The 64,929-nt window shown below is 44.7% G+C and overlaps 3 protein-coding genes and 2 pseudogenes across 4 annotated transcripts; 1 reads left to right on the forward strand and 4 right to left on the reverse strand.

The window, feature by feature from the left end:
- Positions 1–2,702: 2,702 nt before the first annotated feature.
- Positions 2,703–8,447, reverse strand: LOC117710308 (protein RoBo-1-like). Of its 2 annotated transcripts, none has more exons than XM_034505048.2 (6): positions 8,272–8,447; positions 6,349–6,438; positions 6,034–6,147; positions 5,409–5,552; positions 4,538–4,666; positions 2,703–3,036 (listed from the first exon to the last, which is right to left on the reverse strand). In XM_034505048.2, the coding sequence occupies exons 2-6, from the start codon at positions 6,431–6,433 to the stop codon at positions 2,816–2,818; spliced, it is 693 nt and encodes a 230-aa protein (XP_034360939.2). In that variant the 5' UTR covers positions 6,434–6,438; positions 8,272–8,447; the 3' UTR covers positions 2,703–2,815. The 2 variants fall into 2 exon arrangements, with proteins under 2 accessions (XP_034360939.2, XP_076792908.1); XM_076936793.1 differs by lacking the exon at positions 8,272–8,447 and adding an exon at positions 8,099–8,265.
- A 9,583-nt stretch (positions 8,448–18,030) lies between these two features.
- LOC117710309 (protein RoBo-1-like) lies at positions 18,031–23,063 on the reverse strand. Its single transcript, XM_034505049.2, has 6 exons — positions 22,957–23,063; positions 22,368–22,457; positions 21,838–21,948; positions 21,271–21,423; positions 20,225–20,356; positions 18,031–18,430 (listed from the first exon to the last, which is right to left on the reverse strand). The coding sequence occupies exons 2-6, from the start codon at positions 22,438–22,440 to the stop codon at positions 18,153–18,155; spliced, it is 747 nt and encodes a 248-aa protein (XP_034360940.1). The 5' UTR covers positions 22,441–22,457; positions 22,957–23,063; the 3' UTR covers positions 18,031–18,152.
- Positions 23,064–33,897: 10,834 nt separating this feature from the next.
- On the reverse strand, positions 33,898–34,763 carry LOC117711226 (glyceraldehyde-3-phosphate dehydrogenase pseudogene; annotated as a pseudogene).
- Positions 34,764–41,291: 6,528 nt separating this feature from the next.
- LOC117711228 (small ribosomal subunit protein eS7 pseudogene) lies at positions 41,292–41,881 on the forward strand (annotated as a pseudogene).
- A 7,871-nt stretch (positions 41,882–49,752) lies between these two features.
- On the reverse strand, positions 49,753–60,494 carry LOC117711227 (ly6/PLAUR domain-containing protein 8-like). Its single transcript, XM_034506735.2, has 6 exons — positions 60,362–60,494; positions 57,477–57,579; positions 57,003–57,119; positions 55,035–55,193; positions 52,838–52,972; positions 49,753–50,180 (listed from the first exon to the last, which is right to left on the reverse strand). Exons 2-6 carry the CDS (start codon positions 57,529–57,531, stop codon positions 49,915–49,917), a joined length of 732 nt encoding a protein of 243 aa, XP_034362626.1. The 5' UTR covers positions 57,532–57,579; positions 60,362–60,494; the 3' UTR covers positions 49,753–49,914.
- Positions 60,495–64,929: the final 4,435 nt, after the last annotated feature.

A 64,929-nucleotide genomic window follows, 5' to 3' on the forward strand; every position in this document is an offset into this window, starting at 1 on the left:
TGTGGATTTGAATACATTTTATTGAGATTTTCATACATGTACATATTACATTTTAATTACACCCCATTCCATCCCCTCAAGCTCCTCTCCTGTCCCATCCTTCCCCTCCCTTCATATGCTCCATTTTTAAACCCACTGAGATCTCTTAGTGATGCCTGCACACACATGGATGTAGGGTTGTCTACTAGAGCATGTGTGGGCTCTCAGAGACCATATCCCTGAAAGAAACTCACTCTCCCTCCCAAGAGGCTTGTGGTCCTTGGCTAGGGGTAGGATATTAGAAACCGCTCTCCCATTCAGGCAGGGATTTTGGCTGGCTTGATACTGTGTGACATTCAAGCCCAGGAAGATGGCTCAGTGGGTACAAGCACTTGCTGTGCAAACCTGGGGACCTGAGTTCAAATCCCAGCACCTACGTTGGGGGAAAAAAACTAGATATGACCAAGGATGCCTGTAATCCCAGTGGCTGGGGGCAAGGAGGGGGTGAGGTGAACCTTCAGATTCATGGAGGGAGGGAAGGAAGGAAGGAAACTGGCAGTCCTCTGCCCTCTCTAGCACCACTAGAAACCAGTTGCCCTCAGATCCTCACGACCTTTTATTAAACACCCCCCCCCAGCCCCTGCCATTCCTGCTTTCATGGTGGAGCAGTGGCTGTTTGACTCCATCTTGCTGTGCTCTTTTCCCTCTGACTCTTGAGGTGTCTGTCATCCATCCACTTCAAAGACCTCCATGTTGTTTCTCACAGAAGAGAATAAGGTAGAGGAGAAGATCCAGATCCGTGAGAGTGGAGCCAACAGTGGGGAGTCTGAAAGGAAACAGGATGGAAAAAAAAGAAATGAGCAGACAGTGGATCAAGAGGAGGAAAAAGAAAAGGAAACTGGCTTACACAGTCGACTGTGTTCCGGCAATCTGAGTTGTGCCAACTGTTCCACACTGGAGCGAGAGATGTACCTTCTGAAAATGTGTGTTCACTCCGCTCATTCACGGTGGGCTCAGTGAACCCCTCTGCATTTGATGATTATTCTCTGAGAGTTCTGTGGCAAGAGAGTGTTCTAGATTGTGCTTTCTACTGCTGTAATAAACACAAGGCAACTTGGGGAACTTGGGGAGGAAAGTCTTTATTTCACCTTATGGGTTATACCATGGAGGAAAGCCAGGGCAGGAACTGAAGGTAGGAACCTGGAGACAGGAAATGCAGTGTCATGGAGGTGCGCTGCTTGCTTACTGGGTGCCTCCTCAGGCTCATGTTTATCCTCCTTTGTTACACCTCCCAGGACCACTTGCCTGGGGATGGTACTGCCCACGGTGGGCTGGGCCCCACGTCAAACGTCAATCAAGTAAATGCTCCACAAATTTGTCTACAAGCCAATCTGATGAGGTTCTCTCTTCCAGGTGACCCTGGTTTGTGTCAAATTGACAAGATATTTTTTAAATTTTATGTATGTGGGTACACTGTGGATGTCTTCAGACACACCAGAAGAGGGCATCTTATCCCATTACAGATGGTTGTGAGCCACTATGTGGTTGCTGGGAATTGAACTCAGGACCTCTGGAACAGCAGTCAGTGCTCTTAACCTCTAAGCCATCTCTTCATCCCAAGGCAGGATCTTTACTGAAATGATCAAATTAAAATGAGACCACTTTAGCAGGTTCTGATCCTTGCTATTCTTGTTAAAAGGGGGATTTTGATGCTACTTTTTTCCATAGATGATGTCTTAGTTACTTTTCTATTGTTGTGAAGATACCATGACCAAGGAAATTTCTAAAAGAAAGAGTTTATTGAGGACTCAATTTCAGAGGATGACTCCATGATCATCATGACAGGGAGCATGGCTGCCAGCAGGCATGGTGTTCGAGCAGTCACTGAGAGCTCATATCTTGAAACAACAACCATAAAGGAGAGAGAGAGAGAGAGAGAGAGAGAGAGAGAGAGAGAGCGAGCTAGCTAACAATGACTGGCTTTCAAACGCCATTACATCTCTTACAACAAGTCCACACCTCCTAATCCCTCCCAAACAGTTCCTCCAGCTGGGGTCTAGGTATTCAAACATGTGACCCTATGAGAGCTATTCTCATTTAAACCTCCACAGAAGGCAAAGTGCCAAATAAAATGCAAGGTAACATTTTAACTTGACCATTCCAGTGGCCCGTCTGGAATTTGGGGATGTTCTTCCCTATTGTAGGGACTGAGACTGTCTTATCCTGGTCTGTTGCCTGCCATGATGGTTTATAGTGATTGTCAGGTTGGATCACCTTGAAGACAAATCTCTGGGCTTCTCTGTGAGAGAGTTTCTACACTGGGTTATCTGAGGTGGCACAAACTGGATGTGCTTCACTTCATGAGCTGGAGTCTGGGACTGAATAAAGAGGAGAGATCAAACTGAACATCAGTACTCTCCTGCCTCTGCTTCCTGACTATAGATACAATGTAAGCAGCTGCCTCGATAGGTCGAGCTCTTTGTTCAAGGCCAGCTTTATCTACAGAGTGAATAACAGCTAGCCAGAAGCACATAGTGAGAGCCTTTCCCAAAAACAAAATAAAAATAAATCTTTTCATTAGCAATGGACAGTTACAAAGCGTAAACCGATAATACTGTAAAAGGGTGTACACGGGGGCATGTGGCTCAAGGTGTGGGTAGGATCATAAAAGAGATCAGTCTTGAGAAACATGCCTGGAGAACAGAAAGAACGAGTTCTCCATCTAAAGTACAAACAACCATTAGTTTTTATTTGTCCTCTGGTGGGTAAAGGAGTCACAGAAGGTTGTTGATGTGTTTAAATGTGAAGGATCATGGGCGTGTCAGTCCCCAAAGGATCAAAGCAAGGCTTTCATTAGGAAAAGACTCGTCAGAACAGATAAGATAGGCCTGAGCGACGGGCTCCCACTGACATAGGAGGTATTGATTTGCAGCGACGAGCTCCCACTGACACAGGAGGTATTGATTTGAATGCCATCCATGACCGTCATGTTTTTCAGGTTGCAGGCAGTCCTGGTTGCACAGCCCATGCCGTATATCTCGATGGGGTATTGGGTTCCTGTTAGTGAAAAGGCCCAAGCATCATTCTTTTTCTCTCATTTCATCTCCCCTCCTCACCTGCATCCTTTAAAAGGAAACTCTGCTCAGAATGGTCCAGAATCCACAACTCCTGCCTCTGTGTGAGATCATGAGCACAGCTTCATCCATGTAGAAGCTGAGCCTTCTTGTCTTCTGGCCCCACTGTCTCTTCAGTATAAAAGGAACCTTAAAAGGACCCCTGTGTCTCAGACACAAAACTAACAATGAGGCCTTTGGGTACCCATTCAGTAGGAGAGAAGTTTAATGCAGGTGAGGATGAAGGCCAGATGAAGGGTCTCAATTGTTGGCTAAAACCCTCCAGGTGGAACCTGTCTTCTCCACTCCACCCTTTCTCTCCTTCCCTACCTGAAGAAAAATATGGTAGCTCTCTCACAGACTGACATCCTTCTGAGAGCTCTGAGATCCCTCTGAGGATAACTATAGAATGCACAGGACATCTCTTTCCAAGGTAAACTGAGGTAGAAGCCTGTCCCACTGTGGATGGTTTGAATCATCTTTTGAATTCTGTGACACCCCATTTTCCTCATTCACGTCAACTCATCCGACAAAGGGCTCTTCCCTTGCTTGCCCCAGGACTTCTGTCTGTCCAAATTCTTTCCAAATAAAAGTGTAGCTTGCCTCCAGTCCCCTCAAGCTCCCAGTCCACCACTTAATCAGCATGCAAAACACCACTGATTCTCTGGTTTCATGAAATTTTCCATATATTGTTCAGGAAAGAGTTGCCAGCCTCTCCCTCTGGCTGTGCATTCCAGAGAGAAAACTCCTAGAGTTGTTTTCCAAGTTCCTGTCTCAGTGGCAGACTGGCCCTGTCAGGAGCCATCTAGGAAAGGCTAAGGCTAGCTGATGACTGTTGTGAACTTAGCCTTTTTTTTTTTTTTTTTTTTTTTTGGTTTTGTTTAATAAAGCACAGAGAGTTATAAAATAAAGATACAGTACTTACTAAAACACAGAGAGTTAAAGAGAAAAGAAGCCAGTGGTTTTCAGCCACAGAATAAACGAGAGAGTGGTAAGTTTCCAAAAGCTCTCAGCTTCTAGCCCCCAATACAGTTAGAGAGAGTTAGAAGGCTATAAGTCGCCAGTCTTTTGGCCTTCATATAATGCTGTGATCCATCTCAGCTCTGACCCCCAAAAGACCAAAGCAGGACCCTTTATAATAAATATATAATTTTCTCTCAATAAAAAAATATATGTTTTTCTAAATTTAGAGTGACACTAGGTAAAAATTGAAACTCACCAGAAACCACAAGTGAGCTAGGAAACAGAAACTGACAAATGAACACAGCATCCTGGAAACACTCTGAGCCAGGCCCGTGCACCTGCCATTCTCAGGTTACAGAGCGACACATACTAAGATATAATAAATGTTTACTGTTTTCAGTTGCTACATTTGGCATAATTTGCTACATCGTGATGAATGACCTGCTGTGGCCTCAACAAAACATTCGAGGGAATAATCATACCTCTGCCAGTAACCTTAATACACGTCGTCTCCTCCCCCGTGCACTTTAGGGAAACTGGGCTACATCTGTCATCTTCACTATAGCAGGCAGGACATTCAACACCATTGGGGTCTGAAGATATTGGAGACACTGAATGGAGAGAGAAAAGTTCTCACCTTGGGAAATAGAAGGAAGAAGCAGCTGAGGACATGTCTATCCACTGCTCATCTAACACAGGTTTTTTTTTTTCCACGATTCTACCAAAAAGCTTGCAGTGAGGGATGAGGTGGAAGGAGATGCAGGAGGAAGGCACTGGGTGTGAGCGCCATGGAGGACCTCATGGGAACACAGAGCCGTCCTCACCTTCATCAGTTACTCTGCTCTCCGCCTTGGAGGGTAAGTCCTAGATAATGGGAGAGGATCTGCTTTCTAAAAGGATGCTGTTCAAAGGGTGAGGGATGACCCAGGTGTGGTCCACACACACCTGTGCTCCCAGCTACTCCAACTTTGGAGGCTGAGGCAGAAGGGCTGCTTGAACTTAGAAGTTGAAGACAAGCTTCCAAACACAGCAAGACTACTTCTCAACAAAACAAAACTGAACCTGGGGAATTAAATAGGTGAGCAAAGGCTGTTGGCCAGAGGGGCAGAGCAAAGCAGTTAAACCATGAAATGGAAATTAGAGAAAATCCCCAAGACCAATCCCTGTCGTCTAACCCCCACACAGTCTACCTCACAGGAGAAGGGCCTATGTGTAATTTAAGCCACCTCTAAGGAGCATATACACAAAGGAAAGGCAAGCATCAGTGCTGTGCCCCGGCACAGTGAATGAGCCCTCGGAAAAGCAAAGGAGACACGGGGCAGATAGTGGAGGTACAGAGACAGCTAAACTTACCCTTAATGCTCCCGTTGTTACACTGTTTAGTGTAGCAGCATCGACGGTCATATCTAAATGTCCGGCACCTCCCCAGTGTTGCGGAGAATGCTAGTTCAGTACAGCTGTCTTCAGGGCAGCCTGTCTGCTCAAGTGTTTGAAGTGCTGTGAAACAAACCACCCCCAGCCCCCAAGAATTTTCTCTTCTGAGACACAGAGAGGATGAAGCATCCAGTGTTAAGGAGTCTGTCCCTTCATTCTCTCTGTCTTTACATTTCTTTACTCCAAGAGTCCTTCTGTGATTGTCCCTCAGAGAACAAATCAACAGAGGGACAGTTTGGTGCAATGGGGATGGGGCCCAGTGGTGCATTGTTCACTTAGCATGTCTGGTGCCATGAATTAGATCCCTAGTGTGGCAAAAAATAAAAAAATAAAATAAAATAAAATGTGGGCTCACTCATCACTCTCCAGTAGCCCTGTGAGGTTGATTTAGGAAACAGAACCAGGGTCTCTCTGCTCTATTCCCAGTGACTACTTCCAGTATCATCATCCCATCCCCCTACCTCCCAGAAGCCCACATTCCCAGCTCCATGCTTGAAGGAGCCGAAGGTAAACTAGAAGACTGTAAGACTGAGGACTGGCTTACTTGGGAATTCAAATTCCTGCCGTTGGGAGAAACAACCTTTAGAGGATTCGCAAGTGTTTAGAAAACGACTGCATTGTCCATCAAAGCATGTTTTTCTTATACAAGCATAACTCTCTGCAAAGAGAAAATAAACATGTTCAGAAAGCTGTCCCAAATCTCTGCAGCTACCGACAACCTTTCCCAGGGGTCAAGGAGCCATGAAGGTTGAAGGGACTCCTGGAGGCTTGAGTGGCCCATGGAATTCCCCGAAGGCACCTTATTGCTCAACTCCCACTTTCCCCTTCCTTGAAACAAAAAGTGCCTTGCTCCTCTTACCCACAGAGCTGACAGAGAAGAGAGAGATGATGCAGACAGCAAGGAGACTCTTCAGGACCAAGAACCAGGACATGATGGCTTCCATAAACACTGCACAGGGGACAAGTAAGGACAAAGTAATCAGGGCCCAGGGGCTCAGCTTTTGTAATCCAGCAACCCAAATGCCAAGAAATACTGTCGGTTCCTGTTTTCATTCATTCATTTACTCATTCATTCCTTATTAATTCTACAAGTTAAATTTTATCAAACACCAGCTTTATGCCAGATGTGGCCATTTAGAAGGATGCAAAAACGGGAAAAGATGCTACATCCATCATGAAGGTAACAAGACAAGTACCATCCTTCCCTGGGAAGAACTTTTGCTCAGGAAGCACTCTTCTTGCATGGGTCCGGAAGGTGCTAGATCTCCTTCCACTGCTGAAGTGGCTGAGTTGGTCAAGAAATTACTCCTCTGGGGAGCAGGTAGAGGCTCTTTATGTGCTAGAAAGTTCTGGTCCATTGTGTTCATTAGCCCTTTAGCTAAGGACACGGATTCACCACTTCCAAAGCCATCATTTCACAAAGAGCTGGCCCCCACCACCATCTGTCACAACCACACACTAGAAATGTTCACCAAGAATTATTCCTGATTTCCTGAGAAGGATAGAAAAGCCAGTGTTCTCAGCTAGAAACAGAAGGAAAGGACCATGTATGATGAATGTCGATGACAGACTCTCTCTGTCCTCGCTGCTGCTGACTTCCATAACTAGTAGTCATTCTCTCGCAGGTTAAAACACTGTAAATTAATAGAATCGTCACATGCAGCCAAGTGCACTAAACTACAACTGATCTCCCAGAGACAGAGACCATGGGGACAGCTCTTCCTGTGCTTCTGGTTGGCAGAGGAAGGAAGGGAGGGTATGTCAAGGCCTCCGAGCCTCTGTGAGTTATGCAAGAGTCTCCTGTGTTCAAAAGTTATGAAATGTAGCTTAGCCATTATGTGTGTGGCTGGCATTTCCTCAAGAGAAACCCCGGCATTGCTACAGTAAAGTCCCATCCCTTCCTTTCTCCTGGACACATATGCATCTCTGCCAGTGAGGGACCGTTTCTCTACATTTTCTTTCTCTTTCTGCCTATCTCTATGCCAAACTCTTGTTAGGACAGAAGCACTCCATTTCTCTGCAGTGGAGAGAAACAATAAGCTAGGGAAACTCACATATCCTCTACCTTCCTGCAATCATCCAGATTTTGATCACATACTCTCAGAGTCAAGGACTGTGCACTGGGTGTGAGGGCAGTGAGGACCTTCCTGGGTACCGGGAGTGCTGAGTGAGGAAGAAGGTGGGGGCTGCAGGAAGAGCTCATTGAGGATGTCCAGATGCCTCAGAAGTTGGTGTGTAGAGGTAGAGGAGGAGAGACACTGGAATTCTGGGCAAGGGAAAGAGTCCTGTTGCCCACACTATGTTGACAAGAACTTCGACGGACACAGAAGCATGTCCTTGGAGGTTTGCCACACCCCAGATGTGGCAGGTGAAGATGACCTGATGCCCGATGAGAAGTCCATTGTCCATTCCAAAGAGTACCAGCTAGGGAGCAACCTACTTTCAAGGCCTCTAAGATGATGACCAGGGTTTGCTGGGCTGATTCTGATGGTCTTTCTAGAATTATGTCACTATGGCCCCTTGAATTTTGCCAGCCTAGAAAGGAATCCCACCTCCCTGCCTTGTAGAGAGTCATGAGTTTCCTGACAACCTAGCCCCAAGTCACTTACCTTGATATCCTCTGCAGGACCCTTAGTCAATGTCCAAGGCTGTGCAGTTCATTCCTTTCTTACCCGCTTATTAAGGCATCTAGTTCTGGACCATATCTCCCTGGCCAGCTGAGGAAGCTGGAGGTAGGGAAGATTTCTGTAAAGAAGATATGAGGCCAAGAGGCCAGACTTACAGCAGAGCCTGGGATGAGACTTCAGTTAACCTCAGCTGGGATGTCGCCCACTGCCAGTGGCCTGGATTCTACACCACACACCAGTCAGAAATATGCTTGTTCTGTCACTATGAACAGCAACCTGAGGCCACTGTCATTTATCAGTGAAGAACAAAGCATACCACCCCCACTGGCCAGGAGCTATCCAATTGTGTGACAGTTTCCTACTCCCAGGCCAAGGCATGGTTAAACCTCCATGGTAACAACCAATCAGGTATGTGCTAACCTATGATCACTGTGGAGAAGGTGGCTTATGCAGTTGCACAAACATCAGTGCTTTCTGAAGACCTGGGGGATTCACCATCTTTGTTTTCTATCCCATGCACATTTGGCTTCAGAATGGTCCCACAGACCCCATCAAGGATTCTCCATCCCATGCTCATTCTTGAGACCAGAAACATCATACTTCAGACTGTGGCAGCCAACAGGGCATCTGCAGAGACCCAGATACATAGAGATGACAGTCTTTCTCAGGCTGTGGTATCATCCTGTGATCTGACAGCCCTGAGTTGCAGGTGAGTCTTTATCCAATAGGAGTCTTAAGAAGGACAAGCAGGTGAACTGGAGCCAGTGATAGGTTCACACAAGACTAAATAGCAAGGATCTCTCCCACAGCCTTCTCTGAACAAAAAGATCACACAACACACACACACACATGCACCCACACACACCACTTCACATAATAACAAAGTCAAGTCTCATCTGGATTGCAAACATACATTCTAAAATCTCCTCATCAGAAAAACATAAATAGATCTGAAACATGCCTCAGACCACAGACCAGAGACTACTGTAGCACACAAACTGCCACTCACTAACACCCATGGCCATAAAATGAAAAAGAAGGAAGGATGTGGGCAACAGACATTTTGAAATGGAAGAAAATCTGATGAAATTGTTCTTGAAGTGATGAAAAGAATGGGAAGTGAGATCCTAAAGACACTGGAAGATGTTTAATACTCTTAACACAAAGAGATGACCCAGTGCATAGCCACTAGCTCCTCCTTCTGGAAGCATACAGCCTTCTGACCATGAACCAATACAGCATTCAAAACATTTCAGCAGAACTTTAAAGAGAAAATTATTGCAAGCAAACTTGAGCTCTCATAAATGAACTAGTCTTTCCATTAGTTAAAAAGCAGACTGCATAGTACTCAGCCTGCAGCTGACACAGCTACCAGACCCTAAAAATTAATGAGGGATGACCCATAGCCAACTCAAGTTCTTGGTTTCAGCTAAGTCCACTGAGATGGGCAGACAATGCAGCATCAGCCATGCTCCTCCTCCTGACACACACTGGAGCATCTGCCTCCACTAGTGTCTGTTGGCCTGCCCTGGGAGCCTGCTTGTATCATCCCACTGCCCCCATGCCAGACAACAGGCAAAAACTCTCCAGAGCTTCCTCAGTCACAGATTTTGAGTTGAAGGTGGTGTCCCCTGTCTTGAACTTTCAAGCGTCTGTTTCTAATGGCTATAGACAGAGTATATTCACCAGCCCGTGGACCAATATTCTAACATGTGGATAAACTAGAAGCAGGGAAAATAAGCATTATCGGTTATTAGGGACAGAGCGTGACCCCCATATTTGTTATTAGAGACTTAACCAACAGTACACTAGAATGTAACTGTATTTGAGGACATCATCTTCCCACAAATAAATCAGGATGAGGCTATCTGTGTGGCTTCATCTAGCACAGTAAGAACAAGAGGTTGGGACCTGACCTAGGCAAAGAACAAGCCATATTAAGACAGAAGAAGAGGCAGTCACCTACAGTCCTCAGAGAAATAAAAGTGCTGACACTGGATCCTACACTTCACCTTCCAGGAGACGCTCCTGCAAGTGCCACTCCTCTGTGGTGCACGGCCGCAGCAGAGCTTGTACACTCAAACTTTGGTAGAGCAGAAGACTAGAATAGTCCAGCTTTACAAAAGCTCTGAGTTTGCTTTCAGAGAATTTTAGACAAACTACAATATGGGATCAGGGAAAGAACCACAGGCTAGCTCACAAGGGTCCTGATAAGTTCCTATTCAACATCACAAATGTCAGTACTCAAGGACAGTCCATGTTAGCACATGCTAGACTCTTCCAGACTGGCAGTTAAAGCCTTACCAGAGAGTGGACTATTGCAAGTCTGAAAGTCAAGTTCTCATCCCAAGGGTGAGTGTGAATCTGTAGGTTTTTATGTTTCCACATCTCAATGAGCAGAATTCAAGACTCAGGGTCTGAGAGTTCACTGCAATTGTTCTGCCTCTCTATGAATGACCATGGCAAGCGGTGAAAGCTTCAAATCAAACACAAAATGTTCTCTAGACACACACTGAAGATTTAGAAACTGGGCTGGGAGAGGCCATTTGCCAAGTGGAAGAGGTGACAAACAGGACCCTGCAGTTGCAACATCAGCCCACAGGCCTACACACACCCCAGTGTGATTTCAAGGGGATCTACTGGAAATGTGGCTGACTATCCAGAGTTTCAGCACGAAGGTTTTAAGTTAAATTTCACACATGCAAAGTCAGTGTTTAAGCTAATGTTCAAGTACCAGTGGCACGTAGAAACTTCCTGAGCCTGTGGGATGCTTGACTACTCCTGGAGATGCCTCAGCTCTGCAAAGCTGGTGTCTAAAACACACGGATGGCAGTAGTCAACTATGCCATCTGTTTTGTGTGCAAGGAAATGGGCCCACACTTCAGGAACAGGAAAGGCCTTTGAAACCTGATTTAGGCAACATCTTCATTTCTTTACTAACATTGTATATTTCTACATGCACAATGTAACAGTTTTTGAAACATTTTTTATTGATTTAATTCACACACTATATAATTCACCTGGAAAAGAGGGTAAAGTTCAATAAATTGGGGTTTTTCCACCTAAGTCCTGCTACCGTGCCACAGTTGGAGGGAAGACACTTTCTTCCTTGGGTAGAGTCTTCCAGCCAACATTCCAGACTAATATAGGCAGTACTTTCAAAACAGACAGAACACTATGAAAAGACCAAATCTAAAAACCATAGGTAGCAAAGGAAAAGGATTTTATTCTAAAGACATAGAAAATACTTTTAATATAAGCTTTATTAACTCTTTGGGAATTTCACATTATGCACCCCAACCCCTCCCCATTTCCAAGTCCTTCCATACCTGCTCTCTACCCTTGTAGCCTCCCCCCAAAAGTAAATACATTTTTTAAAAAACTTAGAAAGGAAATAACTCTCCATCAACCTTGGGGTTCTTTATATGATTCGGCTCCTCCATCTTTCCCATCTCTATCACATACTCCTTAGCAGTAGCGGGATTGGAAGTTGCAGCGTGTCACGCAATACATCCTTTTGCCCAAACAGCTCTACTTGCAAATGTTCACTGCAGTGAATCATCAGGCCAGCTCCAGACCTCTAGCTTCTGCTACAACATCAATATTGGACCTTCATAGAGACTCGCAGACATCCTGTTATTGCCCTGACTTGTGGGGATCAGCAGGACTTCTCCCTTCACACATTCTAGCAGATGGGTGGGGAGGAACATGTCGGACAGGTGACAGGATCCATGCAGAAAAGGCTATGGCAAGCAAGTGAGTTCTCTGGAAATGGTCCACCAGTTTGCATTTCCTGCAATGGGTGCACTCTGAGAAGCATGGACCCCAGAGACTTCATCCCAGGATTGCTTTTCGCTGCTGATATACCTTTCCTAACACCAATATGGAGCCTAATGAATCCTGAGCATCAACCCACCTTATTGGACACATTTTCTGCAGATCAATACAAAGATGGGCTTTCATATAATAATGCTGTTTAGACAAATTCATGATTTCATAATTCCTGCTAATGATTTTATAGAACTCCTGAATTGATTCAAGTAATTTTAAGCCCCCTGTAGAATAAAAAACTACAAGGCCATGTAAAACTGTTGCTTTGAACTTATAATGAGCATACAGAATGAAACACTGCTTTAAACTAATAATCTACATTCTGCTGCAACTCCTTGTTGTCTAACATTTTATCTATGTGTACTTTTTTTTTTTTACATAGAAGACTGTTGTCTAAAAAGCTATAAAAAGTTGAAAGCAAAAATAAAAGCTTGGTGAAGCCCTTTTCTGCTTCATCCAGTGGTGTGTGCATGTGTGTATGTGTGGTGTGTGTGTGTGTGTGTGTGTGTGTTTGTGTACCTGACTTTCTTTCTTCCTTTCCCTTTCTCTCTAGTTCACAGAGAGCTAATGAACTCTGAGCCTCTTCCCTGGTTAGCCAGACACCCTTGAACAATATCAACTAACTGAACCACCCAGAGCTCCCAGGGACTAAACCACCAACCAAAGAATGCATATGAAGGGATCCGTGGCTCCAGCTACATGTGTAGGATTGCCTTATCTGGCATTAATGGGAGGTGAGGCCCTTGGTTCTGTGGCTCGATGCCCCAGCATAGGGGAATGCTAAGGCGGTGAGGTGGAAATGGGTGAGTGGGTGGAGGAGCACCCTCATAGAGGCAAAGGGGAAGTGAGATGGGGTGGGGAGTTTGGGAAGGGGAAAATGGAAAGGGGGATATCATTTGAAATGTAAATGAATAAAATGATTAATAAAAAGGGGAGGCAAGTAACTAAGTTTCTTTTCCTAATTCCCTACTGCCATCAGCAGGTGTCAATTACCAGAAGTTATTGGCCGCAGGAGAGCAAAGGAGAACCAAATTGTCAGAAGCTATCAGCTTTTTGGCCCCAGAACCATAAGAGTTAATTGCCAGAAGCCATCAGCTTTTGGCCGCAGGAGAACAAAAGAGAGTTGAACTGCCAGAAGACATCAGCTTTCTGGTCAGTCTGATGATGCATGTCACTCATTTCCTGGGTGTCTGAGTGGGATCTTGACAGGGGGGCCAACTCAAAGCCCTGGATCTGGGCCTGGGTGGAAGTTGAGTTGGTCAGCCTGCCATCTGTCCCCAAACCCATGCCACCTGAGCTTGCTCTCCTGCTGGCCAGGTGAGGGGTAGGACAGCCCTCCCATTCTCCCATGCCCACACCATCCATTAGGCCAGCTCTCCTGAATCCTTGCCACCATGGCCAGCTCTCCCACATTGTCAAGGTGAGGGGTGGGGCCAGCTCCCCACATTGCCAAGGTGAGGGGCGGGGCCAGCTCTCCAGAGTGCATCAGCTGGTGAGTGGCTGGGAGAAAATATTTTAATAAAGTCATATCAGTAAGTTTTCTAACATTGAGAAAATGATAGTTAAGCAAGAGGGAAGTAAAAAGAAAAACAAAACATTAAACACTACAAATTCTACAGAATGCTATCAATTAATCTATACCTTTCAATAATATATCTTAATGTCAGTGCTCTTAATTCCACATTTAAAAAAACAGTCTATCCAGTTGAATTAAAATACAGAGTTTATATTTTTTGTTACCTCAAAGAACAAGCTTTGTGATGAAAGACAGATACCAAATTTGGAGTAAAAACATGGAAAAATGTTGCAGGCATAGCTAGAAATCAAGCCAGTTATCATTATTTTAAAATCTGACAAAATAGACCTTAACACAACCAATCAGAAGAGACAAAAGTCACCTCACTACAATTAAGAAAATTTTCCATAAAGAGGGCATTAGAATTTTCAGCATATGCTCAGAGCAAACTTGGGTGTGCCCAATTATGTAGAATAAGTACTATACCTGAATGATCAAAAATCAAGTTTCTTCTTTTCCCAAGTCCAATTTACTGTTTGTTTTCTTGATAATAGCCTTCTACCTAAGGTAGCTCAAAATATCTTAAATTCTAATTTCTGTGATAGCTAATGGCATTGTTCTTCTTCTCTTAAGAACTCTGTTCAGTTCATTCCTGGTTTTTATTTGTTTTATTGTTGTTTAGGGTTTTGGGGGGGGTTGTCTGTCTGATTGACTGTTTGCATTAGATCTTTGTAAAGTATAGGTGTTAATCCTCTGTCAGATATAAAAGTGCAAAAATCTGGCTCTAAAAGGGAAGTACTAGAGGTTCAAGGTCCAGAAAATTTAAGTTGAAAGACTAGACCCCCACCATGCCTGAGAACATAACTGCATTTGGAGACCGTCTTCCCAGAGTCCTTTAATATGAATCTCCATTCAATAAAGCACGTGGCCTTGTAAGAACAGAGATTGGGACCCAGATGTATTCAACAGACAGCCGACATAAAGACACAGGGAGAAGATGGTCAGCTAAAACCTGACAACACAACCCTCAGAGAAACCAGACTTTCCAATACCAAACCACATACATCCGGCATCCAGGAGAATGAAAGGCCATGTTTCTGCCCTCCATCTGTGGTACAGTGTGGTGACAGCTCTTGCACACTAGTAATTGGGGAGCTCAGAACAACCATCATAGAATAGCTTCAACTAAAATCTCCAGACAGGCACATTGTTTTTGTCAGGGATGTTTAACAAGCAGCCATATGAGAGCCAGGTCACATGGCCTATGGCCTGCTCTATAGCTAATTCTAGGATAGCCAGGGCTCCAGAGAGAGACCCTATCTCAAAAGAAACTATAACAGCATTATATACTGGTGTACCATATGGTTTGGGGTGATGAAAGACTATGACGTTATTGGTTGTAGAGGTTGCAAACACTAGGAATGTACCCAGTGGCACCCCTACACATAAAAATGATCACTCTGGTCTAGACGGTAAGTGTTTGCTTATTGATTATGTTTTCTCAGAGAATGGAGAAGGACAAGACAGTGTGTACCACAAAACAGTGACATGAGAAAGGCATTAAACTCAAGGCTGGATACAGCATGAACTCAATGTGGAAGCAGAACAGTTCTGGTCTTTTCCAGAGTTAGTAAAGGTTTGTTTTGTTTTGTTTTGTTTTGTTTTGTTTTGTTTTGTTTTGTTTTGTTTTGTTTTGTTTTTTGATCAAAGATACTAATGTATTTAGGAACATTTCAGAAGTCATCATAAATTATATCCTAATTCCAAGTCAAAATGTATTTAATGATGTGTGTGTGAGTGTGTGTGTGTGAGTGTGTGTGTGTGTGTGTGTGTGTGTGTGTGTGTGTGTGTGTGTGTGTTTGCAACTTGAGTCAGCAACTCTAAAATCAGAGTCTAACACTGTCCTGTGTAACTACACACATCTGCGCCATCTAGTGGAAGATATCTCTTGAGGAAACAGTCTGGTTCCCACGAAATGAGTGTTGTCCCTGCTTGAGGGACAAATGACCAGGCCAGCTCAGTCAGTCAACAGGTTCTCCAGAGCAGGAGTGAGGATTAAGAGAAAAAGACAATTAGACAATATTTCAGCATGACCCCAGGCAGTTCTGAGGCTGAGGTGGGTTTATTTTTTTCCCAATCTGCTTTTATGCCATTTTAATTACATGCAAGTATTTAGGTCAGTTCTTGGTAAATGCAGATAGCCAAGGAACAAGCAAGGCAATAAGCAAAGTCCCGTTATCATTCCTGTGATCACTGTTTCTAAGGGCTTGTCAGGATGACCAAAATATCTGAGCCTACTTCCCTGTCCTAGCCCACAGTCATATTCATGCCTGAGGCCGACTGCTTTGCTTTAGCCTAAGATTTAGATTCCTGACTGAAATTACCTCTCTGTTTTAGCCTAAATTAGATTCCTGCATGAACTTACTTCCTTGTCATGGCCCAATGTCAGATTCCTGCCTGAAGCCCATTTCCTTGTCCTTGTCCAATGTCAGATTCCTGCCAAGAGCCCTCAAAAGCTCTCCATAGACAAACTTGCTTGTCTTGTGGGGCAACTGCTTCGATTTGGGGGCTAACCTCACTCTGGGGTGGTCTGAAAGTCTCTGCTGTTGCTGGACAATGAGTAGAGAAGTATCCTCTAGGGGGGCTGAATAGACTGGAAAATCTGACCATCAGGAGTCTCAGTTATTCTTCATGTCTTTGTAGGCAAATTTAGGGCTAAAAATAGGTACCGCCAGTTCTGAGACTCCCCTCACTAGACTAAATGCGATGTGCTGAGCTGAGCAAGAATACAACCTGAAGACTTAATATAAAGGACATGGACAGAAAAAGAAGGCTAAAAGCCCCAGCTTTATCCTCCTTTGACCTGTGAATAAGGTGTCTACAAGCTCCACGAGACAACTGTGCAGAGCACTGGGACCCAGCGCAATGCAAATTAGAGATTGCTTTCCTGCTTCCAGGAAGGTGATGTAAATGCACACACAGCCAGACCTGAGGAGTCCTAGAATCCAGACAGGAGAGGAAGGCTAAGCAGCTGAAGTGCTACACAAGGGACCATAGCAACACATGTGAGCATGCAGGCAGCAGAGAGAGGACAGATGCCAGAGCAGGTGATGTACTGTGGCTCACAAACCCAAGGGCTGGTAGGTCAGAGGGGCTTCTGAGGAGGATATGGTAGCCACAGAGAATGGGCAAAGGTCTCTGGTGTCAGGTGGGTTTGATCCAGTGGGGCAATAGTTACAGGAACAAAGGGAGGTCCTGACTGCAACCTTCATGTATTGTTTGACAGATGAGAAGGGTGGGAACTGGGGCTTAGAGAGTGCCAAGCCTTCATTGTAGAAACACACCCAAGGAGGAGCCAGGGGTAGTGACAGGGAGCTGGTTGATTGCCACCACCATGTCTCTCCATGCAGACAATTACAGGCAGAGAAACTCCTTCCCTGGTCCTTAGGCTCACAAAGCAGACTGTCTCTCCAGCTTCCTGACACGATGGTCTATGACATGCCACACCCTGTTGCACTGTTTCACCAGGAGGCAATGGAAGGGGTTTTCTTATTTTTTACCAAACAGCGTATCAAACACCATGCATCGTGTCCAGAACTCCTTGGAGAAAAGCTCCTGCAATAACTCTGTCAAAGGACTGCTCTCCTGGTAATCTAACATGCTTTGTGTCAGCTGAATCCTCTCCCAAAGATAGCCACAGCCCTTAGTGAGTTCCCTCAGAGTCCCCTGGCCACACTGGCATCACAGGAGGAAGGGTAGAAGCTAACAATAGTCCAAATCCTGCCGTGAGGGAGGGGGCAGGTTTTAGGGACCTTAGAACTACTATCTTCATAATTTCAAATGAGTATTTACAACTTTGTTGGCAGACAGCCTCTGCCTGGCACTCATCCCTCCTGAACTACAGAAGTACAGAGCAGATGGCAATGATTCCTCTTTTATTTGTACTTTGTTTTATCTTATTCTATTTTTTGGAACAAGGTCTTGCTATGCAGTCCTGGCTATCCCGAAACTCACTGTGAAACACATGATGACTTCAGACATGCAGTATCCCCCTGCCCAGCATCCTGAGTGTTGGGCTTGTGTACCACCACATCTGGCTATACTAGAGATGTCCTATTATAAACTGTGAGAAATGATCCTCCCGGGGCCTGAATTATCCATTCAAACTCATTTCCCTTAATAAGAATAGATTTTGAGTAGAGATTAACCATCAGAAAAGATATGTTCCAGGATATGTTGCTCAAAGATAGATGGATTCTCAATGATAAGAAGAATCTCGTGAGTATCATCTCAGATGCCTTGGACATGTTACAAATAAAGAAGAAGAGGTTGTTACCGAATGGCTCATAGGGGCCTGGAGAGATGGCCCAGCAATTAAAAGCATGTTCTTACAGAGGACAGGAGTTCAGTTCTTAGCACCCACATCAAGCATTTCACAATACCTGTAACTCCAGTAGAAGGGAACCTGACACTCTCTTCTGAACTCACCTGGACTCCACTAGCAACACACACACACACACACACGAATACATGTGCACACAATTTTTAAAATTAAGTAAAACTGAAAATGAATTGGAGATTTTAATAATGAAATACAAAAACATCAAGCAGTTGCCAACTTTTAATTCTCACTGAAGCAAGCCCTCCAATTGTGTGTGTAGGACTATGGGATAGCCTGAGCCGGGAAGATCAGAAAAAGACTTTCAGCAAGAGGAGACTAATCAGTACTAGTACTGCTGAGAAGGATTTAAGTTGAAGGCCCGTGCTATCTGTAGCTGTTGAGGTCGTAGGTGGAAGGCCCGTGCTATCTGTAGTTGGCGAGGAGGTTGGAAGTACAGAAAACCCACTGGAGCAGAAGGAATGAATGTTTACAGTTTTTAAAACTGTCATATTCAAGTTGCAGGCGCTTTCTGTCGCACAGCCCACTCCAATCATCACTATCGAAGGGGGACTATTGATTCCAGCATCTGAGGAAAAGACACAGGAATTAATTTCCCCTTTCTTCTGCCCTCCTCACCCACATCCATTAGGAAAGGAAACTGTGCTTAGGTTGGTCCAGAATCCACAACTTCTGCCTCTTGCCTGAGATGCATGCGTCCAGCACCATCCCATGCATGCAGAGGCCCAGCTTTAGTATCCACTGATGCTATTGTCTCTCCCAGTTTAGAAGGAACCTTACAGAGACCCTCACATCTCAGACACAAAACTAACACTGGGGCCTCTGGATGCCCACTCACTAGGAAAGATGACCTTGAGGCACACGGGAAGATGTAGGGCCTTCATGTTGGCTAAAACCCTTCTAAGGTACCTGTCTACTCTACCCAAGCTCCATTGAGGAAAATATTATGGATCCCCCACCAACTGACATCTCTTCTTCTGAGGGCTTTGAGTTCCCTATGATAATATGTATGGAACGCACTGGTTGTCTCTGTTTCCTGAGGTAAACTAAGGTAGAGGCCTATCCCACTATGGATGGCTTCAACCCTCCTCTGCATTCTGTGACACCTCATTTTCCTCGTTCATTTAACTCATGTGGACAAAGAGTCCTTCCCTTGCTCACCCCATAACCTCTGTCAAAATGTGTTTCAAACCAAAGCATAGCCTGCCTCCAATCCCACCAAGTTCTCAGTCCACCACTCAATCAGCTCTTAAAACACTGCCTATTCCACACAACTTCCTGTGTTCTCATCAGGGGTTGCTAGCTCATCCCAACAGTATATCCAGAAGAAAAACCCTATGGTAATTTTTGCAGTTAATCCCTGAAACATATCTGTGTCTCTCACAACGAATACATACATCTCTCCTACATAGGAAATTCTAAGCATTTTACTAAAGCCTGTGGCTTTAAGCAAAACTTGAGTGCTTATTGGTGGGCTCTGAGCTGTCACAACATAAGTGAGAATGGTACCTGGAACTCAACTGTTGCCACTGTGCACTTCTGATCAAGGTCCCATTCCAGAATATCTCAGCGACACAAGTGCCCAAACTAGACCCGACTCCTCTATGGCAAGCACTTTTTTAAAAATCTGTTTCCCTCAATCCCTAGCTCCTACCTCAACACTTTTTCTGTCAACTCCTTTCTTGGGACAATGTCTTCTCCTGAGGTTCAGAGAGACAACCAAACACTTGGACCCTTGTTCCCCTCGCTCTGTGGGGAAAACAACTTCTAGGGTGCTCTGCCCCCATCAGGTGTATCTCCTAACAGAGGTGCCCAAGTATTGAGTCTGTCAAACCCATGTATGTTACATTGAGGTTGATCTATGTGACCAACAGGGCACGAGCTGAAATGATAAGTCACTTCTGAGAAGAGGGCTTGAAAAATCTCAGCTGCACTGCTGGGCCCTACTTCCAGTTTCTTATCAGTTACTCCAAGAGGGAGGTTTCTCATCGGTTACTCAGAGAGGGAAGCAAGAGGATACGCTAGGAGAACACCTGCAGCCTGTGGGGAGGCCACAGGAAGAGAAAGAGAGAACCACCAAAAGCCAAGAACGAGCTGGGAAGCAGATCTCCCATCTGACCATGAGACACTCTGGGCATCTGACAGACCACAGCTGACAGCAGAACTCAGCTTGACGAGACACCCTGAGACAACCACTCAGCAATGCTGTTTCCTGCGTATAGACTTGTGGATATCAAGTGCTGATAAATATTTTCCGTTTTCACCTGTTAGGTTGTGGCATAATTGGCATGTGGTGATGAATGGCAGACACACTATACCCTTAACAGTGTGAACATCATGATGCTTAAAGAGATAGTCATACCTGTGCCAATAACTGAAACACACTTCGTCTCGCTCCCCGTGCAATTTAAGAGAGTTGGAGTACACTGTATGCCTGCCTCCATATAGCAGGCAAGACACTGAACACCATTGGCTTCTGCAGGCACCTGAGATGCTGAGTGGGGAGATTTAAAAAAGTGTTAATCATGAGGAGTAGGCAGGAAACAATAGCTGAGAACAGCACTCCCTCACCAGATCCAATATCATTGATCTTTCACGATTGTGCGAAACAAAACAAAAATACAACTAAAATGCTGTGAGAAGAATGGATGGGGGACAGGTTCCCGAGATCCTTTGGTAATGGTTGTACACCCAACTATCTCCACGTTTCTTCAGTCACTTGCCTCTCTACTGTGGCAGGAGAAAAATTTCTAGATATCAGAAAAGAAGATAATCTGTGATCTAAAATAAATGCTGATCAAAGGGTGAGGAATTAGCAAGGTACAACCAACACACACACACAGACAGACAGATAGACAGACACAGAGAGAGAGAGAGAGAGAGAGAGAGAGAGAGAGAGAGAGATAAAGACAGACAAACAGACACACACACAGAGAGAGAAAAACACACAGAGAGACCGACAGACAAACGCACACATGCACATGCATACACACACACACACACGCACGCACACACTCCTACTTAGGAGGCTGAGACAGGAGGATTACTTAAGTCTAGAAATTCAAGACAAGCCTGGGAAACATAACAAGATTCCATGTCCACAACAAAAAACAAAGATGAGGAATTAAATAGGTGAAAATAAAGTCTCTCAGCTGGAGGGTTGGGGGAAAGCACATTTAAATCAATAGGCTCACAAGAATAAGTTTCAAGCCATGGCTTTCAACTGTCACTCATTTTCCCACCCAGCATAAGGCTTGTATCTACCCTTGCACTTCCAAAGGGCAGTGGCCTCGGACAAAAGAAAGACAAGCGAGCAGCATTTCTGCATCCCAGTGCAGGGAGAAGTCTACAAAAGCCAGAGGGGCCACAGAACAGGTATCAGACAGAGATGAATGTTACTTCACTCACATTGCGTGTCTGTTTGGTTGCATGTATCAGCAGCACAGCATCGATGGTCATATCTAAATGTCCGTTGGTCCCCCAGTGTGGCTGAGAATGCCAGTTCAGTACATTCATCTGGAGAACAGCCTTTCTCATGCAAAGTTTGGCTTCTGGACAGTTCTGCAGAAAACCAAAACCCCTCATAAAATTGTTCCTTCTGAGCCCCAGAGAGAATGAAGTGGAAATAAATTCTGTTCCATCACTTCATATTCTTACTTCTCCAGAGGGACCCTCTGTTTCAGAGAACAAAGCTACAGAGGGATGATTGGTTACAAACAGGGTGTTCTGAGGTAGAGCTTAGCATGCAAGACGCTGTGAGTTTGATTCCCACCACTGCAAGGAAAAGTAGGGTAGGGTGGGAGTGACCACTCCAAACTGGGTGAATGAAGTTGATGGGGAGCCAGTGTCTCTGAGACCTTTGCTTTGGCCCTGTGCTTCATTCCCACCACCTTGGAGAAGCTACACTCCCAGCTCCAGCCTGAGACCAAGGGAAGATAAGTTGAAAGAGGCATAACGGAATGAGGGGTGGCTTACCTGGCATTTTAAGTTCCTGTGTTTGGCTGAAGCAGCTTTTAGAGGTCTCACATGAACCATTGATCAGACAGTCTCCATTTATACATAAAGAATGTTCACAGGTGAAATTCTCTGAAGGAAGAAATAAACATGAGCAAAAAGTCGTCAAAGGGCACTGCAGCCGCTGTTTCCAACACACAAAGGGTCCTAGGAATCTAGGAGCCATGAAGCTCGCCACTTGAGCAGCCCATGATCTACCCACCTCCTCTTCCCATCTTTGGGAGAAAGGGATCTCTTGTTGACTCTCTCTTTTCTTAGGATTTATTTATCTATGTTCATTTTTTATGTGTATTAGTGATTTGCATGCATGTGTTTAAGTGCATCAAATATGTGTAAGACCAGAAGAGTGTGTTGGTTCTCCTGGAACTAGAGTTACAGACAGTTATGAGTTCTGTGGGTGCTGGGAACTGAACCCAGGTCCTCTGCAAGATCAGCAAGTGCTCCTCAGCTCAGAGTCATCTCTCCAACCCCCCCCCCCTTTTGACTCTTACCCGCAAAGATCACAGCAAACTCCGTGATAACACAGACAGCAAGGAGGCTCTTCGAGACTGAGGACCAGGACATGATGACTCCCAAGAACACTGCATGAGGCCCAGATGAAGATGAAAGAGTCAGAGCTGCGGGGCTCAGCCATGGAACCCGGTAACCCACATACTAGACTGTGCTGTCCAGTTGTTCATTCATTCAGCTGTTCATTTACTCAATTATTCTGTAAACCAGAATTTTGAAGTCCTAGCTTTGTGCTACATACAGCACTTTGAGGGGTGAAAAACAATAAAAGATGCCATGTTGGTCATAGAAGCATCAAGGGAAAAGTCTTCCTTACTTGGGTGGGTCTAGAAGATGGTAGATCTCCTTCCACAAATGAAATGGCTGAATTAGCCAAGAAATGACTCCTCTGGAGGTGGGGGAGGCAGGTAGAGAGGTTCTCTATGTACTAGAAAATTCTAGGCGATGGTGTTCAAGAGCAATCAGACCCTTAGCTAAGGACATGGGTTCACCACTTACTTCCTAAGTCACCTTCCCCCTAACAGCTGGCCTCCATCACCAGGTGTCACAACCCACACTGGAAATGCTCACCGAGAAGAATTCCTGCTCTTCGGAAAGGACTGCTTTGAGCTGGAGAGGAAGCGATCTCACCTAGAGAAAGATCTCACCTAGAGAAAGGATGAAATGAGGACTTTTCTGCCTTGCTGTCGCTTTTATAGCCCAGAGGACCATTGTCTGTCAATTAAGGCATTGTAAAGAGTATCTTGGCATGAAGCCAGGTGCACTAAACTTCCGGATCTTCTAGAGAGAGATTGGTACGATCAGAACAGTGCTTCCTAACCTCTGGCTGCTGGGGATGGGGAAGAGGTTATAATGGTCCTGGGCCTCCACTGAGCTTCAGGAGATAGTTTAGGCAATCACAAGTTGCAGAGTATAGCATCATGGCCTGTGGCATGTGGTTACCACCCGCCACTTTTCCTCCATGCAAATTCCCAGAATTGCCTCTCATGGATTCCAGTCTTCCCACCCAGAACCAGACCCAAGACCCATGTGCATCTCGGCTAGAAAGGAACTGAGTACATTTCTCTAAAACATATTCTTTGTCATCCCTCATGCTTTTTATGCCAAACTCCTGCTAACTCTATACCAGCCTACATATTTAATGAAGAGATAAACAAGAAAGATTCACAATTCATCTGCCCTTCTGCAATTGTCCAAATCTTAATTACATTTCCTCAAAATCCAGGACTGTTCGGCAGGCATGGAGATCAGAGAGAAACCACCTAGCAACCCATTATGTTGATCAATGCCAGGGCTGCAGAAAAGGAACAGAATGGCTTCCAGACTCCCTGAGACTGGAGCATAGGAGGTATGATAGGAAATATTTTTACAGGAGAGTCTGGAGTGTAGAACTATTGAAAGGAACATTTTGACAGACACAAAGATCAACCAAGCCTTGACATGGAGCCCCAAGAAAGAAGAAAGTTGAACTTTGCCCTTGATGGTCAAGACTGTTGTCCACCATGTCCAAGAAATAAACAGAGATGGAGGCATAACTCAAGTCTACAAGAGCAGTAAGAACACTAGCAAGGTGTCTATTAGTACCCAGACCTAACAAGTGTCTTCAGCAAGCACCACGGTGATCAGAGGTTCTCCAGGCTTTCAGATGCCTGGGATGATAGCCTACTTGTCCAATATATCATTAAGCACCACAGCTAGCTAGGCATTCACTCAGGCAGTCATGTAATTCTTACCCTTCCCAGATTAAGACTACCCAAATAACCTGAACTGGCTGGCATGATCTTACATGATCACACACAGATACTCTCCCTCCACCTATGTAATGGGCTGTGGGGAGATTTGATCTCTGTTGCACACAACTGTAGCCAGCTTTGGGTAGGCTGGTGCCACACCAAGGAGCCTGTCTACCTCCCTAACCTGGTCAACAGATTCCTTTTCCTACATCTAATTAAACCATCAAGGAGGGATCAGCAGTGCCAGCATTTTCTCATCTAAACTGTTTCTCTGCATTTGGCTGGGTCAGATAAGCATCAGGTCATCCATCTGGAAGTTCAGGCTTTCTGAGAATTAGCCAGCAAAACATTTGGGACACTTCAGCAAAATGTTGCAGGAAAAAAATGAGTATGACTTAATGGTGTGACAGATGACTTTAATCCCAGCACTCAGAAGGAAGAGACTGGCAGATCCTTGTGAATTTCCAGACAAGCCTTGATTTACAAAAAGATTTCTAAGCATTCAGGGATTCATAATAGAACCCTATCTAGTAAAGAGGGGGTAGGAGGGAAAGAGGAAGGGGAGAGAGAGGGGTGAAGGAGGAGGAAGAGGTGAGAGAGAAAGAGAGAGGGGGAGAAAAGAGGGAGGGAGAGAGGGGGTGAAGGAGGAGGAAGAGGTGAGAGAGAAGGAAAGAGGGGGAGAAAAGAGGGAGGGAGAGAGAGAGGGAAAGAGAGAGAGAGAGAGAGAGAGAGAGAGAGAGAGAGAGAGAGAGAGAGAGAGAATGCAGAGTTCCATAAAGGAATAATTATTTCTACTCGTGTTCCCTGAGCTTTCTATCTCAACACTTACTCTTTGTGCAACAGCCAGAACTTCACAGAACTAAGCCCACTATTTGTACAACTACCAGGCCCCAAACATTAATGGGGAAACACCCCACAACCAATTCAAGTTCCAGTTTCAGCTAAATCCACTGAGAAGGTGAGCAAATGGTACAGTATCGGCCCACACCCTTCATCTCCACAAATGCTGGCACATGTTTTCTTTCTTTAAACAGAAATATCTATCTGATGGGGATTGCCATTGGTGGGTCCCAGACACCAGAGAAACGTGAGGCTCCCAGGACCCAATGGGACTGACTTTAGCTGTAATGCGCAGAGAATGGGGAGATAGAACCTGTGGAGACCACCTCCAGTAGATAGTCATGGCTCCTGGTGGAGGAATGGAACCACCCACCCATCTCAAAGTTCTTTTAACCCAGAGATGTTTCTGTCTAAAGGAAGAACAGGGACAAAAAATGGGACAGAGGCTGAAGGAAGGGCCAACTGGGGAACGGCCCCACCGAGGATACATCATGTCTGCAGACACCAAACCCAACACTGTTGCCTTGGTCAAGAGGTGCTTATGGACAGGAACCAAGTGTGGCAGTTCCTGGGGAGGTCCAGCCAGCAACAGACCAATGCAGAGGCAGATGCTCAGAGCCAACCATCAGGCTGGACTCAAAGAACCTGGTGGGGGAGCTGGCAGGAGGACTGGAGTAGCAGAGGTGGATTGCAACCCCACAGGAAGGACAACATTGGCTGGCCTGACCACCCAGTTCTCCCAGAGACTAGACCATCAACCAAGGAGTGTAAGGAAAGAGATCTTTGGCTCCAGATACATATGTAGCAGAGGATGGCCTCGCCCTACAGCAACAAGAGGGGAGGTCCTTGGTCCCAGGGAGGTTTGATGCCCCAGAGTAGGGGAATTCTGGAATGATGGGGCAGGAGAGTGTAGGTGGGTGAGGGAGCACTCTTAAACAGGCAAAAGGGAGGGGGAGGGCAGATTTGGAATGGGAGGTGGTGGAGGGGTAACCAGGAAGTGGAATATCATTTGAGATGTAAATGGATGGAATGATTAATTAAAAAATTGTTAAAAGAAAGAAAGAAGAAAAATAAAGAAATATCCATCTGAGTGTTTTATGAGCCTTCCTCTACCTACTGCCATCACCTTTGTGTCAAGAAACAGGCAAGAGCTCTCCAGCCCTTCCTCAATTACAAGTTCTGACCCAAGGGCGGTGTCCCCAGTCTTGAACTTTCAACCTTTCTGACCCTCCCTTACCTGAGGACAGGGCATAGTCACCTGCTCATGAGCCAATGTTCAAACATGTGGATGAACTAAAAGAAGGGGGAGACTGAGATCTACTTGTTGTTAGCAACAAAAGAGTCTCCAAAATTAGAAAACAGACATTTAAAGACATACAGAAGACAGAATCCCTGCACCCCAGAATATAACTTTATTTAAAAGCACTGTCTTCCTAGAAATGGATAAAGGCAAGGTCATTCCTCTGGGTCTTTATCCAACAAAAGGTCAGGACTCAACATATGCTGAGTGCAAGCAATGTAAATACAGGGGAAGATGCTGACCACAGTCCAGAAACAGAGCCTCAGAGAAATGAGACCTGCTGACCCTGGATGTCACACTTCCAGCTTCCGGGATCACCCGAACAGATGGTGTGTCGTGTGTCATCCCACTGTGTTATTACAGCAGTGCTTCTAAGCTCATGCTTAGGTAGACTAGAAGATGACTAGAACAGCTCTAAAGAAACATTGTCTTTCTTAAAGAGAATTCTGGGTAAGTTATAATGTTGGGATCAAGAACTACAGGCTAGCCCACGGGGTCCTGATAGACTATTCTATGTTATAAACAGCAATGCTCAAACATGGCAGCCTTAAGGAAGCTGGCAGTAAAGGCCTTGTCGGAGAAACTGGATTCATTCAGGTCTGAAAGTCACATTCTCATCCCCATGGTGGGTGTGAATCTGCAAGTCTATGACAAAAGAGCTCACCATCCAAACAGCAGAACTCAGTGAAGTTTGTCAAGAGCTCTGGCAACTACTCTGTCTCCCCATAAGCAACCACAGTGAGCCCTGTAAATGGTGAGGGCATTTTGAGCCATAAAATCTCATACATTTCCCAAAAACACTTGCAAAGTTTAAGAAAATAAGCTAGGAGAGCCAAGTTTCCTAGCTGAAAGAAAAGACAAACCAGGCTCTGAAGGAGCAGCATCAGCCCTCAGAGCTGCACATACCTCAGAGTGATTTCAAGTGGTACCTAGTAGAAACGTGGCTGGCTTGGCAGACCCATCAAGGAAACTTGATGCCATCACATCCTAGTCAAAGAATCAAGAAATCAAATAATATCAAATAATGACTATTATATGGGCCAAAAGGAATCCCAGAGTCCTGAGCAGATTATAACTAACACAGCTACTGTGGAAATCAACACAAATAGTCCTCAAAAAACTAAAAATAGGCCTATCATATGGCCCAGCTGTGGCACTCCTGGGACTCTGAATTAAGGTATCACAGAGGTATCTACACATCAGTGTTCACTGCAGCATTGCTCCCAAATTATATGACAAAGTCATATAAAGGACATAGATTTTCCAAAACAGAGGAAAAAGTAAAGAAAACATGGATGGTTTGGGTTTCTCAGCCATCTAGAAGAATGAAGTTGTCTGTAAGAAAATGGATATTACCGGAGATGATCACACTCTGTGAGATATCAACCTCAGAAAGAGAAGTATCACATACCTTCTTCCGTTGTGGGCCGTATGTTTAATGGACACATAAAACCAAACATGCTGTGGACGTGGTGTAGTGCTGCTTATATTATGTTAATTTGGTCCCCCAAATTGCACAAGAATCCGCACTTCTGCACATAAGATGCTGAAGGATCCTGCCCCCAGTTGGTTTTGATTGGTAAATAAAATAGCCGGCAGCCAGCAGCTGGGCAGGGAAACAGAGGCAAGACTTCAGAATTCCTGGGCAAGGGCCTGAGGAAGAAACATGAATGAAGATAGCCACCATGCTGGGAAAGGAATAGAGGCCATGCCTGAGAGGTGACGGACAAAGAACATAGCCATTACGTAGGTGCTGGGGAATTCAGCCTAAGAGGGCTGTTGGTCTGGATCCAGGGCAGCCAGATGGAATATAAGTTTTAGTAAGTAATAACTCAGAAATATTGGAGGAGAGTGTGTTAGCCATGTGGATGTTTAGAAGCGTCCCAGCCATTAAGCTGCTTAAGGCATATTAAAATATAAGGCTGCGTGTGTGTCTTGAGTACTCAAGAACCCAGAACATTGGGGTGGGTAGCAAGTGAGTAGCATTATTTGGGTTCAGCAACACATATATGTACAGCTGACATGAAAGCAGGAGAGGAAGTCTGTAGGGGAACAAGGGACTAGAGAGAAGGAGTTAGTGTGGTCTGGAGGGAAGACTGAAAATACATACTTGCATGGAAATGGCCTTAGTAACCCCATAAAAGAAAAGAAAGCAGATCCAATTATTCGCATCTGTTGTTAGAATTAAAACAAAACATGACACTTAAGTGGGCATCGTGGCAGAGGGAGGGCAGAAAGAGCAGAGTTTATATTCTCATGACGCTGGAAGCTGGACTTTAGAGTCCTGGTGTTGACTGATTCTGCAACATCAATTTTCAATGGCTTTGGTTAAATTGAAGAACATGGGCTCACCACTATGGAGCATCACCTCAGTGCTATCTGAGGACTGGTAGCTGTGTCAGCAGCAAGCTGCACTCTATAAGTGATCTGGTTAAAGAAGAAATGCTGGAGATTTGAAGTCTAGACACCATTTGAAAGAATTACTCCTTTGTTTGCTTTCAACTTGACCAGTTGGGATGATTGGTTGGTTAGTTAATGGATTGTGAGCTCCCAGGTGGATGAAATGGTGGCTCTGGTCCAGGCCATGAGATGATGGACAGGTAGATGTGGGCAGAATGTTGGATGCTAACTGCTAGGTTAGATGTAGGATAAGGAAGCCATAGACTAGATTGAGAAGGTGAACAGGCTCACTCCAATAAATGGGGCTAAATTGAGGTGCTAGCCAGCCCCGTCACTCTACAGATGTGCAGAATAGAGATTCAGCTTCCCCACAGTCCCTTAAACAGGCATGGGGAAAGCATCTAGAGCATTCCTTATAAGAGCAGAGCAGATTACCCTAAGCATTTAGATCTAAAGCTATGATGATAACCTTGAACCTAGGAGTTTGACTGCCAACGTGAATTCTGGGCTGTGGTTCTGAACTGCATGTATTAGAGAGATGGACCTTTATCCCAAGACATCTGAAGACCTGGAGAACATGAACTTCTGATACCTATAGCTCCACCTGAAGCCATTTTCTGGGAACTAACACCTGGCAGTTGTCACCAATGCTCCTGCACATTCAGGTCCTCTCTCCATTTCTCTTTATTTTTTGTCTACCATAGACATCATTGGAATTGCACATACAACTGGAAGGGCCTCATGAGATTGTGCAGAGCAAAAGCTCCAGTCAGCTGATGCTTCTGAAGAGCCAAAGGATAGCAAGCCCATTGTCACCTTTCACATGTCATATGACTACAACAGCCTCAGGGACTTCCGGACATGTTTTTGATTACCCTGTAGGAATTGAAGATTAAGTTTGTGACTTTTGAGATTCTTTGCATATTGTCTCATTGAACCTGCTTTTATAGTGGGCACTTAGCTTTGGTGGAACCAGCGTCATCTTTTGTCGTGTACTAAAGCAATTTCACACACATCTAGTGGAGACCTCTGACTGAGTTGGCAGGTCTCCATGTGGAAGGATTTCAGTGAGTTTCTGAATGTGAAGAAAAGGCAAAGTCCCACTGCTTAAATTGCTGCCACATGTATCATCAGGCACAAAGAACTTCATGAATGTGTAAAGAGAGCCAGGAGGAAGATGGATGGTGTTCTGTCATAAGGAAATAGGTCCAAAGTCAGATGACATCATCCACTAGATTAGGAGACTGTTTTCTTATAGTTCTGATTAATGTCGGTGTGCAAAAAGTCCCAAAGACATTTCTGGACAGAGGCATCTGGGAGAATAAAGGGTAGAGTTAGTATGAGAGATGACAGTGGTCACTTGTGTTGCTTGGAACATTTCTCCATTTAAGGTTTTGCTATCTGGAAGGCAAATGGGATGGGGGGAGTATATTAGCCCTCTGAGAAGAAATAGAGGCTGCAGCTGGAGGGTCCAGGTTCTAACAATAAAGTTGTTTCTTTTTATATCGAAAAAAATTAAATAGTGCTGCAAAGATGGTTCATGAGATAAAAGTGCCTGTCACATAAGACTGACAACTTGAGTTTGATCACCAGAATCCATATGAAAAAGTCATATGCAATGATGTACATTAACAATTTCATCTGAAGGCGAGATGGGAGACAGGAAAGGAGGGTCACCCAGAACCTCATAGCCAGCTAAAAGAGTACTCAACATAGCACAAGAGAGACCCTGACTCGACGTGGTGGAAAGGGGCCTCACCTTAGTCAGTGTTCTATTGCTGTGAAGAGACATCATGACCAAGGCAGATGTTATAAAGAAAGCATTTAATTGGGGCTTGCAGTTCTTAGTCTATGACTATGGCAAGAAAGATGGTAGCAGGCAGGCAGACATGATGCTGGAGACGTAATTTAGAGTTCTGTATTTAGATCCACAGGCAGCAGGAGCAAAGAGACACTAGGACTGACTCGGGCTTTTGAAACCTCAAAGCCCAGCCCTGGTGACACATGTCTTCCAAGAAGGCCACACCTCAAATAGAGCCACTCTCTGATGACTAAACATTCAAATATATGAGCCTATGGAGGCTATTCTTATTGAAATCATCATAGAACTCCATACAAGCATCGTGGCACACATACACTTACATAAACATACACAGATAGTACAGGATATATAGCATTTTCAATATATACACAGAGATTTTATAATCATAAATCCTGAGAAGGCAGCTTTTCCTAAATACATATATTTAGAGGCATTTCAGAATTATTGGAAATTCTGCCCTATTCCAATCCAAAGTTGATTGGACCTTTTTCCTATGAAACGGGTCACCAACTCAAACAGTGACTTTTTAATTCAAGCATTCTAATAGAGTATAGCCAGAAATTGGCTAGCTTGATAGTCATGTGCTTATGAACGATGCTAGGAAATATTTAAAGTCTCATTGGTGTAACTACTTATGTTTCTAAAGGAGTGGCAAACTTGATGTATACAAAGAAAACACCACATTCATAACATACAGTAGTCTCAATTTGAGCTGTTGTGTTTCAGGCAGAGTTTGTCAGCATTGTGTGGCATGGCAGGAGGAGCAGAACACCTATGTGTCCAGAACCAAGGTGTCAGTGAAAATGGGATACAACAGGGGCAAGTGTTCCAACACACAGCCTAGACTCAGGGTGTTGTCGATTTTGAATTAGCTTTTTGTCATTATATAATGAGGAGTCTTTACTGTTGCCAATGTGTTGATTGGTTGGTTGGTTGGTTGGTTGGTTGGTTGGTTGGTTGGTTGGTTGGTTTTACAACCCCCACATTGAGGTCATGATTGACAGCTTAAGAAGCTATGCTTTAGACTAATTTCCAATCTCCCAGCAGGAATTTACATCATGAGCAGTCCAATGAAAACCTACTTTCCTACCTTCTCAAGGTAGAAGGGGTAACAAGGTCTATATACCATAAACCCAGCTTTGGTTTACAAAAAAATAGGCATCGTTAATAGGCAAGCACTCTGAACAGAGGCTCACTGTGGTGAAAAAAATAACCACAAGGTCTGTATTGTATAGACCGGAGCTGTTCCTGGCCTATACTTGAAAATCGCTCATGTACCTAAAAACACAGCGCAGGAATGAAGGCCTTGGATTCAACTAGCTTTATAAAGCCAGAATGTGTGTGCTGAGGGATAAGAAAAAAGTTACAAATTCACAAAGTGTATGATTGACATCCTGAGAAAGTAGGATCCAAGGTAGTTATTCATATATTAAAATCCTGGCCCACGAAAGAATGGAAGTGAAGAGGGAGTCCACAGGCCTACAGCTGTTGCCCCTAACCACCCTTGTGGCCGTTCATCTCAGCCCATTGGTCAGGACAGTTCTCAGAACCCTGTCCCAAAATTCTCCTAGAAGTAGAAAGGCTTTTTTCTTGAGAGCGAGGGAGCTTATGGGCCTGTAGTGAACATGAGGCCACCATATGCTGATCCTTTGACCTGCAGTAGAAGCTTGTATTCCTCAGCACAATGGTGGATGGCAAGAGGAGTCCCATCTGTCTCTTTGGCATCTGCATTATTGCATGCTACCCCTCAGTCCCAAGATGTAACAGAACAACTACCTAGATCCAGTGACATCATAGATTCAAGGCCCTTGACACACTTGTTAAAGATGAGTTCTGTTGCCTCAACCTCCTGCCCTCAGAAGCCCTCCACGAACAACTTAGTCTACAGCACTAGGTGTGGGTGTGGTCAAACGCCAGTCTGGCACGGGAACTAGTGATCAGACACTGAGCCTCATCTGCTCAGTGAACCCCTTATAAATTCAGATACCACACAGCAGCTGCAGCTCCTCTGATTCCCCAAGCCAGGCAGCCACCCTGCTGTTGGCATCAGTAGATCGGATGCCACAAGCCCATGGTGGGTATCTTAGCTTGAGATGTACAACTTCTGGTCAGATACCTTCAGACTTTACAGAAGTCCAGAGACAATGGTGATTTTATACTCTATTATGTATTTAAACCTTACCACACTAGAAAGAATATAATGATGATGATGATGATGATGATGATGATGATGATGATGATGATGATGGTAATGATGATGGTGATGGTGGTGGTGGTGGTGGTGGTGATAGTGATGCTCAGACTTGAAAATACATGCCTATTATACAAGCTCTCAGTACACTGAAGCAAGAAGAGTACAGTGGTGGTCAACATTACATTTAAGGTTTGAATTACTCTGTATAAGATGACAAAATGTGGGCCGGGCAGTGGTGGCGCACACCTTTAATCCCAGCACTTAGGAGGCAGAGGCAGGTAGATTTCTGAGTTCAAGGCCAGCTTGGTCTACGTGTTCCAGGATAGCCAGGGCTACACAGAGAAACCCTGTCTCAAAAAACAAAACAAAACAAAAAAAGATGATAAAATGTACAAATACTTTTTAAATGCCTCTAACATACAAATCCCTAACTTATACAGGCTGTACATTGGCAGCCTGCTTCCCTTTTTCTTCCTCTTTTTTAAGTAAAAATAACACATAGAAAGTAATCCATGGTGTAGAGTCATACGCCTTCCTTGGCACAGTGACAGTCTTCAGTTGGGCCTATGTGCTTCACCAAAAAGAAAATATCTCAGGTCTCTGGTGCTTACAGCTGTGGCCCTAACTCTTCAGCTGGATGTGTGTGTGTGATCTTCAAGCCTTTATTATCCATTACCTAGAATAATAAAGATCTCAGCCCTCTTAGTCTCCCCGAAACCCTGGCCAGATTATAACTCGTGACATTTAAGATAAAGTTGACATTCAGAAGACCTGTTTATTTATCTTTTTCCAAACGAGAAAATAGTGACTGATCATAGTAAATAAAATCTCACTTGTGTTAATTTGATCGAAGAGTAAATTTATTAGTGGTTCTAGAAAATAAAGCTTAAAATGGACACATAATATAAACTTTCCAAAGTTCAAAGTTTTCACCTATTAATCAATAACTTTCTAATAAGTTATGAATCTAGGCTTGACAACTATTTTCATAGTCACAAGCTTAGAATTTTGAATTTTCTGTGAATGTCTTCTAAGTATAAACTTAAAGATGCTTCTTTTGGGGGTGCAGTTTGTTGATGGTATTTAAGAGAGTATGGAGGGCTCCCTAAGTCCCTCCTGTTGTTATGGAGTCTGGGAAAGAAATTTTGAGGAGATGTTCAGTGTTGGGGACAGGGACTCCTCAGCAACCGGGGGCCTCTCTGTTGCTGGGGTGGGTGGTCCAGGGTTTCTTACTCCTTGGAGGCCATGTAGGCCATGAGGTCCATGACCCTGTTGCTGTAGCCATATTCATTTTCATACCAGGAAATGAGCCTTACAAAGCTGTCATTGAGAGCAATGCCATCCCCAGCATCAAAGGTGGAAGAGTGAGAGTTGTTGTTGAAGTTGCAAGGGACAACCTGGTCCTCAATGTAGCCCTCGGATGCCTGCTTCTTGATGTCATCATACTTGACAGGTTTCTCCAGGCGGCATGTCAGATTCACAATGGATACATTGGAGGTAGGAACACAGAAGATCATGCCAGTGAGCTTCCTGTTCAGCTCTGGGATGACCTTGCCCACAGCCTTGGCAGCACCAGTGGATGCAGGGATGATGTTCTGGGCAGCCTCACAGCCATCACACCACAGCTTTCCAAAGGAGCCATCCACAGTCTTCTGAGTGGCAGTGATGGCATGAACCTAGGTCATGAGCCCTTCCATGATGCCAAAGTTGTCATGGATGACCTTGGCCAGGGAGACTAAGCAGTCGGTGATGCAAGATGCATTGCTGACAATCTTGAGTGAGTTGTCATATTTCTCATGGTTCACACCCATCACAAACATGGGGGCATCAGCAGAAGGAGCAGAGATGATGACCCTTGTGTCCCCACTCTTCAAGTGGTCCCCAGCCTTCTCCATGGTGGTGAAGACACCAGTAGACTCCACAACATACTCAGCACCAGCATCAGCCCATTTGATGTTAGCGGGATCTCACTCCTGGAAGATGGTGATAGGCTTCCCATTGATGACAAGCTTCCCATTCTCAGCCTTGACTGTGCTGTTGAACTTGCCATGGGTGGAGTCATACTGGAACATGTAGACCATGTAGTTGAGGTCAGTGAAGGGGTGAAGGGGTCATTAATTGCAACAATCTCCACTTTGCCAACTGCAGAGCAGAAGGCAGCCCTGGTAACCAAGGCACCCAATACGGCCAAATCTTTTCACACTGACCTTCACCATTTTGTCTACAGGATGAGGCTGGCACTGCACAAGAAGATGCGGCTGTTTCTGGAACAGGAAGGAGCAGAGAGCCAAGATGTTTCTTTTATGCTAAAAAAAAAAAATCTCTGTTCAGTCTATACACACACACACACACACACACACACACACACACACACCCAACCCTACATTTTAAACTCAGAATCACCTTTTGGATCCTCAAGCTTTTACTCTGTCTCCAAGGTATGAATCTACTGCTTTGTCTACAAGATAGATTTTAGTACAAATCACAAACATTGGTAATACTAATATATCTAAGACTTTTATCTCTTTTGTAATTTTTTTTAAATTCATGTAAGCTTTAGGAAATCACAACTTGGATCCACCTGTTATAGGTCAAACTGACTCGAAATAAATACTCCTGTCAATCAACAGCCTAAGCTCACCCACCTACTGCTTATACCTGAGGGGGAAGTTCCAAATGTAAAATTCTCCCTTGAGTTCCTCAACTTTAACTTCTGTCCCTAGTCTATGATTTCCACTCAGCTGACAGACACCATCAGGAGTCATCTGCAGACTACAAACTGCTCCAAAATCAGTGAGCCCTAAACTTTCTGAAAGCTGATAAAAGCCAGTCCAATGTATGTGATTGATACCTGTCTCCTCATCTGGGTCAACAAACCAAACGTTTCTGATGAATCCTCACGTATCCCCTACTGCTCATTACTTGAATCCTTTCCTGGCCTTTGACCAATATTCCAACTTTCCTGTTCCCTGAAAACAACACCCTGAGAAGCTAAGAGGCAATTACAGAAAAGACTACATCATTTCTTATCCTCAACAAAGGCTGCAATGTTAGGTCCAAAGGAAACTAGTTCCCCTCTACCAGAAGGTTAGTATATGGCTTTAGAAATATGAACAAGTCATCCACCAGAGAGTCAAAGATTTGACTCAGGAAACAATTCAAGGAGTGAAATGTGATGGTTAACATTACATTAGGTTTTAATTACTATGCTTAAGTGGGGTGTGTGTGTGTGTGTGTGTGTGTGTGTGTGTGTGTGTTGTGTGTGTATACAAGTATATGTACACATGTACTTATATGCATATATGCATGTATATGTGTGCATATACATATGCATACTTATATACATATGCATATATATGCCTCTAACATGTAACCCCCTTACTTGTACTGGCAGCCCACATTCCTTTTTTCCCAGAAATTGAAGATTGTTCTTAAATTGACTGATCTTATAAAATTTGCTGTTCTTGCAAGATAATAATGTCATAAGACTAACTGTTATTTCTGCATTTGTAATCAGACTTGCTTACTCTGCTCAAAAAGATAATTGCAAGATCCAAAATTATAATTTTATTTATTTATTTATAATTATAATATTATTTATGGGTTTTGCCTTTATAAGCTCTGGCCTACAATGGCTAGATGCTGTATCTTGTGAGCACTCTCGGGTGCAGACTTGAGGCCAGGTACCTGGTACCAGTACCGCAATAAAAGTCCTCCTCATGGTCATAGTGAATTTCTGAGTGATCACAACCATGCACTGGGAGACCAGCCGGGACTACACAGTGAGTCTTAAGGCAGCCAGGGCTACATGGAGTATCCCTGTCTCAAAATAAACACACACACACACACAGAGAGAGAGAGAGAGAGAGAGAGAGAGAGAGAGAGAGAGAGAGAGAGAGAGAGAGAGAGAGAGATTTTATTTTAAAACATAGTGTCAGAATGTTAAAGAAAGGGCTGAAACAACACAAGAGCAAAGCATGTCCTCCAAAAATGCCTGCTGTGGGCTCAGAGGGTGACAGAGATGCCCACAAGCATTTGTGTTAGGCCTTTAATGGGGGCGCATCCTTGCCCATGTCTACATTATGATGGCAACTTTGTTCTAGCTTCTGTCTGGAAAGGACACTAACAATACTTAGACTGAACAGTAAGGACGCCCACTCACCAGCTCTGTACACTTTCAAGTTATTCCCAACAGTCCAGGTTCATATCTGTCCAGGAGGCTCGTTGCCAACGATTGGATGTGAGCCCAGGTCCATAAAAACAAGATTGCAACCAGCAGATTCTGAAAAGAGAAAATGGTGTGTGTAATGAGGGCAGAGATGGATCAACCACATCACCTTCCAGGCCCAGGGTGGGACTGAAAACTTATTTTAAGACTTAAAAGCAAGTTTAGAAAAGTTGACAAAATAACTATTATAAATTATCTAATCAGGTAGTTATCCTTGACACTTTACTGAAACTCAAAATATCTTTTCTGGCTATTTCCAGATCATTCAAAATCTATTTCATATACTTTCATGTCCTGGTTCCTAACTTTTTTCCCTGGGAACCACTGCACTCTGAGGGCATCTCCCCTCACCATTCTCCTGGGTGCACAGAGTAATTCCATCACAAGGCAAAGGCATCTTCTGGGGCAAACAGGCAAGTGTTCTGTTCATTTACACTTAGCCTAAAGCTGCCAATATAGGTAGCAATTGTCTCCTACATATTACATTGTCTCATATTACATTGTCTACATATTACAAATTGTCTCATACATTATTACATAAAGAAATTTAACTGAACCAATGGCATATTCTTTAATTTGTACAAACTTTTTCAAAATTGTTTTTAGGTCAGCGTACTAGGTGATGGGCTTCGTCACGGCATCTTTATATATCATTACACTTTGCTCTCCTTCATTTGTTCTCCCAGGGTTCCCTCTGTGAACTCTCACTCCCCTCACCCCAGTCTCCTCATCTGATTTCCCGTGACATGTATCTCATTGCCATCTCTAGGTACCATTTTCCTACGATCTCTTTCTTCCTTCTCACTGTCCTTCTTCTAATGACCAGCACACTCACACATATATAAAAACATGCTCACGCACACAGGCATGATGTTAAATTTGTGTTTCCAGCTGTAACCATGTTCCTGCAAACGGTCTTGCCTAATGGCTGAATAAAAATTCCATTGAGCGTGCATGCCTCACTCCCACTGCTCACTTGTTTACGGTTATATGAGCAGTCTCTGCTGTGACTAAACATGGGTAAACACAGACATACAAATGTCTCTGTAATAAATGGGCTTGGTGTCCTGAGGGTTGGTATCCAGGTTTGGTAGAGCTGGCTCACATGGCAACACCATTTTAGTTTTCAGAGGACACACATGTTGATGTCCCTAATGTCTACATTAGTTTCCTGAGTGTGACTCTTCTTGTGTATCCTCTACTGTCTCTGGAATGGTCTTTCTGACAGGGTAAGATAGCACTTCAAAGCAGCTTGGGTTTTCATTTTCCTGATGGCTAAGGGTGTTGAGCCCTTTTCAAAGTATTTATTGGTCATTTCTATTTCTTATTCTAGAACTATTGTATTGCTAGCTCAGCCTTTGCTTGGATGGGTACTGTTTTCTATGGGTTGTTTTGTTTTGTTTTGTTAAATTTTCTAGATAGTAACCTGCTGTCTGATACATAGCTGGCAAGACTCCTCCAACCCTACAGCTGTCCCTTCACTCTGGTGATTGTTTGCTATGCTGTGCAGAAGCTTCTTAATGTTATTTTGCCCCAATCTCTAAGTCCTGGGGTTCTTTTCTGTGCTGTTAGAAGTTTTCTGTTTGTTTTTTGTGGGTTTTTTCCCCTCAGAGACTCCACCTATGTTGTTATCTTGAAAGTTTTTCTGTGTTTTTCTCTAGAAGTTTCAACAGTTCAGGTTTTTTCCTTAAGGTCTTTTACTCATTTTGAATTTTTGTTTTATTTTGTTTTGTTTGTTTGTTTGTTGTTTGGGGAGGCGGTGTAAAGTCAAAAGTCAGAGTAGAGATCTAGCTGATTCATCCACATGTATGTGACAGTTTAAAGGAAAATGGCCTCCGAGTAGGCTCACAAATTTGAATGCTTGGTCACCAGGGAGCAGCACTATTAGTAGATATAGCCTTGGTGAAGTAGGTGTGGCCTTGTTGAAGGAAGTGTGTCACTGTGGGGTGGGATTTGAGGTTTCAGAAGGGGGCTGGAAATGGAGAAAAGGGATAACATCTGAAATGTAAATAAATAAAACATTCCATTAAGAAGAAGAAGAAGGAGAAAGAGAAGGAAAAGGAGAGGTAGAAGAAGAGGAAGAGGAAGAAGAAGCAGACGCCCAAGCAAGCCAGGCTGGTGACTTTCTCTTCTGCTGCCTGCAGATCCAGATGTCAAGCCCTAGGGCACCTCTCCAGCACCATGTGTGCCTCTGAGCGCCATACATCTTTCCATGGTGCTAATGAACTAAACCTCAGAATACAGTCTCTCCACAGCAATAGAGCATTGACTAGGACAACATGGATATTCATGTTCCCTAGAAGCATTTGTCAAAGAGTCTGTCTTCCTTCAACAAGCAAGTCTGCTTTTGACAAGTTTGTTAAAAAATATTAATTGTTTTGACTGTGCTGTTTTGACTGTGTTGGGCCCTGTATTTCATTCCATTGGTCAACATGCATTTTGTGAAAGTACCATGTTGATTTTGTTACTATGGAGAGTGGATATTCTGCTATCCAGTATTGTTCTTGTGCTCAGGATGCTTTGGCTGTTCAGGGTCCTTTGTGCTTCCATATGAATGTTGGTTGAGACTCTTTTTAAGTTCTGTGAAAAATGTTGTTGAGATTTTGATGGGGAGTACATTGAATCTGTAGCTGTATTCAGTAATCTAGGCTCTTCAGAATATCAGTTCTGCCCTCCCATGCAAGGATGGGCTTTTCAGCCATGCATCTGCCTTCAACTCAGCCATATTGGTGTAAGCCAGTGGACTTCAGCCAGTAGGTTGAAACCCCTTTGGAAGCCACGTATCAGATATCTACATTATGATTCATAACAAGTAGCAAAATTATAGTTGTAAAGCAGTAACTAAATAATTTTATGGTTGGGGGTCACCACAACATGAGGAACCGTATTAAAGGGTCACAGTGTTGGGAAGGGTGGGAACCACTGGTATAAGAAATTCTCACTCAGGTGCCTGAAAGCAACCCCAATAAACTCACTGGTTCACCAAAGCTGATTTGTGTGGAACCATTTCTCTTATGTCACGGTTTCTGTCAAGGGTGAATGGACTCCCTAGACATGAATTGTTCATGTTTCCCCAGGAGAAGCCAGACAACACTTGACTGTTGCAAACAGCCCTGACTGAATACAGGAATGAAGATTTCTCTCTGAAAGCCTGATTTTTATTCTTTTGCAAGATGAACACATCTAATACACAGCGCAGCGCCTATCACTGATAACCCCACGGGCACACCTGAAAGTCTGTTGAGGAGACATTCCATGCTAAATGTTTTTATGAGAATTTAGCAGTAGGATTTGATGTAAGAAAAGTGAATGCAGCCAGGCGGTGGTGGTGCACGCCTTTAATCCCAGCACTTGGGAGGCAGAGGCAGGCAGATTTCTGAGTTCTGAGTTCGAGGCCAGCCTGGTCTACAGAGTGAGTTCCAGGACAGCCAGAGCTACACAGAGAAACCCTGCCTCGAAAAACCAAAAAAAGAAAAAAGAAAGAAAGAAAAGGAAAGGAAAGAAAAGAAAAGAAAAGAGAATGCAAACAGAATCTCAATACGTTTTACCCTTTCTTTGAGAATGATAGCAACTGTGAGAGTGTTTTGTGTGGGTACATGTGTTGGGCAAAATAAATGATACCCTTCATCATTAGCTTGCAGTTAAAGTAATTAAGCCTTTGTTGAATAGATTAGCATCCATGTTGAGCAGAAGGCATTTTGTCCATGGTTAAGATGACTGGATCTGGGATTGAGGAGATGCCTCAGGGGAAAAAGTACTAGTGGTACAAGCATGAGGATCTGAAACCCCAGAACTCACATAAAAGCTGGGCATGTGTGGCACAGTGTGGCACATATGTGCCTGAATTCTCTCCTCTCTCTCCCTCTCTCTCTCTCTCTCTCACTCTCTTCCCCCACCACACACACACACACACACACACACTGGATCAAAGGCACATTTTCATTCAGGAATTCTACTTTGTCCTCCTGTGCCTACCTCTACAGTGAATATTTTAGCAATGGCTATGAGTCACCCTTACTCCTAATTGAGAAACCCAATACACTCATTGCTTCATCCAGGTAGACTTGGGTAGGACTATTTGTTTGGTCTGTATCAGTACATTTTCTAGATGAACAGACACTTGTTCAAGTCTCTTCGGGAAAAGTCAGGTAACACATTCCCAGTGTCTCCTCCCGGTATTTTCCAAGAAGCACCTCTCAGGGTATGTGTGAGCTGTTAGAGCACCATGTAGTGAAGACAGGGATTCTGCATATTCTATTTTGTATGGGCACGTTGGCACATCATTCTGAAGGAAGTAATCTTCACAAGCTGGAGTCATCTGAGAAAAAAGAACCTCAACTGAAAAAATATACCACTCTTTCTAAGTCGGCACTCTGCAAGGACGAAGCCATGTTCAGCTCCAGCACCAAGATTGTGAAGCCCAATGGCGAGAAGCCGGACGAGTTCGAGTCTGGCATCTCTCAGGCGCTGCTCGAGCTGGAGATGAACTCCGATCTCAAGGCACAGCTGCAGGAACTCAACATCACCGCAGCGAAGGGAATCGAAGTTGGTGGTGTTCGGAAAGCTATCACAATTTTTGTACCAGTTCCTCAGCTTAAATCCAGAAAATCCAAGTCTGGCTAGTTCGTGAATTGGAGTTCAGTGGGAAGCATGTAGTCTTCATTGCTCAGAGGAGGATTCTGCCCAAGCCAACCCGGAAAAGCCTACGAAAAATAAGCAAAAGCGCCTCAGAAGCCGCACCCTGACAGCAGTGCATGATGCCATCCTTGAGGACTTGGTCTTCCCAAGTGAAATTGTGGGTAAGAGAATCCATGTGAAACTGGATGGCAGCCGATTTATAAAAGTTCACTTAGACAAAGCACAACAGAACAACGTGGAGCACAGGGTGGGAACTTTTTCTGGTGTGTACAAGAAGCTCACAGGCAAGGATGTGGATTTTGAATTCCCAGAGTTTCAGTTGTAAAGAAAATGACTGAATAAAGTGCCATTCATAGAAAAAAAGAAAAGAAAAGAAAAGATATACCTCCATCAGATTCACCTGAAGACGAGACTGTGGTGCATTTTCTTCATATATGATTGGTATGGGAAGGCCTAGCATCAGTGGGGATGCCATGGCCAGTGGGTGGTTCTGGGTTGTGTACAGAAGCAGGCAAAGCAGGCCACAAGGAACAAGCCAGTAAGTAGCACTCCTCCCTGAGTGTGGCTTCAGGACTTGCTCTGCTGTAACTCCTGCCTGGGTTCCCTCAATAATAGACTCTAATCTATAAAAGGAAATAAACCTTTTTCTCCACAAGTTGCTTTTGGTTATGGTGTTCATCACAGCAACAGAAAGCAAATTAGAGCATTGGCCAATAGACCTTGTATGAGCCTTCATCTTGTGGTAATAATGGTTTTGTCCTTAGGTTGTCAGAGCCAGAGGTGTGTCTGGAGTCTAGAGAGAAAAGGCCTGGGATACTACTCAAGTCTTCTAACACACTAGATAGTGGACACCTCAGGGATGCATCTGGCCTCCACTGTCAATAGCACAAGGCTGAGCCCTCTAACCTAATGCATAGTGTCCACAAGAAAATCAAGAGTATTTTAGTGGATTATTCACTGAAAGTGAATATGAAATAACACGAAAACATTGTCCAGGGTGTCCAGAAATACTTTACATCCTGACATGTGGCATTCAAACCCACTGAAGAGCTAGTATGTAATCCCAGAGCACATCTGTAATCCCAGCACTCAGGAAGTAATGCCAGGAGGTCCAAGAGTTCAAGGTCATCCTCTTGCTCTACATAGCCTGAGCTAAATGAAGCCCTGTCTCAGAAGTCCAACAGAACCATGGGACTGGATATCCTGATTTCTTGTATGGAAAAATATGGCTTTAATGATGACAAAAAAATGGGGAAACAGGAAACAAACTGCACGGCTGCACACAGCAGCCGTGTTCAACAGCTGTTCAACAGCTCCCCCTAGCAGCGTGACTCCCAAGGACTCTTCTACACAAACATAAGTACAAGGAAAAACTGCCTTTACAGGGTAGTAACAGAAGCTTGACTTACAGGCAGATGGAGCCAGGGCTTCAGGGAACTGTAAATTGAGATAGAAAACCATCACATCTCAAAAAAAAAAAAAAAAAAAAAAAAACCACACAACTAAAAAAACCTCTCCTGTTGCCTTGTCCCTGCCCCACTACACCCTGACATGCTGCTTTTCGACAGGCAAAGCTGAGGAGATGGTGGGGGGTTGCAAGGGAGACTGAGATTGAGCTGAAGCCACTGCCAAGAAAGACCAAGTCAGTCCTAAATTGAAACATAGTCAGAGTCCAGATATATCTGATGGAGTCGTATTAGATGCTTCAGTCAGTGTGATCAGACAGAAGGATTCAGTGTCTAAGAAAGGCTGAAGAAGTACTAGGAATAATTATGAGTGTATGTTTTGAAAAACATTTAATCCAGAAAGAAGGTGTGAGGCGGGGTGGGGGGAGAAGAGAAGGAAGGAAAGAGAGGCTGGAAAGGAGGGAGGAAGAAGAGGGAGGGCGAGGGAGGAAAAGAAAAGGGAAGAAAAGGGAGAAGAGGAGTGCTCGTCCTCGCTATCTTCAACAGACCAAGAACAGGTCTCACCATCCCCTCCCATTTACTTTGCTTTTTGAAGCAAAGAGTTTGAGAAGGTGTTTTAATATAGATTTAAAGTCATCAATAGACAGACAAAGACATATAAGGACAGTGGCTGATGCTTTATAATACATGTGGGTATCTAAGACAGTCATGTTGACTCACCGTAACAATAGTTACACACATAGAATAGCATTACTTCCTTATACACTGTTCGTAGGACATAGACTATTAAAGCCTGCTGGAACCCTGCTCTTAGCTAAGGGATGGTTCTTTAGTAAATGATCTCTAAGGTTTATGGGATGCATTCTACATATTTATAGACTGGTGATAGAAAAACACAGCTCAATGACAGCATTGTTACTGTAGGTAGGTCACAAGGAAGTGAACATACATGCTTTCATGCACATGGCCTACATGTGAGAGCCTCTTTTGTTTTCTCTGTTTTTCTATTCTGTCTGTTTTGCCTTCTGGGTCATGGGTCCTTTCATCTTAAGGGCTGATAATAGTTAAAACTCCCTGTCCTAAGGTTTTTGTTTTGTTTTTGTTTTTTGAGATGTGTGTGTGTGTGTGTGTGTGTGTGTGAGAGAGAGAGAGAGAGAGAGAGAGAGAGAGAGAGAGAGAGATTATGTGCATACCTACAGAGTCCAGAAGAAGAAACCAGATCTCCTGAAGCTGGGGTCATAGGCACTTGTGAACCCCTGTATATATGTTCCAGGACCTTACTCCAGTCATCTGCCAGAGCTGCAAGTGCTCCTACCTGCTGGGCCACCTCTCTAGCCCCCTGAGGCTTCTTCAGGCTTCAGGGGAATATGGCTACTGCTTACACAGTATTGAAAGTCTCCATCTGCCTGATCTAAAGAGACACTGAAGGCCTGTGCTTAGGTAGTGAAGGATCAAAATAATTACACAAGAATTTGAGAAAGAATTCATCAGGGAAACATCAAATCACACAAGCTGCAAAGCTTACAGCAGACTTTCATGTTTAATTCAAGATTAACATAAAAAATGAGACTTTTTCTGTCACGAAGACCTGCAGATGATACCTTGAAATCATCAAAACAGAAGTAAAAATCTGGCAGATTAGCCGGGGCGGTGGTGGTGCACACCTTTAATCCCAGCACTTGGGAGACAGAGGCAGGCGGATTTCTGAGTTCAAGGCCAGCCTGGTCTACAGAGTGAGTTCCAGGACAGCCAGAAACACAGAGAAACCCTGTCTCAAAACCTCCCCCCAAAAAAATCTGGCAGATTTAACTTGAACATAAAAATCTGGAACAGATGATACATTACCCATGTTGTCAGATATACACACAGAGAACTCTCTCTTAATAATAGAAAAGATCCTCCTGTGCTGTCAAAACACCAAGCAATGTTTGCTGCATCTTACTGAGGAAGGCAGATTTGCATACTAAGGAGGATGTGCTTGAGAATCTTCACAAAGAGATTAAAATTTTGGTTGAGCATTTGGTATTGAGAGACACAGATCATCTCCAACTTTTTTCATTAATCATCAATCATTACTGCTAAGAGAGCCCCTGAGAGGACCAGCTGCCACACTGTAGTCCTCTACCTACCACTAATATTGATGTCCACAACACATCTGGAGAAGCATCTACACTTTTCCTGACCCCATACAGCAGGCCATTGTTCCCATGGCACAGGTGACAAAGCTAAGACATGAGAGGTAAGAACCAGTGTTAGAATTGAGAACCATACTTTCAGGTTTTGGATGTCCAGTCCCCAACCACTAAGCAAAAATGCTTCTAATGTATATGACCTGAAGAGACGCTCATGGGTAAACTCCCACAGGCCATGTGTCTGGGATCTTGCCAGTGAGGAGTAAACACAAATTGTGGATGTTACTGCCAACCCTGTCTCCTCAGGAACACTGTACTGTCCCTTAGACTAGAACCACAATTAGGCTCCTTAGTCCTTTTGTGGTCCTGATCAATCAGTCTTGGTGTGTGTTCAATAAGCTGTCCTTGCTTAACTGAGATTGGTGTTCCTATGGTTTATGTGGTGATTCCTGAACCCCCAACATTGGCCAATGATACTGTTCCAATGTTCATTTCCTCTTCAGTGCTGTATTGAGGTGATGTGAAGTGCAGACCTAAAGAGAACCTAGCATGATGCTTAGCTTTAATTGTCAACTTGACACAACCCAAACTCACATGGAAAGAGAGTGTCAATAAGGGGTCATCTATATTGGGTTGGTCTGTGGATATAGCTAAGAGAGATTGCCTTGATTGAGTCAATTGATGGAGGAAGAAGACCCAGCCCACCACAGATGACACCATATCCTAGGAAGGGAGTCCTGAGCTGAGAGTGAAGAAATTGAACTGAGTATAAGCAAGCAATAAAGTAAGGTGTGTGCATGCATTTCTTTCTGCTCTTGATTACAGATGTGATATATCAGCTGTCTGAAGCTCCTGCCCTGCAGTGATGGACCATAACCTGGAATTGTGGTCTAAAACAAATCCTTTCTCCCCTAAGTTGCTCTTTTGTCAAAGTATTTTATCACAGAAACAAAAATTAAACTAGCAAAAATCTATACACAGGAAGTGGCTTTATTGCTGTATAGACTATATAGCTTTTATGCTTTGGACTATTTTATAGGGAAAGTGAGAGCATTTGACACATTGGGCTAGAAAAGCCACTGGATACTGGAAGCAGAGGAATGGGACATTTTAGTGGCAACTTGGAAGGTAAAAATTCTGTAAGAAACAGTTGAGACTCAGATCATGGGTTTTAGAGAATATCTAAGACTCTATCAGAAACGGGAGGCAGTCATTGTGTGTGGTATTTTGGCTAAAAACACATGTGCTAATCAGCCTGGGGCTAAAGAAGCAGCTATGACTATCATAGAGATCAACACCACTGAAATGAGGTTCTTGGCTTCAGTGGAACAAAGAAAAGTATTTCCTCAGGACCAGCACAAAAATCCTGATAGGTGTGATCCAAGAGGGGCAGGCCACATCCCAAGCTGGCAGCAGATCTTGGAGATATAAGTGTCATCCACATGGTACTGGTTATGAAAGCATAAAAACAAGATTTAGGGCATCACGGAGAGGAGCTGAGGAGATGCTAAGACCATGTAAAGCTGCTGGTATAGAGTTGAGCCACCCTAAAAAGAGAAGCTGCATGTTTTGCAGGTATCAGAGCTGGATGGGTGGGGCTTCCTAAGTCCTTTGGAGCAAAAATCCCATTAGGAGCTTCAGATACTGGACGTTGGACCCACAAGATTTGCAATGTGCCCTGCCAGATTTTGAGTTTATTTGTATCTAGTTGTATAACAGGCCCCAAGACTTTTGTAGATCACAAGAACTTCATACAACTGATGCCATATTAGAGACACCATTCTGATCTTAGAACCTAGCATGTCGGCTCCAACACCTGCCAAAATGGGAACAAAGACCTAGTCCGTAGTTCCAGGATCTGGGAAAGTCCCTGAATGTACCAACCTTGCTTTTGGCTTCTATAGTTTTGCTTCTCCCTAACTGATCTTCCCAACCAAAGTGTGTCAACCAGGATGTGGGTTTAAGGCATAAACAGCAAAGAATAAAGAGGCTTGGGGGCTCCACATTTTGGGCAAGTTCCCCTTGTATTCCTACAGCTGGCAAATAAAGACCTTCTGTTGGTTTTAGGAGTTTGTGGTCTTTAAAGGAGTTGCCCATGACATTCTGGAAACCCCAGCAAGATTCCCAGAGACCCTAGGGCCTCAGATCTCCTGGGCTGGTTGCACAAAGGATTAACATTTCCTAAGGAGTGGGCACCCTGCGACGTTCCAGAACCTGAGGAATTTCTCCCACCTCTGCTCCAGATGTCTCCACCCTAAACAGGAAGCTATAGAAAGTCACCTGGATCTGTCCTCTCTGGAAGTGAATCTGTTTATGACACCTGCTGCATAGGACACTTAGAAAAGTCTGGACCCAGCCTTAGCTCCAGCATCTAGGATTCACATGAGACATCATCTGAAACCCTAGTTTGAATCTGTGTGGTAGCCACCTCCGGTTATCCTTTCTATGTGTCTTTCTACATTTCCCTCTGTGTGTTTCTGTCAGATATATTGGTTGAAGAAACAGATCTAAAATGAGTGGGGAAATGAATCATTCTGGGACCATGGTGGCTGCTGCTCCTGGGACAGTGCACAACTGTTTGTAACTCCTGTTCCAGATAATACTATACCCTCTCCTGGCTTTGGCAGGCACTGGGGGCATTCACGTGGTGCACAGGCATGTTTTCAGGCAAACATCTACACACATAAAAATAAATAAAATAAGATTATGATTTTAAAATGTTGTGTTGTATGTCAAGCTGACAAAAGGCAGGGTGTGATGATTGGCTTTAACTATCAACTCAACTTAGAACAACCTGGGAAGAGAGTCTGGAGGACACATTGTCTATACTAGGTTGGCCTGTAGGTATATCTTGTTGGAGGGATGGGGGTATCTTAATTAAGTAATTGATATCCAAAAAAACTATGGGTGGTGCCATTCCCTGGGCAGGGAGTCTTGAACTGTATGATAAGAAATCAAGGTAATCAAGGTGATGCTGTGTGTGTATGTTTCTCTCCGCTCTTAACTATGGATGCCATATGACCAGCTGCTTCACACTCCTGCTGTTGTGACTTCTGAGTGTTAAACTGTAGCCTGGAACTGTGGTCTGAAAATAAGCCATTTATCCATTTATCTCCTAAATTGTGTGTGTGTGTGTGTGTGTGTGTGTGTGTGTGTGTGTGTGTGTGTGAAATGTGAGATAACAACAGACAAGAAACTGGAGCACTGAATAATAGCATTCTCAACTACTCCTGGTTTTGTAACTTCTCAGTAAACATGAAATTAAAAATAAAAGGCTAAAGTGGGCCGGAGAGACTGCTCTGCAGTCAAGAGCGATTGTTGCTCTTGCAAAGAACCTGGATTCTCATCCCAGAAGCCACATCAGGCTGTAGCATCCCTGTAACCCCAGCCTCAGAGGATCTGCCACCCTCTTCTTGTCTCTGTGAGTGCTGTACTCATGAGAACACACACATCATACATATATACATACACACATACATGCATGCATACATTCACACACACACACACACATGCACACACCATGTACACAGAAATTGTAAAGATCAATGGTTTTAAAGATCTAAGTAAGCTGGAACCAGCACAGTGATGTGTGCAGTTATAGCCCATGATTGCTTGCTTCTGCTTCATTGTCAGCAGCTCTGAACAATAAAAACCCTTGCTGGCTTACACCTTTTGATTTCATTATTACAGAAAAACCCTATTTATTCAAAACTAATCCAACACCCACCTTACTATTAAACCTGAACCTTGCAAGCTTGGGTCTGAGTGGCTGTCTTGTCCTATAGGTATCTGCTTTAGAATGGCTGACCAGGTTCAACTCTTTTAAGTGAAGGGACCAGGGCTCTCTGTGGCTATATTCCACCCTGCACAGTATTGCCTCCTAATCCCAGGCTCTGAGCCCCCTGTCCTCTGTCTTTCCGAAGACTTGATCATTCAACCAGTGGGAGCATTCTTGTCCTCAAAAGTCTTTCTGTATATGCCCTTCTTGTGTCTAGATAGTGACAGGACCCTGGGTGACATTTTTTCTTCATTTGCTGTGTGTCTCTGGACACAGCCTGGACAATTGATGAATACCAGATTGAAAAGCCGCTGGACTTCTGTGTTGGTACTAGGAGCAGCACAGGACATGACAGGGTTCAGCTAGGGTATTTGCAGCATGTGACTGCATAAGCAGTAGCAGGTGGGATGCTGGAGTGCAGGGATGCTGGGGTGCGGGGATGCTGGAGTGCGGAGATGCTGGGGTGCAGGGATGTTGGGGTGCAGGGATGCTGAGGTGCAGGGATGCTGGGGTGCAGGGATGCTGGGGTGCAGGGATGCTGGAGTACAGGGATGCTGGGGTGCAGGGATGCTGGGGTGCAGGGATGCTGGGGTGCAGGGATACTGGGGTGCAAGGATGCTGGGGTGCAGGGATGCTGGGGTGCAGAGATGCTGGAGTGTGGGATGCTGGAGTGTGGGGATGCTGGGGTGCAGGGATGCTGGAGTGTGGGGATGCTAGTAGAAGGTACCAGCAAGGGCATAGGTTTATCTTCTCAGAGGAACAGGAACAGAGATGTCATTGAGTCTTGAGGCAAAGAAGCAGCTATCCCCAAAGCAAAGACCCCACCTCCACCCAGAGACGATAAGGGCTGGGCAGTGACTTGAACCACAACCAGCCCCAAAGATATCAAAAGACATTATCCAGACCTCAAGCAACACTTTAATAAAGGAGATAATGCAGCTGCTAGCATTGCCTGGAGTCCTGTAACTTCCACCCCAAGGGACAATTTAACGGGAAGGTATATGAAGAGAAAGGCGTTAGCACCCATGGGACACAGGATGGGCAGAGCCCAGGGACCTCAGAACAGCAGCTTCAGAAGAAGGAGGCTGCCAAAGATAGAGGAGGTGAAGGAAGCTCTGATGCCCATGCTGGTTGTTGTGGTAACAGAGGTGGGGGAAGTTTCGATGCTTGATGGGGTAACGGTGGTTGAGTTGGCCTCAGTGGACTGCGTGCATTCAACGGACATGAAAACAAACTCTCCAACTGTTGTGTTCTCAGCGGACAGGAATTGACATGTAGAGTTGCTGATATCAGAACAGCCCTTTAGCTCCACTCTGCCAGTACCTGAAGAGGTAAATAAGACAGTCAGAACTCCGTACAACCCTCTGCCCAAGCCCCAGCCCAAACAGTTACTCATCTCTGAGAAGTCGAACAGTGTGCAACAGCCCCTCAACTCCTGGAAGCCATCTTTAAGGAAGAAGTCCAGAGATAAGAATACCACACAGAAGCAGTACAAGAACTACGGAGGTCAGAGTCCAGGCCCATCCTCACACAACCCCAAAAGCCACTTGGGCTGTGAGAGGTGGGTTGCAAACCCAGACTTAAAAGAGAGCTGGGAACTAGATCTTGGATGCCCAGTCTCTCATGCTCCTGTGGAGCTGTCCGATGAAAAAGCCAAAAATCAAACCAGGTATGGTAATGAACACCTGCAAGCCCAGTACTTGACAGACTGTAGCAGGAAGACCATGAGTTCAAGGCCAGCCTCAGCTATGTAGCAAGACTCTGTCAAGAGAAATACAAAGGAGAGGGAAGAGTAAAAGAAGGAAGGGGGAAAGAAGGAGGAGAGAAGGAAGAAGGAAACAAAAGGAAAAGGCAAGCATGAGTGACAGGCTCAGGGTACGTTCTTTCTTGCAACTCTCCATTCAGAAAGGAATGAGTCAGTGGGCAAACTTGACTCCCCCCTGCCACCAAAGCATTTTCTTTCAAGAAATTTCACTTCTCTAGATCTGACTTCTTCCTGTCTGAGTTTTCCTTGAGAAAAAAAGAAAAGCCAACAAGAAGTGTGCAGGAAATTCTCAGCATCTTTATCTTGACTCAGAGCTCTGTTTACTTAAACATAGTTCCAGATTCAAGATGTAGGGAAAGGTCCATGGCTCTTTCAAAGACAATAGCAGCTATTTCTGAGTGGCTGTGCCCCTCCGGGTCTGTCAGCTGCAACTCAACTGTCCCTAGGAAACAGGGAGTTCCCCGAGAACTGAAAGGGCTCAAGATCGTGAAGGGACTCAATACTGTCAGAGCGTCAGAGTGTTAGAGCATATTGTGTGAAAGAGACCACTGAACCTCAGGAAGAAAGCAGTTTGCTCTTGCTTCACCCCAGGTATCAGTGCTGAGAAATGAGCTACCCTGAGTCGGGAAGAATGGTGCTTGGCACATCTTGACACGCAAGAAAAGGTCCGTTTGTGGTCTGCCTGGCTTTGACCATTAAAGAGGCTACATCACCAGGAGACACGGGGACAAGATGAGCATAGAAATTCTTTGCTGCTGTTGCTGCCTTTACGTGCAACTTCAGAATTAAAAACTAGGGCAGTGTGGGTACCTCGAGCATTTCAAAAGGCAAGTGTGACCTTTCGCAGTGGAAGAATATATGTTTTACATGTGTGAGGCTTCTGAGAATAGAGAAGACAGACAGAAAAATCCAGAGAGACTGAGAAAGTGAGAGGGAGAGAGAATAGACATTCCGAGATATAAAAAATTTATAGAGGCAGTAAAAAAGACCAGTGGCTGCCAGAGTCTTGTTGAATAGAAGAAAAACTTGAGTCACAGAAGTCTTCCAGGACAAGGGCCATCCTCTATGTTACACTGTCGTGGTGGAATAAACTGTATCAGGAGTAACCCTGAGATAAACTGGGGACTTGGGTGACAGTGAGTGCCTGTGTAGGCTCACCTCTGTGGTGAGCGCTTGACAATGATAGCAATTACACATGAGCCAGGCAGCACAGGAACATGGGAGGTGTCTGTGCCTTTAACCCAGCTTTACTGTAGTTCTAAAATACATCTTTAAAAAATAGTTTTAAAGGCTTTAAAAAAAAAAAAAACCAGAATACTTGGATACACTGAAAGTTCCGTGGCTATAGTTAAGCTTTGAAGTTAACATTAAGCAAAAATTGAAACAGAATTTGGGTCTGAACTGTGTTTTAGCTGAGACAGGCTGGTTATTTGTTTTTGACTCGTACCTCTTTTTTTTCCTTCTTGGACATCACTAGACCACATTCCCAAGAGTTCCGTTAGCCAGGATTCCACCCACTGTAGTGTGTAGGAGGACACTGCATATTCACTTCTGGCCCTGACTCCAGAGATGGCCCCAGCCTTGTCTCACTGTCCTCCTCTCCCCCCACCACCCCACCCCCAGACCTCCACCACAAAGGACCAGCAGAGATCAACTCTCTTCTGGGAAAATAAGTACAGAGCTACAAGGCAGTAGTGGCCCCAAGGCTGTCCCTTTAGCAAGAGGCAAATGCACACTGCCTGCATGCTGCTGTCGGCTTGGCCGGGTTCTCTGGCAAAGTGATGGCCGTTCTCAGGTTACTTTTGTAGAAGAAAAGCAATAGCCAGATGGCCCTAGCTGCCCCAAGCCAACACCTCTCAGGATGTAGAAGAAAAGTATATATAGGTATTAAAAGCAAATAAAAGTCACACATGTCCACGCCTAAAGAGCAATGGCAGCCTAGCAAAGAAGCCAGGGCCAGGAGGGTCAGGCAGTCAGGTAACTGAACCTGGGTGTGACTACAGAAAGGAGGGAGAAAGGCAACCAGCTATAGCCCTGGCCAAAGAGCTGAAGTAGCAACCAGCAGAAGGCTTCCTGGCAGTCTCTAACTAACTGAAGGACATCCTGAGCTAATCCTCCCTCTGTTTCCGCCATCCCCAGCTCTTCTGCCTTAGCTCAGCACTTGAATCTTGTTTCAGTCTGAGCCCTGTTAAGGAGCTGAAGCTCCAGGACTTACCATTTGTAAGCTCCGCAATGATATGGACACATTGCTCTCCTTCGTAACACTGCTGGGGTTTCTCCTCACAGCGTGTTTGGTTGTAGTCGTAGCAAGACATGCACTGCGTGTTAGTGGATTCCTGGGTTCCAGATTCTGGGTAGAGGAAAGCCATTACTTAGATTTGTGTTATTACACTGTCCTGAGAGACAGGGACAAGCAGGCAGAAAAACTGCTAGGAAGTCTACATTCAGGCAGCCTCAGATCTAGCCCTCGAGACACATGCTTTGCCCAAAGGTTTCCTATGCACAACTCCTGAGAGCCATCCTTGTGCACCAGCCAGTTCACAAGAATGGTGATCCACAGCGCTGTGGGGTAACATAAGGGGGAAACCGAAGACAACGAGCTGTAGCCAATGTCAACGCCAACTGGCTGTTTGGAGCCTTAGCCAACAGGTGTCTGATTGGCATTAAGATTTGTTCTGAGCAGATGAAAATGGCCCATTTTCATATTGTGATGGAGAAAAACAATTTTAAATCACATTGAGAACGAGCCTTACTCCTAACTGCCTGTGCTTATGATGGTGAACATCACTGTCTCTGCCCATGGTTTTTCTGTTTTATTGTTTTGTTTTGCTTTGTTTTGTTTCTTCTTCTGAATCAGTGATTCTCAACCTGTGGATCATGACCATCAGAAAACCACACATTTCCGATGGTCTTAGGAACTGAGACACTGCTCAGCAGCAAAGTTACAGTTACGAAGCAGCAACAAAAATAAATTTATGATTGGGGGTTCCGATGGTTGTGACCCAACCACTGCTCTAAATGAAGACTTTGATCTAGAAAATCATTTCTCAAACTGCGGTCCAGGAACTCATGGGTCCTTGAGACCTGCAGAGATTCCAAATGGTTAAAACCACTTCTATAAAACACCAAGATGTTATCTGCTTCTTTTAGTACTCCTGTTACCTTGTGTGCATGCAGCAGAATTTTCCAGAAGCCCCACATAATGAGCAAGACTGAAACATTAAATACACAAGCAAATCTGAGATTCCCAGCTTCCTTCTAAACCAGGAGTTAAACACTCCATGAAAATATACATTTGGGGAGGGCTGAGAGATGGCTTAGTAATTAATAGCACAGGCTGCCTTCCAGGGAACCCAGGTTCAGTTCCCAGAAACCATGTGGCATATTACAACCCTGTAACTCCAGCTCAATACCCACTTTTGGCTTCCATGGGCATTACATATGCATGGAGCACATAAATGCATACACATACATATACTATATATTTCAATAAATGGTGAATATATTAGTATATACTATATATTAGTATCTATTAACACATATTGTATATTGGTATATCTATTTACATATATGCTGTTCATTAAATATTTTTGGAAGTTATTTCTAAGTAAAACTCTTACTAGTATTTATATGTGTGTATATACACACACATATATGTGTGTGTGTGTGTGTGTATAATAAGATATATATATATATATATATATAACTTATTATTTGTTTTTGTTTTTTGAGACAGAGTCTCACTATGTAGACCAGCCTGGCCTTAAACTAATAGAGATCTAGCTACCTCTTCTGCCTCCCAAGGGAATGCTAGGATTAAAAGCATGTGCAACCCCACTTGGCTAACTGATTTTACTTTTGATTACTTGAATTAAGATTTGTGAATTTGCTTAGCTTTAATTTCTAACCTGGTAGATGTTAGCAGGTGGAGACCAAATAAACAAAAGACTTGAGGAGTCTTCAACTGTTACCGAGATTTAGAATGTTGCCAGGCATGGTGGCACACACCTATAATCCCAGCACTCAGGAGGCACAGGCAAGAGGACTGAGTGAAGGTCATCCTTGGCTCCATAGCAAATTTAAGGTGAATCTAGACTGCAAGAAACATTGTCTAAAAGAAATTCTTAGTTGAGGCACTGAGATCACAAAAATTAAAAAATGACTAACGAGAATTTGCTTCTCATGCCTCAAAAAATGACCCATGAAACCCCTATCTTCCCTGAAAGGGAAAGTGGAGTTGAGCTGGGTTAGTGTCTCCCGTGTTTCTTGTGTAATTGCTGTAAGTCAGATGCCAACATTATCCAGCTGTGTGCAGAAGTGCCTGGACTTGAGACATCCACCCCAGATAAACAAAGCAGGCAGAAAAGCAAGGAAGGTCTGACCCCGGACAGGCTGCTGGGCCCTGTACCAACCATAGTGGGTGCCATTGCATGCTTCTCCTTGGCAGCACTGGCTTGCAAAATGGAATCTTTGATCATCAAATATACGAACAGTGAAGGCCACCTCCGTGCTGTTCTCGGTGCAATTCGATTCGGAGCAGAACTTGTTCTGGTACAAATGGAGGAACCCTCCTACACCGAAGCGAACACAGACTGTTAGTACCTGAAGAAGCTTCAGTGAGAATAACACCCTGAGAAGACAATGCTTCAGACAAGGACAGTTGACGTAAACCTCTGCTCAGAACAGTTTGGGAGAAACTGGAGAAGGATTCTTAGACCAAGAAGGACCCAGCCGGGTGCTAGTGGCACTTCTTTAACCCCAGCACTTGGAAAGTACAGAAAGGTAGATAGATCTCTGTGAGTTCAAGACCAGCCTGGTCTACATAGTGAGTTCCAGGCCAGCCAAGGGTACATAAGACCTTGTCTTGGTTTAAAAAAAAAAAAAAAGGAACAACAAAACAAACAAACAAAACAAAGAGAAAACTGCTCCCCATCAGAGAACTCTTTCCTCCATCGGATTACCAGAGAGATGGGTTAAACTCTGCAATTAGCTAACCTACACCTAGTGAGCCTCACTCACATGGTCATATGCACATATGCACATGGTCACATATATCAGAAAAGATATAAGTGAGTCCGGCACAAAGTTGTAAACCTACATCCTGTTAAAGGTTTTCATGATTTTGTTGTTGCCATTGTTAACTGCATCTCTTGTTCTTGATCATGAGTTTTGTGGTGACAATGTCATATCATGATGTCAAAAGGTTGGGTAAAATGCTTAGGCAGGAGGGACACCAGAAAAAAATGGTGGTCTAGTCTAACAGTATCCCCCACCCCGCCACTAATTTGTCTTAACGTCTCAAAAAAATAATAAAGCAGATACAGTGGGATTTTGTATCTGACACAACATCAGAGTGGCAACTGAGGTTCCTTCCTAGAAACTGCATGAAAAGCCCGTCAGAGCTCTGCAATACCCAACATCAGCTGCATGTGGCTGTTACATTAAATGTGAATTAGTCAAAATAAATAAAGAGATCGGGAGTGTGGCTCTGTGGTAGAGTGCTTATCTGGTACATGCAGAGCCCTGTATTTAAAACACACACACACACACACACAAGCCAACCACCAAAAAAATTAAGTAAATTAAATTAAGCTGACCATGTTGGCATATAATCATAATTCCAGCATTCAAGCAGTTGAGATTGATATCAACTTCCTCAATGGCTCTCTCTGCCTTACTTTATGAAAAACGGTCTTGAGGTGGTCTGGACCTCGCCAGTTTTAGGTTGGCTGCCCATCAAGGTATGGGTTCCTCTGGTCTTAGCTGCCCATGCTGGGGTTAAAGGCATGCACTACATGCCTAGCCTTTGTGCATAGATGCTGAGGGATATGCTTGGGTCCTCATGCTTTGTGCAAGCACTTCATTGACTGACCCATCTCCTGAGCACCCTTGCTTAGATGTCAGCTCTTGTCCTTGCTGCTTTTGTGCGTGGAAGACCTCTAAGTACCCTGAGAGATTCCCAGAGGTCAGAATGCCTTGGGGACAGAGGGGCATTCACTGAGGAAAACGCATTTGATCTATAAGAGAGAGGAGCCTTGCTGCGGAAGGAAGAGATGACTGGGGGGGAAAATACAAATGTCTCAGGCAAAACACCTGCCTCTTATTCAGCTCTGAGTTGCTCTTGCTGTTTACATCTACAAAAAATGTATCTGCAGTGAGGTTTCAATCAATGGAAGTGATTTCCACTATGCCACAGGACTCATCCGATTGTTTGATTCTGTGCCCGGATTCCCATCCAGCTTCTGCTCACCTCAGCCACTGGGGAGTTGTCTGCATGACCCAGTAGTCTCTCTGCACTGTACAGCCCAGCTCTGCCTCAGGTATCCCTCCTCTGTGCCCACCCACCTACCACAAGTCCCAGCAACAGCAGCTCTACTCACCTAGAGTGGAGCTGACAGAGGACTCCACACAACTGAGGGACCCTGCTTCTTCGCATTCGGTGACATTGTCATCACAGGTGCTATTGAATACATGACACTGTGTACAATTCAGGGAGTCTGAGAGGACAAAGTATTTACAGAATACAGTCAACAACCAGCAGATATTCACAGAGCACCACACCCACAACAGGAAAAATATCCAGATGGGACACCCAATTGTTCTCTGAGGATCCCCGAAACTGACATGAGACGAAGCCACGCCCATTAGTTTAGCCTCATCATTCACTCTTCCCCGACAGGAAAATCCAACCCTGACCAGCCACAGAGTGGTCTTTCTGAAAGCAGAGTGGACACATGGGTCTCACACAACACAATGGGCCAGGTGGTAGATACCGTGGGACACCAAGAGCAAGAATGTTGGGCAGGATTGGAAAAGAAGGCTATACACGAAGCGGGCCACATGGCCTCTCTCACCTACAACTGTAATGGCGAACGCAGCAATGACACCAGCAATTAAAACGCCTTTCATGATGCTAGATCTGGCTTCCCCAGAGGATGGGGCCACAGAGCCTCAAACCTGGAGAGACATAAGGGGCAGCTGGAGATTTGGTGGAATGGCTTCCACCAAAGAGTGTTTTAAAGACTCTGAAACAACGTTAGTACTGTCTCTGTCCTTGTGTCTGGGGAAAATATAAAGCAGAGTCCTGCATGGGTACACAGGGCTGTGACTTGTGTCCACACGGTCCTGACACCAGATTGAATTTAAGCTGCAGACGGGCAGATGAGCTGATTTTCAATTCTGCTAGGGCCAAAATTTGTGCCTATCAGATTTCTGTCACTCTGACAAAACGCCTGAGATGATCAGTTTATAAGGAAGAAAGATTCACTCTGACCAATGGCTTCAAAAGTGTCAGTCGGACTAGAGAGATGGTTCAGCAGTTAAGAGCACTAATTGCTCTTCCAAAGGTCCTGAGTTCAATTCCCAGCAAGCACATGGTGTCTCATCTGTCATGGGATCCAGTGCCCTCTTCTGGTATGTCTGAAGACAGCGAGCAACAGGACACTGTGCTCATATACATAAACAAATAACTAATAAATCTGTTTTTTTTAAAAAGCATCAGTCATTTTTACCTATATCATATGGGCCTGTGTGGAAGGAGGTCTATTCACCTATGGCAGCCAGGAAAGTACAAGGAAAGAGGAGAGTGTCCCAGTGTCTCCCTCAATGAGCTAACTTCTTCTAGGCATCCTCCTGAAGTTCCCAGGACCTCACTGTAGAGCTGCAGGCTGATGGCCAGGCCATGGGCTTTTGAGGAACACTTGAGATTCAGATCCTAACAGGGTCCTAGATAAATAGAGCTGCACTGGGTTCTGTGCCCTCCTCACTTCTCCCGGGTTCTATATTCCCCTCAGCTTCTCCTCAGCTCCCCTGACACAGATCCTGTGTCCTCCCTCCTCCAGAGTGTAATGGGTCCTCCCTCCAGAAGTCTCCTGCACTCTGTCCCTGCTCAGGGGCTTAGCTGCCACCACCTATGCAGATACCTGTGTGTGGGGAGCCCTTGTTATGCTCCAAGAGCCCTTTACACGTGCTCATCTACCCACCAAGGCAACCTGGTACTATTCTTGGAACCTGGTCAAAACTGAGATGAGAGAAATGTGCTCAAAATCAATCAAGCTCTTCCTCCTGAGAGGTGTCAGAGCTGGGACACACCCATTCCACTCTGCCACCCAACACTCGTGACACACCTCAAAACCCCAGGCCTGGACACATCAAAGCTCCTGAGTCAGATTAAAGTGTCACCAGTTTCTCATCGCCTAGCACTCTGCCTGCAAACCGTCTGAATTAGCTCTCTGAGGCTTGCTAGGTTTTTGCCACATTTGTTAGGATCCTAGGTTACTGCTTGGGATTTTCACTTTGCCTGAATAGCAGCATTGGCATGTAGCCCTCCCTGGTCATGATCTTATTTATCCTACAAATGGCAGCCATGGTCAAATGTGGCTCCTCAGGTTAATCCACTCACGGTCGATAACGACACGCCTGTTTGTCAGTACAGGAACCACTGTTCGGATCCTCAGTAGCCACATGTGCTGTGCAGCTGCCCCTAGCCAGGGCAGGCAGAACTGTCGCATTTCATGGAGCTCCCCCTAACTGCACCACCACCACCCCTGCGCCTGGCTGGTGTCTGTACTTCACAGCCGTGCAACCTCTGGACTAGCAAAAGCAGCCCAGGCTCAAAGCAGAACACGCTCCAGGTTCTTCCCCTGACAGCTGCCACAGGCTGAAGAAGAGCTGACCTTTTCCAGGGAAAACAGCCCTTTTCCACCCAAACACACATCCCATCACTCTGCACACACAGCAGTGTGGCCTTCTGGTTGACTTATTAGGAACTAGGGGAAAAGTAAAGGAAACTAGCCTGGTCAAGGGGACAGGAGGCCAACATGTTTTCCCAGTGGCCATGAGGTTTAGAAGCCCAGAAGGCAGCTAGCATATGTCTTGGTTAGAGTATGTCACAGGCGAGCTCTGCATTCAACTATTCATTCATCCACACACCAAGGCACCTCTCCAGGCCTGGAACCCCAACAGCTGGGAAAAGACTTCTAGAACCTAATTACTGGGAAGGAGGAGAGGAAGAGAGATAAAAGGTGTGGGAAGAGGCAACCATAGAAGGACAGCCATAGCGCAGATCAGATCAGCTCCACCAGCAGCCTGATGTGAGCCTTATCTCCAGACCCAGAGAAGTCAGGACCTGGCTAGCAGACAGCATGGAGGCAAAGCCTAGCAGCAGTCCTGTAATGGGGCATGAGGCCTGTCAATCACTTCTATTGGCCAGAAGGGTCTTGTGTAGCCCAGGCTAGCCTCAACCTGACTTAGTAGTCAAGGATAACCTTAACTTCTAATCCTCCTGCCTCTGTATCCTGAGTTCTGGGATGACAGACATCCATCATACCCAGTCAACAAGGCACTAGGGATGGACCCCAGCACTTCCTGCATCTTAGGCAAACACTCCCCCACGCTAGTTCCATCTCCAGTCCCCTTCTTGACTTGTAACATTCAGTAGTCAGGTAGCATGCTTTTACAATTTTTGGCATCTGCCAGGGAAGCCAGAGCTCAGAGACAGTGAGCCACACGGACAACAGAATGCCATGCAAGCAACGCTCCCCCCCCCCCCCCAGCCTCAACCTCTGCTACAGTCTGCCCATCTTGAGATCAGGGCAGCAGTGGACAACAGTGGCATAAAAGAGCCTCAAGAACATCCTGAACACTAGCCAGAGCAAGCCTGAGTTCCCTGAATGCCCCACCCCCACCCCAAGGATTCAGATTCTCCCAGGATCAGCCTCCAACCTCAGAGTCCCCTCACCTTCTGGTTCCAGCCAAGGACACTATCCCAAGGAAGATGGAGCCTGGCAATATGTAGGAGCAGGTGTGTGGGGACAGGCCTTATATAGTAGGTGGCTGTATGATCTGAAAGCCCAGCTGCCTTCTGGGGAGGAGCCTTTTGTTAGCCTGGTCCCAGCTTAGGGCTGTTAGATGGCGCCCTGCCCAACCATAGTGAACAGGCTACTTAACCCTTGAACCCTGTGTAGGTAGTGTTCTCTCAGAGACCTGCAGGAATTGAAAGTACCTGCCTTTCCTGCAGTGTATGAGAGGACACAGTGTGTTCCTGGCATCTTCTGGTGTTGGCCATAGCCCACTGACTCACTTCCATAACCTGGGAGTAGCATTCCTGAATAGCAGCTTGATCTACAGTCGACTCCCAGTTCTGACAAAATCCTCATTTATAGATGAGGAACCCCAGCTATGGAAGGAAGATATAACAGGTTTGCCCCTGGCAGGTCACAGGGCAGGGTCTGGTGGATCACAGGAGGGCCACAGCACACAGCAAAGAGTCTCACGGCCTTTTGGCAAATGACTTCATTGGGCTCAGTTATGGAATTTTTCCAACCAAGATAAAGCTAAACCCACTGTGCAGCTGCATGGGATGATGGCTGGGCCACAGAGGGAAACTTGCCCACAGCAGGCTCTACCCAGGGCCTCCAGCAGGGATGACTGCCTTCTCTAACAGCCAGGGTAGCTTCCTGTGCTCCATCTGGGCAGCCAGCATTGACTAGAGCCCAGGTCAGGTGTGCTGGGATCCCCTCCTGGCCCTCATGTGATGCTACAGTTCTCCTCATCTTTCTATTGTCTTACCAACACACACACACAGAGAGAGAGAGAGACAGAGAGAGACAGACAGACAGACAGACAGACAGAGAGACAGACAGAGAGACAGAGACAGACAGACAGACAGACAGACAGAGAATAAGGGAGCAACTCTGCCAAGAATGAAATTGATGAATGTACTCACACCAATGTCCACAGCCTGAATTCAAACTCAGAAGTTTTTTACTCTTAAGAATAAATACCTCTTATCCTGCTATGGTGGTGCTCTCCTTTAATCCCAGAATTTGGAAGGCTGAGACAGGCAGATCCCTAATAGTTCAAGGCCAGCCTGGTCTATATAGCTAGCAAGCTCTGGACAAGTCAAGGCTACATAATGAGAGATTGTCTCAAAAATAATAAATAAAAATACATAAATACCTCTGTTAACTATTCCAGCTCTCTCTCTCTCTCTTTCTCTTCCCCCCTCTACACACACACACACATACACACACACACATACACACACACACACACACACACACACACACACACTTCCCTAGACACTCCTGGAGCACCCTCCATATGTCAAGCTGGCTAGGCACGTGGGAGGGTCTGTGACCTTTACTCTCCTGAAATGTTCTCTGAAGAGGAAGACAGAACATAAATAAATACACAATAAAGCAAACTAGAGATTAAGATCAGAGTCACTGCATCAACCAAATTGGGGGTGCGGGACTGAGTTTTTAATAGAAACATCAGAATCATCTGGTAGAGAAAGCATAGCTTGAGTCAGGTTTCGGAGTCCCAGCTGTACATGGAGGACTTGGAGTGTTTGCGAATTTGTTTGACAGCTCTAGGAAACCCTATCAGCTCTTAGGATGAGGATGGACACAGGAAAACTAGACTAACCAATGCTAAGTCTCTTCAAGAGGCATCAGGTACTGAAGATAGAGAGACAAAAGCAACCAAAATTATATGGTCTGAACGCAGACTTTGCACCTCATTTCACATAAGTAAGTTACTTATTAACCTTGTTCACTGTCCATGTTACCTGTGTGAAATCCTAACAGCCCTAATAAAATAAAAGCCCTAATAAAATAAGACCTGATGGTTATTTGTTCCCGGAAACCTCACGTCATTTTGCCGTGCATTTTCCAAGGTCATCTATCAGGAATGCTGGAGGGGTGTGGAGCCTTTGGAGTTACTCACAAAGATGACCCTGATCATGTTCCACAATTGGTGTCAACACTGAAGGCAACAGCAGCCTTTTGACTAGACTAGACAGCTCTATATGGCCACCGTCACAGCCTTGCATTTACTGCCCTTGGTGTCCTGCATTGTACACAGATGGGTATCACATTGTATTTGACAGATGAGGAAACTGAGGACCAAAGAGGCTTTTCCTCTAGACCTTCAGTCTCAAGCCAGTTTTCCCTGCATCCCAACATAGCTCAGGTGCACTGAGCCTCTCTATCCAAAGGGCTGAGCACACTGACTCCACCCACTGAGACCCTAGAGGCAGGGTATCTGTCATCAGACATCTGACATCTCATTCCATCACGTTGTGAGAAACCACCTCCTTAAAGCTGACCCTCAGTCTAACTAGCTTAGACCCACCCCCCCCCCCAAGGACCCAGGAGAAGCCAATTCCAGTGCTCTGTCCAACTTTTACTCTCAAGCTGAGAATCACTGAGAGTGGCTCAGACACTGGTTCCATCATTTCTGAGCAAGAGAGTGAAGCCACCCCTTCTTATACCAGGTCCCGCTGAGACAAGCCTAGCTGGGTCCCAGAAAGCTGTGTGTATATATGTATGTATGTATGTATGTATGTATGTATGTATGTATATATGTATGTATGTGTATGTATGTATTATGTATGTATCTATGTATCAATGTAAGTCTGTATATCTGTGTATGAATTATGAGTATATGCATGTATGTATGTATATATGTATGGTATATGTATGTATGTATGGTGTATGTATATATGTAAACCTGGAGCAACTCTAGGAAATGGTTTCCTCCCAGAGTTTCTCTCAGCCTCCAGCAAAGCTTGGATGTGAGTTCCCCTAAAGGCTCCATTGTAGTCAAGTGTGCACAGTCATCAGGGAAGAGTACAGCAGACGACTCCATTAAAAGCCACCATCCTTGTCCCATCTGCCCTCTGCTTGCTTCTTCTGGGAACTCTCACTGGCTGCCTTCCTCCCCTAGCTGTAATATTAAAACGGGCTTTAAAAGTAATCAAAATCATAGCCCTCGGTGTTCCCTGCCCCCACTCACTTCACAGAGGACCCATGCACAACCTGAGACACAGCTTCCCCACGGCCCATGCTTCTCTTTGAGATGATAACCCTCAAGTTCCATTCCTGTCTTCCGAGTGAAAAAAAAAAAAAAAAAACATCATCACACACTCCTTAAGTAATTCTAAGAATGACACTAGAGCATAGGAACATGGGAAGATGGCTCAGAGGTTAAGAGGATCCCAGTTCAGTTCCCAGAACCCTTGTGGTGGCTCACAACCACCAGTAACTCCAGTTCTGGTGGATCTCATGACATCCTCTGGCCTCCAAGAGCATTTCATTTTGTGTAGTGCACTAATACTTCTTCTACACATTAAAAAATTTAAGTAAATCTATTTTAAAAGGGAAAAGATTGTGGGGAAAACGTGTGGCATACATACATGCAGGACATAAGGGGCCGCAGGAGCAATGGCTAGGTCTGCACCCACAAGCTCACGTCTGAGGCGCCCTCAGCCTAGAGGGACACACAAGGCCATACAGGATAGTAATCTGGGTAAAGCCTAGCCTCAGCGTGTACCCTGCCGCCTACAAGACAAGCAAGCCTGGAAGCTTGCACAGTACTTGAATCTCTGTTTCTTCGCTCGGGAGAAAAGCAGTGGCCACAATACCTAATTGGTTGTAAAGATCAAGAGATTTGGGAATTAATGTTTATCATTTCTATAAGCTGTACCAAAGTGCTTGCTTACATTTTGTTGTTAAAAATACAGTAGTATTAAAATCAAAGCAAATAAACAGAAAAGATTAAGAGAGAAAGATATGATGATCTTTGCACAATGCACAGAAGACTCTAAGGCTGGCCTGAGGGACTTGTCACAATGTTCTCAGTGACTCAGGCAAAGCCACCAACAGAGCCCTTTCGAGTGAGCATCTGTCCAGGTGTAAATCCACTAACCATCACAGGAAATTTTTAGCATAATCATTTCTACAAAACCTGTGGGCAGACAACCCAGACCCCAGCATCCATGTCAGGCTAGCTCACAGCCACCTCCAGCCTCAAGGGATTTGACAGCCTCTTCTGGACTCTTTGGGCACCCATATACACATGCTGTATACCCACATAGACACTCATACACATACATATAAATAAAAATTTACATTAAGAGGTACATAGACCTTTACTTTTTTTTCCAAGGATCCTCTCCACCAAGCTTTAAATTTACTCATTTATTCAACAAGGCACTAATGCAAAGCTGCCCTCCCTAGGTTTTTAAAAATCTAATGAAAACAACTACAAGCAGACAGACATGTACAAATCAAAGCAGATTGCAGTGCCATGGTAGAATTAAAATGGAGCAAAACACAGGAATAACAAGGCAGCTCCACAGGTACACAATATTCCAGCAAGGAAGATCCTACTGAGAACTGAGAAGAAACCAGGCAGGGAGTTAGAAAGGCAGGATGGCCCAAAAAGTTCCGTTGGCTTTGGAACAGTGTGTCTTGTGTAAAGAATCAAACAAAGCTTACTAAAGGATTGCCAACTCACCAA

The sequence above is a fragment of the Arvicanthis niloticus genome, chromosome 6 (assembly GCF_011762505.2).
Source record: "Arvicanthis niloticus isolate mArvNil1 chromosome 6, mArvNil1.pat.X, whole genome shotgun sequence".
Taxonomy (NCBI): domain Eukaryota; kingdom Metazoa; phylum Chordata; class Mammalia; order Rodentia; family Muridae; genus Arvicanthis; species Arvicanthis niloticus.

Bases quoted from the DNA above. Each gene is read 5' to 3' on its own strand.
- LOC117710308 (XM_034505048.2), bottom strand. From the start codon at position 6,433: ATGGAAGCCATCATGTCCTGGTTCTTGGTCCTGAAGAGTCTCCTTGCT. The intron at 5,553-6,033 runs GTAAGCCAGTCC...TTTGTTTCACAG, and splicing joins GCAGGAATTTGAATTCCCAA to CACTTCAAACACTTGAGCAG. The intron at 4,667-5,408 runs GTAAGTTTAGCT...CTCTCCATTCAG, and splicing joins TAACAACGGGAGCATTAAGG to TGTCTCCAATATCTTCAGAC.
- LOC117711227 (XM_034506735.2), bottom strand. From the start codon at position 57,531: ATGAAAGGCGTTTTAATTGCTGGTGTCATTGCTGCGTTCGCCATTACA. The intron at 57,120-57,476 runs GTGAGAGAGGCC...TTGTCCTCTCAG, and splicing joins GTTCGCCATTACAGTTGTAG to ACTCCCTGAATTGTACACAG. The intron at 55,194-57,002 runs GTGAGTAGAGCT...GCTTCGGTGTAG, and splicing joins CTCTGTCAGCTCCACTCTAG to GAGGGTTCCTCCATTTGTAC.
- LOC117710309 (XM_034505049.2), bottom strand. From the start codon at position 22,440: ATGTCCTGGTCCTCAGTCTCGAAGAGCCTCCTTGCTGTCTGTGTTATC. The intron at 20,357-21,270 runs GTGAGTGAAGTA...CTCCCCACTCAG, and splicing joins CAACCAAACAGACACGCAAT to CATCTCAGGTGCCTGCAGAA. The intron at 18,431-20,224 runs GTATGACTATCT...TCTTTTCCTCAG, and splicing joins TGTTTCAGTTATTGGCACAG to ATGCTGGAATCAATAGTCCC.